Source organism: Biomphalaria glabrata, chromosome 11 (genome assembly GCF_947242115.1).
Source record: "Biomphalaria glabrata chromosome 11, xgBioGlab47.1, whole genome shotgun sequence".
NCBI classification, from domain to species: Eukaryota; Metazoa; Mollusca; class Gastropoda; family Planorbidae; genus Biomphalaria; species Biomphalaria glabrata.
This window is the reverse complement of record NC_074721.1, coordinates 7,995,321-8,054,137: the sequence shown is the minus strand read 5'-3', so window position 1 is coordinate 8,054,137 and position 58,817 is coordinate 7,995,321. Positions and strand designations below refer to the sequence as shown.

The 58,817-nt window shown below is 34.9% G+C and overlaps 5 protein-coding genes and 1 long non-coding RNA gene across 8 annotated transcripts; 3 read left to right on the top strand and 3 right to left on the bottom strand.

Annotated features, from left to right (window-relative positions):
• Positions 1-3,128: 3,128 nt before the first annotated feature.
• LOC106054776 (uncharacterized) lies at positions 3,129-12,949 on the bottom strand. Of its 2 annotated transcripts, XM_013210803.2 has the most exons (4): positions 12,614-12,949; positions 7,759-7,932; positions 6,694-7,016; positions 3,129-4,548 (listed from the first exon to the last, which is right to left on the bottom strand). In XM_013210803.2, exons 2-4 carry the CDS (start codon positions 7,929-7,931, stop codon positions 4,379-4,381), a joined length of 666 nt encoding a protein of 221 aa, XP_013066257.1. In that variant the 5' UTR covers position 7,932; positions 12,614-12,949; the 3' UTR covers positions 3,129-4,378. The 2 variants fall into 2 exon arrangements, with proteins under 2 accessions (XP_013066257.1, XP_055860567.1); XM_056004592.1 differs by lacking the exon at positions 3,129-4,548 and having other exon boundaries at positions 4,916-7,016; positions 12,614-12,943.
• Positions 12,950-16,657: 3,708 nt separating this feature from the next.
• Positions 16,658-21,715, top strand: LOC106054777 (uncharacterized). The gene is made up of 2 exons (XM_013210804.2): positions 16,658-17,061; positions 19,184-21,715. Exons 1-2 carry the CDS (start codon positions 16,910-16,912, stop codon positions 19,992-19,994), a joined length of 963 nt encoding a protein of 320 aa, XP_013066258.2. The 5' UTR covers positions 16,658-16,909; the 3' UTR covers positions 19,995-21,715.
• A 4,029-nt stretch (positions 21,716-25,744) lies between these two features.
• Positions 25,745-28,305, top strand: LOC106054780 (mucin-3A-like). Its single transcript, XM_013210808.2, has 2 exons — positions 25,745-26,067; positions 26,849-28,305. Exon 2 carries the CDS (start codon positions 27,052-27,054, stop codon positions 27,997-27,999), a length of 948 nt encoding a protein of 315 aa, XP_013066262.2. The 5' UTR covers positions 25,745-26,067; positions 26,849-27,051; the 3' UTR covers positions 28,000-28,305.
• A 2,774-nt stretch (positions 28,306-31,079) lies between these two features.
• Positions 31,080-46,235, top strand: LOC106054778 (zinc finger protein 239-like). 2 transcript variants are annotated; one of them, XM_056003533.1, is made up of 4 exons: positions 31,080-31,657; positions 35,591-35,749; positions 35,869-35,924; positions 37,365-46,235. In XM_056003533.1, exons 3-4 carry the CDS (start codon positions 35,887-35,889, stop codon positions 38,473-38,475), a joined length of 1,149 nt encoding a protein of 382 aa, XP_055859508.1. In that variant the 5' UTR covers positions 31,080-31,657; positions 35,591-35,749; positions 35,869-35,886; the 3' UTR covers positions 38,476-46,235. The 2 variants fall into 2 exon arrangements, with proteins under 2 accessions (XP_055859508.1, XP_013066259.2); XM_013210805.2 differs by having other exon boundaries at positions 31,081-31,657; positions 37,348-46,235.
• Positions 32,338-34,101, bottom strand: LOC129921617 (uncharacterized). The gene is made up of 2 exons (XR_008773549.1): positions 33,862-34,101; positions 32,338-32,990 (listed from the first exon to the last, which is right to left on the bottom strand). It is a non-coding gene; the product is annotated as an uncharacterized LOC129921617 (long non-coding RNA).
• Positions 46,236-48,246: 2,011 nt separating the features above from the next.
• LOC129921723 (uncharacterized) lies at positions 48,247-50,494 on the bottom strand. The gene has a single exon (XM_056004298.1). It carries the CDS (start codon positions 50,023-50,025, stop codon positions 48,247-48,249), a length of 1,779 nt encoding a protein of 592 aa, XP_055860273.1. The 5' UTR covers positions 50,026-50,494.
• Positions 50,495-58,817: the final 8,323 nt, after the last annotated feature.

The following is a 58,817-nucleotide window of genomic DNA, read 5'->3' as shown; positions in this document are numbered from 1 at the left end:
GATTAAAGCCGCTTCAATTCTTTTGTTCTCAGCAAGGGTTGTCCCAGCACGCACAGTCTGTCTCCATGCACTCCGGTCTTTGGCTATGTTTTCCCACATACTTTCGCTGATGCCTGAGGCTCTCATGTCTCGCTTGCAGACATCTCTATATGTTAGTCTTGGGCGGCCCTTGGGTCTGACTCCTTTCACAAGCTCAGCATATAAGATATCTTTCGGGATTCTGCCATCTGGCATGCGGGTGACATGTCCGAGCCAGCGTAATCTTCTTTGTGTCAGGAGAGCATACATGCTGTTCATATTGGCCAATCTTAAAACTTCCTGATTGGAGACATGGTCCCTCCAAGAGATGCCCATTATGCGTCTCAGGCAGCGCAAGTGGAAACTATTCAATCTGTGCTCTTGGTACATGTATGTTGACCAGCTCTCACTGCCATAAAGGAGAGTGCTCACAACACAGGCGTTGTAGACTAGGATTTTGGTCGCTGTGGTCAATTTACCATTTTCCCAGACGCGCTTGGAGAGTTTTGCCAATGCTGTGGTAGCTTTTCCTATCCTTTTTGTCAGCTCGATGTCTAAGTCTAGGTTACTGACAATTGTTGAACCCAAGTAGGTAAATTCCTGCACCACTGAAAGGGTGTGGTTCCCAATTTGTATTATAGGTATTTCTGCGACGTCTTGTGCCAGGATTTCGGTATTGGAGAGACTTATAGTAAGGCTAAACTCTTGACAAGCAGCTGCTAAGGCGTTCACTAGCTTCTGTAGACCTCCTTGTGAGTGAGATACGAGTGCCGCGTCATCGGCAAACAGCAGCTCCCTTATCAAGATACGACGCCTTTTCGTTTTGGCTTTAAGACGTGCCAGGTTAAAGAGCCTTCCATCGGATCTGCTATGGATGTATATTTCGTCTTCCAGGGATTTAAAAGCACTGGATAGTACGACTGAGAAGAAGATGCCAAATAGTGTAGGGGCCAGTACACATCCTTGTTTGACACCGCTCTTAATGGAGAATGGCCTGGAGGAAGAACTTTCAAACTGAACGGTGCCCTGCATATTTTCGTGAAAAGCTGACACTACTTTTCTTAACTTATTTGGGCAGCCGATTCTCTCTAGTACAGCAAACAGACCGCTTCTGCTAACAAGGTCAAAGGCCTTGGTCAAATCAATAAATGCTATGAAGAGGGGCTGCTTTTGTTCTCTACTCTTCTCCTGTAGCTGCCGAAGAGAGAAAATCATATCTGTTGTAGATCTACCTGCCCTAAAGCCACACTGCGACTCTGGATAAACACGATCTGCCAGGATCTGTAATCGCTTTAGTAATACTCTAGCAAAAGCCTTTCCGACTATGCTAAGCAGTGGGATGCCTCTGTAATTGTTACAATCAGAGCGGTCGCCTTTATTTTTATAAATTGTAACAATGTTGGAGTCTTTCAATTCCTGGGGGACCATTCCTTGTTCCCAGCACAAGCTTAGCAGTTCATGGAGTGGTTTGATTAGGGCATGTTTTCCAGCCTGAATTACTTCAGCAGGAATGCCATCTCCTCCGGGTGTTTTCCCATGTGCAAGCATGTCAATGGCAATGCTCAGCTCTAAGCTCATTAATTTTTTATACAAATATGAAAAGCTAAATAATAAAGCTAACAAAGTTTTTTTTACGGTTACATCCCTTTGTTTAGCTGTACGAATAAGTCCTTTGCCAGATAAAAAAAAATGGAAAAATTAAACCTTTAGCAATGGAACTTTATTCAATAAATCGTTGCAAACAGTTGTTTCTATTCTTCAGTTTAGATTGGCTAACTATCTTTGATTCTGGTGCATATACAAGATTAATAAGGCTAGAGTACATGGTTTCTCCTAGTAGATCTGTTAAAAAGAATTAAGTCCAGGTTGATTCTTGACAGACGTTACGGTCTAGAAATAGCAGCAAAGTTTGATTTATGGTTTATCAAAATGCATTTTATACATCTTCGTAGCAAATTATGTAGGTCATTGTTGGGTCTGCTTATCCAGGTGAAATACTGCATTCTTTTGTCTTCTTAGTCTAAAAAACATTCGCCCTGTCCTTTCACAAAACTTTTACTAGAGCCTACACTAAAGTATTTCATAAAACACATTTTTTTTCTTTCTGATGTGCACTAAATGGAGTCGTCCTGTGGTCTAGTCTGGGTTAATGTCAAGAGCAGGGTAAGATGTGAGATTGTGTGTGCGTTTGTTTATTTTATTAGTTGTGAGTGGTGAACTGTTTTAGCACGAGGTTTTCAAGGGGGGACAATAAGGTTTCCTGTGGTCAGTCTAGGTCAGTTTGAGAGCTGACCTGGTCTGAGTAGGGTGTTGGTGAATGTTGTCAGTTGTATTGCCTAGATTAAAGAGATATTATTTCTGCCATATGTGTGTACTGAATATTGAGAGTAATGCTATGTTGTGTCATGATACCCTTATATATTATTGAATCTAGTCTGGTCGCCCTGGAATATTTAATTTGGGCACATTTAAGTAATCTTACTATTGATGATTACGTATTCTATAAAATGTGTGTAACCAGTTGAAATGATGTAAATAAATATTAAGTTCTACTCTGTTCTTGAGTGTACTTTTATAATACTTGTACGCTTTCAGCGATTTACAGTTGGGGCATTAATCTACGCCCCTCAAAGAATCATACATCTACACTAGCTATATACATGTATTTAGGCCTAACTAAAACCCAAGAAAGCCCTTTACAGTCATAGGTCGCCAACCAGCATCCTAACGGCGTTTAAACTCTGGGCTAGTCTCTGTCCCCACGTCATGTCCATCTGTTAAGCATTGTATGGCCTTCCTCTGTTCTTGGCGTTTTAATGTGAGGGCTTGTCTAGTAATGCTGGGTGCAGACTTGCAAATAGTGTGACCTATCTATCTCCAGCATCTCTAAAGGATATCTACTACAATGCACTGCTGCTATGTGCTTTGTCTATCAATAAATATAATTTACCATAATGCACCCTGCTGTGCAATGACAGTGGGAGATCGGATTGGGGTTAGGGTTATACAAATGTTTCATAGATCATGTATGGCAGTCATGCCGTTAAACAAGCTATGGGAAACAAAAAGCTCTTCAATATTCAATTATTTAAAAAACTAATAAGTATATGTTGATTGAGATATAAGTAAATTTAATAAAACAAAAGGTGAATTATATTTACATGTGATAAAGTATGAAACCAAAACCTAGTTACTCTGTGCTAAAACAAAAGTACATTTATTTTACATTACACTCCGAAAGAGGGAAGGGGATCTCTTTCAAACAATGTATTGGATTTCATGTTCGTTATTGTAACAGCAAACATGTATATTGTATTGTTTTTATTTTTTTTTAGGTCCAAATTTAGTTGGATAAATAATTCCCTAAACTATCACAGAACATAGATCTAGGTCTAGATTTTAGAGTGACATTTACAAAGATTGATGTTAAAGCACAAATGCTTTACACAAACACACACATCCACATTGAACCATTCAAGTTCACGCATACATGTCTAATAACCAGGCGTGGTTAGCCATTTGGTAAGCACTAGGATGCTTAGCCGTAGGTCCTGAGTTTTAATTAATTTTACATTGTCATTATTGTTTGGTTCCTTTGTCATTATTGTTTGGTTCCTTTGACATTATTGTTTGGTTCCTTTGGCATTATTGTTTGGTTCTTTGATCGTTGCTGGGTGCATCTAGAAGAAGAACCAGTCATTTATAGAGGTAATTTTAGCTTCCTTAAATAGATCGACATCCGACTTAGATGGGCAGAGAGCATATAAGGAAAAGCTTGAGAATGTAAAGGTTATTGGAACTGTTGGCCACAAATTTTCTTGGTCCGAACAAATTTAGTGAAGTTCAATTTACAAGTTCTGAGGGCAATGAGTAATGTCAATATACAAGAGAGACTTGGGCACTAGAATGAGAGATACAAATCATGTACGTAAATAAATAAATACAAATTGATTTTACAATTTCTTGTTTATATTAAACATCAACTTCAAATACAACTCAACTAGATCGACCTCTTTACCTCCACGAAATTCGTAGTTACAACTATAGTTAATAAAGAGTTCAAGTTTTTTAAAAAATATTTGTGCCTATGTAAATAATGAAATCATAAAACTGTTCATCCACCATCTTGCCTTCTTGTGTGTTATCGAGTTGTTTGGCTTGACTAGGTAGATAGTTCCATGGAATAATTTGACATGTATGCACTACGCAATACAGGGATTTTGTAAGACAGGATTTGCGTCTCTCAACCCTTCACTCAAATGGAGTTTGATGATGAGGATGATGATGATATGATGGTGGAACAGTTTTAATTAAATGTCATTTCTTGGCTCAAGACGTGATTACTTTTGAGTGGCCACTGTCAGGGGAATGCACTGAACGGTTGGTAGCAGAAGCAAAACAAGCACGAGACCATGAAAAGTTTCCTGACAGCCAAAATCAGACATCGTGTGATGTTCTTCAACGCTTTGGTTAGTGCCGAGTCGACTCGCTGTTTCTTCTTGTCGTCCTTTTTGATCTGCAAGGCAGAACCTGAAAGAGACAAACATAAAACAGATCAGTGCAGAATGACGGCCCGTTATTTGGGCTCGTCTTTGTTACCAAAGTGCAGGCTAGGGGTAGTTAGTACGTTCTGAGTAGTCACGATTGAAAACAAGGTCAAAGAATAGTTACAAATCCAGACATGATGTTTTAAAACATTTCGTTACAGAGTGCGCGCTTTATTTCTTTAAGTTTATTGCAAGATAATTTTACAGAAAAAAAAAGCAACAGCAAAGCTACTTTACTAATATTAAGCAAAGTAAGCTAAGCTGTATGTTAAAGAATGACACTTATCTAAGTATATATAATTTAAATCTAGGTTTAATTAAACATTGAAAATGACAATACAGTAACTCAATTAGAGCTGAGTAAGTCGATTTTATTACATAGAAAAATTTCAAAAGAAACAAATGAGAGATTTTACAAACACATGCTGTGACAACCGCTGCTACCCCCTAGCATTTACAGTAGCAAGAGACGCACAAACAGTATTTTATTCTTCTAAAGTCAAACACATGCTGTGACAACCGCTGCTACCCCTAGCATGTACAGTAGCAAGAGACGCACAAACAATATTTTATTCTTCTAAAGTCAAACACATGCTGTGACAACCGCTGCTACCCACTAGCATGTACAGTAGCAAGAGACGCACAAACAGTATTTTATTCTTCTAAAGTCAAACACATGCTGTGACAACCGCTGCTACCCCCTAGCATGTACAGTAGCAAGAGACGCACAAACAGTATTTTATTCTTCTAAAGTCAAACACATGCTGTGACAACCGCTGCTACCCCTAGCATGTACAGTAGCAAGAGACGCGCAAACAGTATTTTATTCTTCTAAAGTCTAACACATGCTGTGACAACCGCTGCTACCCCTAGCATGTACAGTAGCAAGAGACGCACAAACAGTATTTTATTCTTCTAAAGTCTAACAAAAACTTTAATTTTCTTTTACACTTTCTGAGATATCAAAAAGTCGATCATAGAAAGGACAAAGTAATTAGACCTACATAGTTATAATTAGAAGTCTGGACGCAATTTAAAATATTATTTTGATAGTATTCAATTCTAAATACTCAAAATGTCACTTTTGTTTACACCTCATGTTGATCAGTTTAGACCACAACATTTAAAAATTTCAAATGACTTTGTGATCAATTACGCGACCTGTTCTCTTACTGAATGTATACGCATCAATGTGTTTAAATAGTGTGATTATATCTTAAACATCAGACATCGTTATGTTTAGAAAAAAAAGTTACTCTTGCTTTCTAAGATGTCGGAGATCTGGACCCATCACGTTGAAGACTAGAAATACTTCGTAGTGACCAGAACTGTATTGTATTTCTACCTGACTATTTCTTTATTTCACCAACCCACAATACTCTTATCTGGATACATTTTTAATGATCTATAGACACTGAATTCAAAAAGCAAAGTTTGCTGATGTATTGTGATTGTTACACTTACATGTCTGGGTTGTAAAATAAAATCTAAAATGTGTTACAGTGTGTAGTTGTGTGGTTTGTATGTCGGTCTCCTCTCCCTCTATCTTACTATTCTTTTGAGATTTATCTTCTTGATACTTTTTTTTTCAGAAATAGAACATATACTGTGCTTTTTCAATTTCAAATTTAAACCAACAGTTCATGCCAATTTCTTGGTTCTCAGCCAAAAGTAACTATTTGCAACAGGGGGAATAAACCAGTCATTTATTCGCCATGGCCTACTCGGTGATTTCCCTTTTTAAATTTAAATCTACATTTATTTTTCTAATTTTCTTTTCGCCCTTTAACTTCATTGTTATTAATATTATAACATTGATGTATTATGTACTATTACATTAAATTTACAACACATTCAGTGATTTAAGACTAAAAGGATCCAATTGCTACTTAATGATATCGACTAGAAAACAAAACGCTTTATTTGGTGACATAGTGGACGTGGTGGACATGATGGGGGTGGTCAGGATACTCCAGGTACTTCGTGTCCCTGATCTTCCAGATGACCACCGCCAGAACCAAGATGAACGCCCCAAAAACGACGCCCCCTACGATAAGCCCCACGGCCATGTAAGAGATTCCGTTCTCGTCGTCGTGGTCGTGCTCGTCCTGCGGCTCCCCAGACTCACATTTGGTCAAGCACCTGACCAGCACAATGGCGCCGTCCACTTGGTCGATGGTGACGTCCACCACCTGGGTCATCAGCCACCTGGACATGGTGCCGTGTCGCTGGCAGACCGCCATCACCGTGGCCGTGCACTTGTTGCCCAGGGCGCAGAAGTTCTCCTCGTCGCATTTGATGGGGTTCAAACCCGGGAAGAGGCAGTTCTTGACGTTGTCGCTGGTGTTGTGCAGCCCTATAATCTCGTCCACCACTTCTGTGGTGCCACTGCCGGGACTCACTCGGACTATGAATTTATTTCCTGGAGACTTGCACATCAACCCGTAAAGTCTGAAATGAAAGAAGGAAGAGAGTTTAAATAAACATTTAAATGTTATGAGCATTGAAACCTTATTTATTTCACAGCATACTACATAGTGATTGGGATGAAATAAATAGAAAGGGTGAAGACAAGCTCTGTAGCCGATGGAGATACTAACTAGTCAGTGGCGTAGCTAGGGTGGAGGAGGTTGGGTCCAATTGTGAAAATCCCCCTGGATCAAGTTACAACTTTGCACAATTATTTACCTGACAAGACATGAATCATAAAATTAAACAGTAAATTAATTATTGCGGTTTAATTATTTTGTTTGATTACGAAATAACGGGAATAACTCTACTTAAAGAGAGATGTGGATATATATATATATATATATATATATATATATATATATATATATATATATATATATATATATATATATATATATATATATATATGGATTTAGTCCCCTTATTTCGTTTTGACCCGTTTTTTCTTCCACTTCCCATTCTCGGATCAAGTTGAATTTTTGCATAATTATTCATTGTCGATAACAAAACACGAATCAATCCAAAAATTAACCAATTAATTAATCATTTAGTACCAATTAATTAATTTTGTTTTATATACCAAAAAAAATGCTAAGACCCTGTAATTTTCAGATAAATGGTAGTAATCAGCGGTTATTTCCCCTTAGATAAGCTTTGGTTTTAAAAAAAGTATTCTTTCGTCTATTGCTTGTTTGGTTTTCAGTTAATGGGCGTGACTTACAGTGATTCCAGGTGTGCCTGCAGGTGAATATCTCTGGAATCTGGTAGTTTTGTTTTTGACGTGGTGTTGGCCACGAAATGAAAGACGAGTTGAGGCTGTGTCTGCGACTGAACAGCTACCATACACGTGGCAGCTAGCAGAGACTTCAGTACCAAACAAGTCCACCAAGACATCCTAACAAATATAAAAAATACACATTTGAATAAATTCCACACATACTATTTACAGGAGGCGCAGTGGCTGAGCGGTAAAGCGCTTGACTTCCAAACCGGGGATCCCCAGTTCGAATCCTGGTGAAGCCTGGGATTTTTAATTTCGGGATCTTTGGGCGCCTCTGAATCTGAGTCCATCCAGCTCTTATGGGTATCTGACTTTAGCTGGGAAAAAGTAAAAGCTGTTCTGGGAGGTAATTGTGTATGTACTGTAACGGTAATAGCCTTAAATCAGCTTACCAATTACCTTCTGTTATTTCATTTTTTTAAAGACATACGATATATATCATTTACTATTTAGATTTTGTGTTAAACAGAACTTGAGATAGATTTCAACAAAGGTTTATCAACTCACTCTGTCTGTCTGACTGGTAAAAAGTTTGAACATGAGGTTTCTACTCCTTCCCTTTCTCGAATCAAGTTGAAACTTAGCACAATTATTTGTTGTACCTGACAAAACTTGAATCAATTTTTTAAAAAGTAATCAGTTAATTAATATTAGCTACGTATTATTTTGTTTGATATCAAAACAATGGGAATTAGTGCTACTTAATGAGAGATGCATATATGTTTTTCTCCCACTTTCTATTATCCAATGAAATTGAAGTTTTTGATAATTATTCATAATCGAAGAGAAAATATGAATCAATTTTTTAAAAAGTAACCCATTATATAACCAATTAGTAGTAACTAATTAATTTTGCCCTTAGCCCTTCCATTTTGAAATTAATGACAGTAATTAGCAGTTCTTTCCCCTAAATAAGCTTTGTTTTTAAAGAAGTATTCTTTTTTTTTTCTTTAGCTTGTTAAATTTCATTTTGGCATAATTTCTTAACTTCCTTTTTTAATAGCGTAAAAATCTGGCAAACAGTCAAAGTGCAAATACAAATCTCCTCCCATAGACTAGATACACATTAAGCATTGTAAAGGACGGAGTTTTATTCACAGTAGTGTGTTACAATTGAACATCCTGTTTGTGCAAATATAAAATGGGCTATAAAATTAAATAATAAAGAGCTCAGCTTTATTGATGAACGCACAAGCGGGATGAGTAATAGAAGAGGAAGATATTTAAAAAACAGAGGAGAGGGAGAGAAATAGAGGGGAGGGTAGAGAAAGAGAGGGAGATAAAGAGAGGGAGATAAGGGATAAGAAGGAAGAAGACACGAATGCAAAGAGAATGAGACAGAATGCCTTGTGATAAAACTTAAAACGTTAAATTAGGCACACCACTGACCCCAACTGCCCAACTCTTATACTTCTCTCGTTTCACTGACGTCTCTCCAATTTCAATATTTACATATCGTGTGTCTTGAGTCTCAATGGAGACTTCCTTCACTTTCTTTAGTGTATACTTTTAAGTTTCAACCATTTGTTTTTCTCTTTCAATGTCCCGCCGAGTAGGATGTTACTGTAGTATGGGATGTGACAAATGTATAGCAAATACCAGCAATACGTTACTCTATTGACATTCATTATGAAATCTTTATTTCAGGTCTATGTTCTTTATTACAAAAAATAAAAAATTATTATTATTCTACCTTTAAGAAGGGGTTATTGCAATTTTTTTTTTACAATTTCTATTTTTAACTCGAAATTAGGTGGGAAAAACCGTCTGGGTGAAACTGGAAACGGATCTCGAAAACGCCTCTATCGATTTGACAGTTGCTGCAAATCGTTAGGGAAAGAATTACTAGATCAGTAACCACACTGGGAAAACAATAGTTCGACCGTTATTATTTTTCAAAGTGAAAAAAAGAAATAAATTTAAATTTGTCTAGAGAAAGAGAAAGTGTTTCTCTTGAACGGACTAGACGTCTTCGGGTGTTTCCTCGTGTAGGCATTATTCATTCAAAGAGTTTAATAAATTAATGTACATTTTTCGCATTGTCATCTAACACTAACAAACTTCTAACATTTAAAAGCCAATTATTGAAATGTTAGAAAGTCTAGTAGATTTTTACATTCTGTCGACCATGATGGTTTTTTTTTCGGTTGGGCGGGGGCGGATAAAAATGTACATTTTTTAAAAATATCTAACATTAATTACTTATTAAAGGAAAACTTAATCGCTCTACAAGTTGTATAAGGATATTATTTTTTTAAAAGTATTTTTTATGTTTTGTTTTTTTTTAATTCTGCAAAACTTCAATATTGGGTATACAGAGTTTGAAGAGATGGAACTGTTCACATACTTCGGCAGCTTGATCACAAGTGGTGGGGATGCCTACCACGATGTTGCATGTTGGACAGGGGAAGCAGGTGCAAAAATTTGGCGCATAGAACCAAAAGGTTGGCCACCCCTGGTTTAAGTCATTGATTAACATGCATCACTATCTTGGCACGTAATTATCTATTGTTCGAAGTAACGTCTGCAATAAGATAAGATATATCTAGTTAAGATGTCCCAATTTTTTTTTTAAATCTCATCTTTCTATCTCTTTCTTTCTTTTTCTCTCTCTTTCACTGTTTCTCGCCCTCTTTCTCACTTTCTACCTCTCTTTAGTGGGAATTATTATTTTATTTGGTATTCCTTTACTGATGCCCTTGACCTTCTCTTTTTGTCTGTTCCTTTTACTATACAAGAGTTCTGTAGAGAGCAGTGTGTGATTCACAACACAGATTGGTTCCCAAAAGTCTTGTATGTATCATTTGGCGTACTTAACCTGACCTTGCCATGCCACATTCTACTAAGTCGAAGGCAGAAACTGTAACGAATCAATTATTCTAAAATTGCAGGCCCGTGGCTAATTGTAGCGAGTTTTTAAAAATATACACGATGAACCTAATTAGCTTTAGGTAATTAACCTCTGACTGTGTCTTTAGTAAATACAACCATTTCCTTCAATATATTTTCGAAGTAACCTAACTATTTAACTTTTACTAAGTAAATATTTAATTAATGTATAATAAGTTGAGAGGATGCGTAGTGTATCTACGAGATGTCTTGGGTTTGAATCCCGGTGAAGACGGGGATTTTGAATTTCGAGAATTTTAGGGCGCCTGTGAGTCCACCCAACTCTAAAGGTACCAGACAGTGGTTAAGGAAAAGTTAAGGTGGTTGGTGGTTGTGCTATCCACATGACACCCTCGTTACTGCTGGGCTACAGAAACAGATGATCTTCATATCATCTGATCGTAAAGTCTGAAAGGGTTAATTTACTTACTTTTACTTACTTTAATAAGTTTTTTCCCTTAATTCTTACAAATAACTTATTTTCTAAATTTTTCGGCTAATTGTTAGTTACAATTCATGCAGAGAAGAAACTCTAATGGAATGACGGGTCTTAGGACTTCAACTTCAAATTTTTCTTATTCTATTCCTTATATCCAACCCAGATGGCTGTCTGGTCTTGCGTTATGCGCGCTGGTCTGTCTTTTGGTCGCCTCGTTGGTCCCGCTGCCATCCCCCGCAATCCTGCGAGAGTTTGGACTAGGAAGTAGATTACTCTAAGGGAACATCCGAAACATCATAAACATGTGGTAAAGGTCATCTGTTTCAGTGGCCCAAGGTTAATGCGGGTGTCATGTGGCCAGTACCTCCCCCAAACTAACTAGAGCTGGGTTGACTCAGAGGCACCGTAATGATCCCGAAATAAAATAATCCCTGTCTTCACTGGGATTCGAACCCGAGACCAGTAGACTAATTAGTGTCTTTGTATCTAGAACTAGACTTAGCCACCAGGGCAGAAATTAAGCACTGGACTCTTATAACTCAGCTGTCAACACTACTAGCTTCACTTTGTGGATTCAGCAAAGTCATAAAATTTCCAAAATTATATATTAGAAAAGATGAGCCCAATTAATTCCTTTCCCATGTATGTCTAAAACTTTGAATGAAACACTAACTTTAATTTTTTATTTTACGAATGTGAGTAGCGCAATAAACATTCAACAAACATAAACATATGATGTTAGAATGTTTATCTTTTTTTATTGCATCCTTAAACAAATAGATAAGAGGTTACCTAGAGAATCAATTCGAATGGTCTATAGAGCAATTGTTTTCAAAGGAAAAGAACACAGTCAGTCTGTAATCTCAAGGTAAGTCTTCTTTCATTTTTAGGTTATATTATCTTATATTATAAATTATAGACGTCCCTTCAAAAGAGAAGATAATTACGTCCTACGCATATCAGAGTGTCAATCTAGTCGCGCATGATAGATAAACTAAAGACACTGCAGAGCTAAGTCCCTTGTTTTCCTGGCTGATTCAGGCAACTGTGGAGAGTCGGTGGAAACAGTGGCGCATATCTTGCAGGAGTGTCCGCGGCTCCGAGAGCTGCGGGATAGTTTGTCTGCAGAGTCACTTGACCTGTATGGGAGCTTAAAGGCACTACGCCTAACAGCAGAGTTTCTCGCCAAGGCTCTACGAGAGGACTAATCCTTCCAGCCTTGCTACCAAACAGAGTTCATCTCTCAGATCTCAGGCAACTTATTCCATGCGCTAATTGCATCAGGGAAGGAGGACCAATCGTTTGAATTTAGCCGAGTTTTTTTTAAAGATTTTTTTTCATAAAACTAACGAATTACTTACCGCTACTATGTGGTGTATTGTGTTTTATTTTGGTTTGATTTTATATTTAGGAAAGAATGTAATAATAAGGAAGTGTAAAATATATATTGTATATACCGGTACTTACCTTTTCTTGTATTGAGAATAAATATTTGTATAATCACGTAGATGAATGTCTTAGAAAACCTGAAATGTTTTACCCTGGCACTCCGATAGTCTCCCTTTCATCATGTGAAAACTAAAACCACAAAAAAAAAAATCGTTCACCAAAGAAAAAAATATGTTTCAAAACTTGACCAGACAATTGCGCGTTAATTTCTCAAAGGTTGAACACTACGTGCCTATTGTGTAGCGTTGGTAAGAAACATGAAGATTGAGGTGCGGCATCGTAACTCTGTCCCTGACTTTGACTTCATTATCCACGGTCTTTTAATCTTTAGTCAGACCTGTAGATTTTAAGTTCAATGCATAATGTGTTTTGGTAGACCAGGAGCTAATTAAACTTGTTTAGTGAATAAAACATAGAGATCTTAATTAGGCGTAGCTCTCTTTCGAAAGTTGACATTTTTTCTTGTCTTGTCCGAGACTGAGGTCAAAGGTTCTAGTGTGTTTAATTTTTTTTAAATCAACTATTAAAAACGTATTTTCATCTGATTTATACAGAGGCGTAAGTTTTTATCCTGCGGCCAAAGTCTTATAATGATTTTTTTTTTGTAAGAAGAATAAATCTTTTTTAGTTTCTCTTTATGACATGCAACATGTTATTAATTTTGAATGTATGGATAAGGTTAAAAATTATTATTTATAAAAATACAAGTGTACGCTAAATAAGTATATGGAAATGCTTTGGCTGAGTGGTAAAGCACTTGGAACCAGAAGTTCCGTGTTCGAATCCTGGTGAAGACTCTAGGCAGACCACTTCGGGGGCCGATTTTGAGCTTGTGTTTCCACACAAACTGTCTTGGTAACCTTGTTTGGAGATGAATTACTGGTGATGTTTTATTGTCTCTGAATCTGGTCAGAATCTCCCATGACAAAACTAATTCTCGTGCGGCATACTTTACCACAGTTCTAGTATCATACAAGTATGAAAATGAGTCTGTCGAAGGGCTATCAGAGAGGTTTTCCTAAACCCTTCTGGGTCATTTTACTTTCTGCGAGGACCTTACTAGCGGTCCAGCACGTATATTTTGTCTACACGCTTTCCGATCTTGGGCTACTTCCTGCTACATACTTTCATCTATAGCTGTAATCCTAAGGACCTGCTTGCAGACATCTTTTTATGTTAATCTCGGATGTCCCTTGGGCCTGGTTCCCTCGGCATCGAAGCCAGCCATCCAATACTAGATCTATCTATTTAGTTTATTTGTCAAATATTGTGCTTTGTTTTTAAACTTAGAAGTCCAACAGTACAGGGTTCGTTTCATGAGTTACCAGTTGTTAGTATCTTTACTGTCAGACGCTCGTACGTTGAAAAGGAATAACGAACGAATTGGGGGGAAAATATTTAAGTCAATGAAAATATGTACATCGCAAATATAATGATTAAATCATACGTTAATTACGTAATACATAGAAATATTCACATGAGCAGTTAATTAAGAAATTAAAGTAAATTATCCCTTCAGACCATGTGATCTATGATGCAGATGATGTAAAGCCATCTGTCTTTATGGCTAAACGTTAATGAGGGTGTCATGTGGCCAGCTTAACAACCAACTTACTTTGCGTTCCCTTATGTCAGGAACCCATGAGAGTTGACGCGTCCTTAAAGACACGAAAACCACTCCGCACTGGGATTCCTGTGCTTTACCACTAAGCCACCGAGCCCTCTTTCGAATTGAACATTTATCAGAACCTTGCGTAAAACAGCTATGCAATATACCACGGCCAATAATAAGAACAAGGCTGTCTTCAAGTCCAAAGATTAAAGAGGAATGCAGTATTTCCCGTGGCTACGCTGCCCCAGCTGCGACCTACATACTTTGCCACATGCAGCGCTTACATGACCATTGTCCACCGCTGATCGATTTAGATTTACTTATCGTCATCTGTCCTCGGCAACGGATTTTCTTTTGGACTCAAATGTGTATCCCGCGGCATTTGTAAGTGACCTCCAGCTGTCTCGTTCTGAAGCCGCCTGCAGCCGATAAGGGATCGCACTTCGCCACAGGTCGGTCATGTCCCAATCATAAACTGATTAAAGACCGACTTACAACTGGCTCCCCATAAAGACACAAAGTACAAGTGTCGTTGTGACGCCAATGTACATGAGTGACGATAACGAAACACTTAAACAACAGACAACCTCGAAAGTGTTAAGAACATCCCCCCCCTCCCATTCCAGGAGGAATAGTGTTTAACATCGAAGACGAGAAAGGGGCCTGACACTGGTCTTCAAAATCCCACAAGACCCAAGGTAACAAAGATAAGCAAATGCGATTAGGGCTCAAAGAAAATGTAAAAATTTCCTTTTTTTTTCTTTGAGTAGGTGCGGTTTGAGTTTCAACACCCCCCCCCCCAACTCTCGAAATAACAAACTATAGTGAAACTACAATGTCCAAATTTCATGAGAGTAGCAAACAGGAGTTTTGATGTTGAATTTCTCCCCAAATAAACCATTTCACACATTGAACTGTTCCCGACAACAAAAAAAGTCCTGGCTAAGTCATCTTGTCTTTCAGACCTTGCGTTTATAGGGCCGATGATGTTAAGGTCATCTTTTTCTTTAACGGTTAACGAGCAGAGTGCCATATGGCCAGCACATCGACTAACCACCTTTAATCTCACCAACTAAAGTCAAGGTACCCATTAGAGTTGATATAGCCTTATTAATATTCGTTGTATTGGGTACATGGCAGCATAATATATAGAACAATAAAAACAACACAAGACACAGATATTTTACTAAGAGAATTAGATGAATTACAGAAATGGGAATCAAATTGGAGCATGTCTTTCCACCCAGAAAAATGTCAGTTGTTAAGAGTAACAAAAAAACTAAAACAAATTAATTCCACTTATCTTATTCATGGCAAACCAGTAACACAGACTAAAAACGCAAAATACCTAGGTGTTATAATAAATGAAAAACTGTCATGGAATCCACATATTGATGAAACTACAAAAAAATCAAACAAAGCATTAGGATTTTTTAAAAGAAATTTCTATAAATCAAATAAGAACATAAAACTAAAATGTTATTTAACTTTGGTTAGGCCAATAATAGAATATGCATCTTCCGTCTGGGACCCCTCAACTCAAGAAAACATTAAGAAACTAGAACAGACACAAAATAGAGCAGTGCGATTCATAACAAACGAATATTCACATTTGACTAGAGTAACACCTTTAGTAAAATCACTAAATTTAGAAAGCCTTCAGGACAGAAGGCTCAAAAGTAAAGTAGCAATCATACATAAAACACTGAACCATAATCTTCAAATACAAAAACAAAATTTAATAAAATACTCTGAAAGACACAAAGATAAAGGCACATTCCTCGTCCCATATGCTAGGACAAATTTGTACAAATACTCCTTCTTCCCTAGTGCTATTAGAGCATGGAATGGGTTGCCTGAGCTAGCCAGGAAAACCAGTGACTTGGCAGAATTTAAGTCATTGGTTAATATGCATGACTAAATGCATGACGCGTAGGACGTAATCATCTTCTTTTTTGAAGTAACGTCTGTATTATATAAGATGGCAGCGATAACACACTCGTTTATCGCTGAGAATACATACAAAATCTTGTTAATGCTTCTTGGAAAGCTGTATTATTTTGGGAACAAATTATTTTCATACCAGATTGTAAACAATTCTCTGTTGTACGCCAACATAAATTTAAAAAAGTATTCGATCGACTAACGATCTTTCAAACCAAGATTCAGATCTACATCTAGAAAAGTCTTCGTCACTTCGCAATGAGGAAGTCGGATATTTGAATGCAGAAGGTTGTTACAATTTCAAAGACTAGGTTTTGAAGAATGATGTTTTATTTACATTCCTAACCCTCTTCTCATCCCTCCCCCCAACCATGAATCCACGCCCTCCTCCCCACCCTCCACACACAAACACACTATAAGGTGTTAGGAAATTCCCACAAGAGAGATTTTTCCCATTTAAAAAAAAAAAGTGAATCAAATAGAAATCAGCAAAGCATCGTTCGTCAAATAAGCGTATAAAATGATTTGGATTTCAAGTTGTTGAACGTTAACAATTCTATGTTTAAAAGCCTCTATAGTAGGCCACTGACTGACACATGAAGACTTGGTTTCACCATAAGAAGACTTTATTATTTCGTCACTCATTGAATATAAATAATAATATCTTATTTTAAAACCGATTTGGCTATCTTTAAAAAAAAAGCCTGATAGCAATTTCATGTTTTCTGTTTTCAAGGTAAATCATACACAGACTCATTATGCTGATGAAAACCGCCGTTACATTTATTGGAAACATCTTTTTATTGTTAGTTCAGTTTGATATAACATATTGTATATTGCGCCAACAATCTGACTTTCAAATTCCTTGTAACAGAACTCTTATCAATCTTGAGGAACACGATCTAGTCGAGTAAGTGTTGTTTTTTTTTTACAATTTATCTTACAAGCTTGGTAGTTTATCATTGGTTTAAAAACGGCTCTAACGATTTTCCTAGAAACTTGAAAGTTCATATTTAAGTTTGGAAAAATAATTACCAGCTAAATGGCCACACAAGGAAAACTCTGGTTTGACCGTTATAATTTGTCAAAATATAATCATCTTAAAATTAAATTTGGTCAAGTCAACACAAGTCAACGGAAGTTCCCGCATATATTTTATAAGGAGTTTAATTAACAAATAGACATTCAGAAACATTGTGAACGCTTTTCTAGAGTAAAAAGGTCCCAACTTCGATGGGCGGGACATGTAGTCCGCATGCGAGATAATCTCCTTCTCAAACGACTTCTGTACGGGGAGTTGTGTACAGGAAAGCGCTCACAAGGAAGCCAATACAAGCGCTACAAAGATACTCTCAAGGGCTCCTTCAGTAAATGCGATATCGACATTCATGGCTGGGAAGCACTAGCTCTCGATCGCTCCTCATGGCGTGAAGCTGTGAGTCTCGGAGCCTCAAATTGAAGCAACAAGAGTGGCCAGGGTGAAAGAGAGCCGAACCAACAAAAAGCTAAGAGAAGAAGCAGGCCTTTCTGCAGCTGACCTAACCCACGTATGCGGCCGGCTTTTTAAAGCAAGGATTGGACTTTACAGTCATCTTCGAGTCCATAGGAAATGAGAAATGGGCTCATCTTCGTCCATGAAGGAGGAGCTATATATATATATATATATATAGAGAGAGAGAGATCAGTCTAGACTACTGTATTGTTATGTTTCTAAGTCTGGATTTATATTACAAAACTAGAACTTTTAAACTTTATATACTCTTATTTTTTCTTGTAGGGGGCTATTAAGTAATAGCTCTTTTAAAAAAAGCATAAGCTTTATAAAGGAAGAATTGTCTTTTGTTAAATTATTTTTGTATGCTACTTGTTTTATGTTAATGTCATTGTAGTTCATTTTAATAGAGGACCTTGTGGTCAATTGTTAATCGCTTGGTCACCAATCTATTATTAATTTTCAAATAATTTAAGGTTACCTAATGCTTACAAGTCATTTTTAATTGGCTCATGCCAAACAATGTTAACTATTGGCCTAGAAAAGGCTTTTTATTACAAAGTTTATATCAATTCACTCTGCCTGTCTGGTACAAGATTTAGTGCTTGTTATTTCTCCCACTTCACATTCTCGGATTAAGTATAGAATAACTATCATTGTTCAATTTTTTTAAACAAAATTGATAAATAAACAAAATTCAACCAATTAAATATTGGTTATTAATAAATTTTGTTTTGAATCGAAAAAAGGAAAATAAATCTTACATTATTAAGATATAAGTCTGTAGCTTTGTAGTTCTTCCCCTTAAATTAACTTTTTTTAAAAGTTACATGATGAACAATTTGCACATTTCATTAAAAAGAACATAAAAAGTCAAATACGAACATAAAACTAAAATGTTCTTTAACCTTGGTTAGGCCAATAATAGAATATGCATCCTCTGTTTGAGACACCTCAACTCAAAAAAACATTAAGAAACTGGAACAGACACAAAATAGAGCAGTGACATTCATAGCAAACGAATATTCACATTTGACTAGAGTAACATCTTTAGTAAATCACTAAATTTAGAAAGAATTCAGGACAGAAGACTCAAAAGTAAAGTAGCAGTTATACATAAAACACTGAACCATAATCTCCAAATACAAAACAAAATTTAATAACATACTCTGTAAGACACAAAGATAATGGTACATTCCTCGTTCCATTTGCTAGGACAAATTTGTACAAATACTCCTTCTTCCCTAGTGCTATTAGAGCATGGAATGGGTTGCCTGAGCTAGCCAGGAAAACTATCTTCTTGTTTGTAGTAGCGTCTGTATAAGATAAGATAAGATAAGATTAGATAGATAGATAGATAGATAGATAGATAGATAGATAGATAGATAGATAGATAGATAGATAGATAGATAGATAGATAGATAGATAGATAGATAGATAGATAGATAGATAGATAGATAGATAGATAGATAGATAGATTTCTTTAAAAATTTATGCTCTACGTACATGTGTTCTCTATTGAAAACATCTTTTCTTTCAGATTCAGAGAATGTGTATGTAATCAGACCATACAGTTGTGTGAGACACGCAATTTCCAACTCAACTATTACTCAGAAGAAAATCATGATTGCAGTCTATCGATGAAACAGATTTGCTCCACACAATTTGTAGGGATTGTCAATTGTACTCATGTTAATACTAATGTTTCTACACCAATTCTAGTGGTTCAATTTGGAGTATCTCAGTGTGCTATTGAGAGTTTAATCTGTTTCAGCCTCACAAATGTCCTACCTAAGGACAAAGATTTTAATACTTCTTTAAACTTTGATGGCCCTTCTAGCTCATTGGTTAAAATTCCTAGTTCAATGGAAACATCAGTATTCGAACCATCTGTCTCTGGGATAAATCCAACACCATCCTCAACAACTGGAACATTTCCCAGCTTATTGACGCCTACCATACATGTATCTGATGTGAATGGAATCAGCTCAGATTCGTTTACTTCTTTGGAGATGACTTTAGTTTCATCCTTGCCAGAGCCTGGGATTAATTCTGTGTTCACTTCAGCTCCTAAGTCCTCCATGCTGACAACCTTTTCTAGGATGTCTCCAACCTCATCATTCATTTCATCATACACTCAATTATACACTCTGGCGTATGCTCCATCCAGCACCCAGATGCCTGGCACAACATTGGGACCGCCAGAGCGAAGGGACGTTGCCGAGTTGGCGTTGTTGATCTGCGCTGCCGTGATGCTGTTCATCTGTATACTCATCCTTGTAGTTGTCATTGTGTATTTCAAGAAGCGTCTTGCTCGATTACAGGAGTCTAGGCGGTCACTTACTTCATGAATGACTGCGACAGTCATACAAGTTGTGTATGCATTCCATTTTAATGCTTTCTATCCAATAGTGCAAGGAGTCCATGATCGTTGTAACATGGGATCTTAGTTATGAAAATGACAGATATACAAAGACAGCAATAGACAGTATTGGGACTTCATTGAAAAAATAAATGGGCGTGGCCTTTGGAAGTGTTTTTAAACTTTGAACTCGTTCAATGCATATTCATATTTTTTATTTAATCAGTGCCCACTCAAGCTGCGGGTCTTGAGATGTCTTTCATGCTAGCAGCACTCTAGCGACCCACGAGATATTGCTAGAGACAATCTACTTTGTATGATATTGATACATGTCTAATACTTTTAGTTCTAGATAGGCCTAAGTTAACTTTGTACGATATTGATACATTTCTAATACTTTTAGGTCTAGATAGGCCTAAGTTAACTTTGTACGATATTGATACATTTCTAATACTTTTAGTTCTAGATAGGCCTAAGTTAACTTTGTATGATATTGATACATTTCTAATACTTTTAGGTCTACCGTCTAGATAGGCCTAAGTTAACTTTGTACGATATTGATACATTTCTAATACTTTTAGGTCTAGATAGGCCTAAGTTAACTTTGTACGATATTGATACATTTCTAATACTTTTAGTTCTAGATAGGCCTAAGTTAACTTTGTATGATATTGATACATTTCTAATACTTTTAGGTCTACCGTCTAGATAGGCCTAAGTTAACTTTGTACGATATTGATACATTTCTAATACTTTTAGGTCTAGATAGGCCTAAGTTAAATTGTTTTTATCAATGTCAATATATGAGCCTCAGATTTTGTATTTACTCTATGCGTCATTTTCTATGTCAGACTTGTTAGATAAATAGTCTTTCTCAGGACTAGGTTAACAAAACCTAATGATAATGACCCAAAGAATCTTACTATATGCCTTGGGCAAACATATCCCGAAATGCCCCATTCAAACCAGCAATAAAATGTCACTTGTACACACAAACAATGAAATGAACTTTTTAAATTTTTATATAGTCCATTGTAATTTTTTTTTATTTTTTTTTTCTTCTCTTTTTTTTCTTTCTTTATTATTTCTTTTTTTTTCTGGAGAGTGTGCTGCCAAGATGTATGAATCTGTCTACTGCGTTTATATCATGTCCATTTATCTTGATGCTTGGATCCAAGTAGGTTTTCCCTGGAGCAGGCAAATGTAAGACTTCAGTATTTTTTGTGTTAATGGTAAGGCCAAAGTCTGAGCATGCTCTTGAGAAGTCAATGACGATGCTCTGCAGATCATTTTCAGAGCAGGCATTTAGGGCACAGTCGTCAGCATATAGCAAGTCCCTGATTACTGCTGATTTTATTTTTTTTAATTTGCTTTGAGCCGCCTCGGGTTGAATAAATCACCATCAAATCTGTATGTTATATTTATTCTGTTGTTTTCTCTATTTGTGAATGCATCTGTCAGCATAGCAGAGAACATGATACTGAACAGTGTAGGTGCTAGGACACAGCCTTGTTTTACCCTGTTTGATAATTCGAAGGGCTCTGATGGTTCTTCGCTTTCCTGGACACGAGCCTTTATGCCATCATGAAATAGTCTCACCATGGTTATGAATTTTTGTGCATACCACATCAGTATGACAGAACCTATTCAACTTAGCAATACAGTTCTAAAATACAAAAAAATATTAAACCGTTTGCATAAATGTGCTAAATGTATGCTACATAGTTGCTATTTCTATTAGTTAGCCTCATGTGTTTGTTGCTATTAATAGTTAAGAGTTGTAAATATGGTGTATTTTCATGAAAAAAAAACTGCTTGCACAATTGATTTAAAAAATTAGATTTTTCGCTTTCAGAAAAGAAAAAAAGTAGCCGTTGCATCATTACATTGAATGGACTAAAATACTACGATGTCCTACGATGTCGGATTTTCAATATCTTTTCTAGTTTACGAGATCTAAACGGGATGGACGGACAGACAGACCACACAAAACTAATAGCGTCTTTTCTCCTTTCGGGGGCCGATGAAAATACATAGCTTCCAAGACTTCCGGTATTCTGTTCAACGGATATACGAATCTCAAACTACAACAAAACAAACAAAAGACTAATTTGTTTAACTTTAAATAATTGTGACAAGGAGGTGGTATGGGGAGACTACAAGTCTACAGCACCTGATTGCTTGAGAAATTTGTTTTTTTGTTTTTGTTTCTTTTAATTATAAGTGTAAATACTTTGCATGATTCCGAATGAAACATTCCATGTGTTAAATAAAATAACTTGACTGTATGATACTTTATATTGTAATAGACAGAGTTCTTAATATTTAGGTTATATATATATATATATATATATATATATATATATATATATATATATATATATATGTATGTATATATATATTTATTTATTTATTTATTTATTTTAAATACTCTAAATACTTGCTATTTAGTTGTTTTTTAGATGTAATGACCAACTGTACAAATAAAAACAGTTCTACGAAATTTCTCAGTTAATCAAATAAGGGAAAAAAAAACATTTTACTAGCTCTAAGTCAAAGATTTATGAAAGACCTACTCTTGTTCGGCTATCCAACTAAATATAAAGCATAATATAAATGATGTTTTAGCTAGTAAACTAGAGCATAAAGCTCATTTAATAACATTTTCACTGCCATGAAGTAGGACCCGGCTTGAAATTTTGTAAGTACATTCATGGGCACCAGCAGGATTTTTTGCTGGGGGGTGCAAGTTGCTGGGGGGGGGGCAACTTTTTTATCACAGAAAAGAATCGGATAGACGTCTATGTTGGATACTGCCAGGACATTTAGTATCTCTGCATCTCCTGATATTTCAAAGTTATACAACTCTGAACAGTATCTTGGACTCCAATGACAAGGATATCGACACACAAGTCAATATGCTAAACACAGCAGTCACAGACACAGTCCTGGAAATACTAGGAAAGCTCCGCCCGCCCAAAAAACCCTGGGTAACAGAGGATATACTCCAACTCTGTGACAAGCGACGGGAGCTTAAAGGGAAAAAGTGGTCCGACCCAAAATGCCCACGATACAAAAGCGTCAACAAACGGATTAGAAAGGGAATGAAAGAAGCGAAGAAAAAATGGATAGAGAATGAGTGTCAAGAAATTGAACAGGGACTTAACAGGAATGACAGTAAAAAAGCGTACCAACTAGTGAAGAACCTCACTAGCTCAAAGCATGGAAGAACTAACACAATACAAGACAAAAACAATAGATGCTAAACTGAAGAAAAGATGTGTTAAAAAGATGGACGGTAAGAGAAGTAATGTGTACGATATATCTATGGTACATTTTTTGTCATATATGTGAATACTGAAGGATTAAGTATATTTACTCATTTTAGTTCGTATGACTTCAAAGTTGGCTGCATAGCTCTGTCAATATAACTAAAGACTTTTAGTAAACAAAACCTGACGAAAGAAGACAGTAAACTTTACTTGCGGTATTAAAGGCGTGGCTAGTCTTTTCCCAGCCAACTTCCTGTATTAAGCGAGTGTTTACTTCGTAAGAGTTCTCTCCCTTAAAACCGCATTGCCTTTTTTCTTTCTTTCACTACTTTTCATCATATTTCATGTGTACAAGAATTAAGGATCGGGGTGAAGTTTTCTGCTAAGTAATGTTGTAGTATTTTAGAATGTTTGACTAGACTGTGTAATAGTATGTTTCAACTAAGGATCGCGAGTCATAGCAGCCTCATGACGAAAAGATCTTATCCTGTGGAGCACTTTTCCCTGTGACTGTCGAGTTTTATTCTGCAGAGACCTTCCTGTCCTCTTACAAAGCAAGTGATGGTGACATTTGGTTTGGTGGTAGAAGAGCTGAGGTCTTTTTTTTTTCCCTTTACGAGACAACATTTGTACGAGGTCTCCTGTTATCTGTTTCAGAATCCGCTATCTGCCAGTTAAGGCAAACTGGTGTATGAGCTGGTTGGTTTGGTGGTAGAAGACCAACCATTTTTCATTTGGCTTTTTCTTCCAGAGCTGAGGTCTTTTTTTCCCCCTCTCTCTTTACGAAACAACATTTGTCTGAGATCTCCTGTTATCTGTTTCAGAATCCGCTAGCTGCCAGTTAAGGCAAACTGGTGTATGAACTCATTGAGCTGGTGTTTTAAATTTATTCCCAGGGCAACGCTGATACATCCTTAGTCGTCCCAAATAGATGCCCTCCACAATGGCAGTGACCAGAACAGCGCTATTTATATTGTGGTCTTGCCAGCATATGCTCATGATGGATCGCAGACAACTTTGGTCAATGAGTTCTAGAAACCGTGGTTTCTTTCTGTACTGCATTGTTGTTGGTCGTTCGTTGGTTTATAGCTCAAAGCAGAAAGTTTAACTAAAACGATGTAGGCGTATTTAATTCTTAAGATAATAAACTTTAAATAAATTTGAACTGGCTTCTTTTTAATGAAATTTAAAAATAACGTTTATTAGTAAATATAAGTAGATATAACTTATCTTATCTTCTTATCTTATATAAAACAGACGTTACTTCAAAATTTGACATAAGATATAAATCTAGTGACAAACTGAAATGATATTTAACCCTTAAAGTGCTGCGCTGTTTTACACTGAGTAGGCCTACATATATAAAGAAAATTGCAATTCTGATGTTTAGAAGCTAAACTACCACACGCGTTTAAAGGGTTAAACAAACTCTAGCTCACTATAAAAACACGTCCATTCCCTGTCACTCTCTCGCTTCGTCTCACGTTCAACTCACACACACGTGTGACTTCAATTATGACAGACCATGTCGTGGTTTCATCAGAAATCCGTTAGCCTAAAACAACCGCTAACCTTTCCTCATTGTTACCTTGAAAACAAAAACAAGAGCCAAGGTTTTTAGAGCAAAACATAACGAGAACCGCTGCTTGGTAGATACTTGGAATGATGCTCGGACAAAAGCGACCTCCTTCGTCACTCTCATTTTAACTCAACCCTAGTGTGATCAAATAAAACTAGATTGCTAACACAAAGGATAAAATAACACTAAAACCATGGGTTGGTGGCGCGATGGCTGAGCGGTAAAGCGCTTGGCTACCGAACCGGGTCCGGGGTTCGAATCCTGGTGTAGTTTGGGCTTTTTAATTTCAGGATCTTCGGGCGCCTCTGAGTCCACCCAGCTCTAATGGGTACCTGACGTTAGTTGGGGAAAAGTAAAGGCGGTTGGTCGTTGTGCTGGCCACATGACACCCTCGTTAACCGTAGGTCAAATAACCATAAGGTCTGATAGGGGAACTTTACTTAAAACCATGGGTTACGGTTTATGCAACATCTAGACCTGTCTACTGGCTTTCTGTATAAAAAAAAATAAAAATAAATAAAGTTCCCCTCCAGACCTCGCGATCTACAAGCAGATGATATTAAGGTCATCTGTTAGATTGGCCAACGGTTAACGAGCAGGTTGTCATGTGGCCAGCACAACAACTCATGGGCGCCATTAAAATCCTAAAATTCAAAATCCAGGACCACAGGTTTAAGCGCTTAACCAATCAGCCACCGCGCCCCCAGCTTTCCGTATGTCAATATAGAACAATTTTAGACATCTGATAACAAAACTTGAGAGAGAAAATGCTTTGTGGAAGAAAAAAAAAAGGCGTTAAGAAAATCACGTTTTGGCGTTTACCTAAAGGGGCGAAATAGTTTTTCGGTTTACATGTATATCATCTTTCACAGTCACGACTATGGTATTGTCAAACTTATATTTATGTTCGCTCACTTGGACTTTTTATTTTTATTTTTAAAGTCAGAAAAAAAGTACTAGAAAGAACTTGTAACAGTTAAATGATTGCTAAATAGACAATTATTTATAGGTAGGCTTACTTGGCAGCAATTAATATACTATTTTTTAAAAAGTATTGAAATCATGCCAGCTGCCCAGAAGGCTGTAGTTACGGCTATACTTGTATCACTGTCTCTAGTAGGACAAATACTGGAGGCTCAAATATTCACTTTCAAAGAGGATACGTGGGGAAGTGATGTGAACATCGCACTAAATGACATGTTCTACAATGCGTAAGTTGGAATCATCTTTAATATGTTGCCATAAAGGAATAAAAAGTTTTTTTTTATCCTTACCTGCTTAGTTATATTTGGCTTGTGTACTAGATCTAGATATACAATAAATAACGAGTTATTTTTTTTTTTCGTGTATCAAGTGTTTAAAAGTGTAGATAGTTCCTCTTTTAGCAGATGATGTAAAGATCATCTGTTTCTGTGGTCTACGGTCAACAAAGGTGTCATGTGGTCATCACAACGACCAACCAATAAGCAAATCGTTTTATATTAGATTACAAATATTAGCCTAATGTGTCTATTTAAAAACAAATGCGTTTTTAAAAAATGTATATGCCCACTGTTCTTCTAAGCCAGTGTTTCCCAAACTGTGAATAGGTGACCCATGAGCAACTGGAATATATAATTAACTAGTAAGCCACCACGTGAAGCAAAGTGTTCCGCTAAAGACTCAGAATGTGCGAAGTGTTCTGTTAAGGAAAAGATCCAGGAAACACTGTTCTAAGCAATACATGTACTTGCGATTCATATTATAGTACATGTCGTCTATCCAGACTACATTGTTATAAAACAAATATAAGAATACTTGTAGTAGTAAGAGCTTTGAATTATATACGTCTTATGATCTCATAGCGCTTTGAATGTACATTTTGTTTCTTAACAGTAGGTCTACTATATAAATTATTTTATTATTATTCTTGATAATTATTTATTCCAATGAATGTAAGATATTATTTTCACAAGACTTGCTTTTTAATTTTGTTTCTATTTTCGTTCATAGGTTGATAGAATGTGTATCAAATAAATCCATATCTTCATGTGAGTTTCAGACCGCCCCATTTTTTAATTTCAAATCCCCTTTGTGTCAGGCAAACACAGAGGTTATCTTTGCACAAAAGCAAGTCAATGTCAGCGATGAAGATGTGGCCAAAACATGCCAGATCAGTCTGAGGCTCACTTTTTTTGAGTCACTTTAAGTATTTTATGATCACCTGCAACTCAGCAAGTAGTCAAACTTCAAAAACTGTGTCCAAGTGTAGCCTGTCTCAGTTCCCAGTCGAGACATTTGTCTACGTGTGTTGGGAGCACGGAATTTTGTGTGATCAGCCAAGCATGACTTCAGACAGTCTCTCCATCCAGATTTCACAACCCGTCAATTCAACCAACAGGCTGGAAGACACACCATTTACTATATTGTCACCAATGATGTTTAGTAATAGCACCTGGCAAACATCATTCGACTATAGTGTAACATTCAGCAGCGTATTTCTTGCGACCACTAATAGTATTGAGACATCCAACACTCAACACATTATAGATGCTTACACTGCATTAGCAGCATTTAGTAATAGTATAATTGATTTGACAAGTACTGGGGTCATATCCTCGATACCGTCACCTGTAGTGATTAATAAGCCTACATCTTTAATGTATTCTGCCGAAAAGAGTTACAGCAGTCGGATATATTGGAACAGTGCCAGTTCTTTGTCAGATTTCCTAGCATCGACCAGCATCATACCATCATTCACAACGTTCGCAACCAATACAGAAACACCCATTTCAGCAACATCACTGGCATCAGCATTATACAACCCTGTCGGAACAGACTCTTTTCCAAATGAGAATCTACCTACAATGTTCACGAGCACCATTACAGCAACAAGATCTATCGACGAAGCATCGTCCACCTTGAGGTCTACGCTGGTCACTTCCTCTGCGACGATGATACTCAACACAAATCGAAGCGACAGCGTCAAAAACACGATCAGTTCAAACACGACTCAGAGCTCCAGCCACTCGTCCAGCTGTGACGTGGTGTGCATCATCATTGTCTCCCTGGTGGCAGCAGTTGTTTTAACTCTAGTTCTTATCCTACTCTGTTATTTATTCAGGAGAAGAGAATCCAAAGAGCATTCATTGCTTGGAACATAATCCACAATGTACTGTTCAGCTCTCAAAGACTGTTCTTTTCTAATTATTTATATAAAATTATTTCCATGAATTGATGGAATAAAGATCATTTGTGTAATACGCTATAAGCCTTTTGAAGTAGCAGAGTTAGTGTTCGTTGATAAGTTGGCATTAAATATGGAAAGTCGAGATTTATATTCACTTACCTCCTGCTCAAGAGAAACATCGTCTCTTACTGATACTTTTAAATTATACTATTTTAATTACTGGATAATTTTCGTTGTACTTCCTATGCATATAGCTGATATAAGTACTATTCTATTTTAATTTTCGAAACATAGGTACTAATTCCATAGTACGTATAACTGAACATTTAAACAAAAATTTAAAAGTATTTTTTTTTTTTGTATCTTGAAAAATGAATTGACCGGTTTCACCCCCTCACCCATTTCCCAGTTAGGCCATCGCGCCCCTATTTCAGGATATCGACCCTCTTTAGGAGGCGCGGTGGCTGAGTGTTACTGTTAAAGCACTTGGCGTCCTGTGTTTAAACCTCGGTGATTTTGAATTTCGGTATCTTTAGGTCGCCTCTGAGTCCATCCAGCTCTAATGGGTACCTGACATTAGTTGGGGAAAAGTAAAGGCGGTTGGTCGTTGTGCTGGCCAAATGACACTTTTGTTAACCGTGGGTCACAGAAACAAATGAACTTTACATCATCTGCCCATAGATCGCAACGTCTGAAAGGGGAACATGGCCCTTTTTAGGAAAGGTGTAGCTCCACAGTTTAGGAACTATTGTTGCACAACTTACACGTATTCCATATTTGCATGAGAACAAACACTAGTAAGCAAAAAAAAAAAAAAAAAAAATACATATAATATAGACCAGCGGTTCTCAACTTTGTTTGCTCAGCGACCCCATTTTACAATTCCTCATAACGCCGCGACCCCAACCTACCCCAATTGTAAATTATTTTCATTCATGAGTATAAGTAACTGTGCTTTCGTTAATGCAGGTGTAGATAGCTCGACATTGATGTTTAAGCGAAAACTGAGATACCCTAAAAAAAAAAAAGAAAGAAAGAAAAAAAGACCCTTGACCCTACAGACGCCAGTCCAGAGCTTTCAAAAAAAAAAAAAACACGAGCAGGTGTAACCATAGTTATGCATTGATGCGCATATTTACTTAAAATGTTAAAAATATTTCTGCTGCGACAATTAAAATGTTTGAAATCAATTCTGATTCTGTTGTCTGCAACATCTAACAATAAAAACATTAAATTTCAATAAAAAAAAAACTTTGTATGTGACAAGTTTTACATGCTAGAATTAACAAATAAATCCATATTTTCGATGGTCTTAAGCGACCCCTGACAAAATGTCAATCGACCCCCCCAAAGGGGTCGCGACCCACAGGTTAAGAACCCCTGATGTAGACGAAGTTGCTCGTACAGAAGTAGTTCTTATTTTCCTCCTGATTTTGCACTCGCAAAGTTGCCAAAGTTGAATGTATGACCAACTCCTTTTCGAGACTAAGAGATATCAAATCAGACAATGTCTCATTGAAAGAAACTCTGAAATCGGTTAACTCTTTCTCTCTTAATTAACGTTGATTTGACCCCATTAAATTCAATTATTTTTTTTTTAGGAAGTATAATTTGTGTTATATAAGAAGAGCATGTATTCTCCTAAAATTCTATACCAAAAGTAACGCTTTCTGATAACAATCAAAAATGTTATTGAAATATAATCATAACAGTGTAGAATGTACAAACCAATGTGAAAAATGAACAATTCTGTCAGAACGTGGAAAAAATAATTATGGAGATTAAATAAATTTTAACTAATGTAGTGGGGTGTAGACTTGTTTAGGCCACACCGGCCACCCCCGATATCCACATGACCTTTTTCCCCTAGATGGCGTCTTGAGTCCGCGCATAAAAAAGGCAAAACAGCGTGGACACTGCACATGCCCATTCTGTCGACACCTCCTGTTACTGCAGATGGACCTATTTCAACTCCACTGCTAATTGTAACCTTTTGTGTGCCTTGATCTAAAATGTGTGTTTTCGTATGGATGCAAGTAAATACTTTTGGTATTAGCTACTTTTTACCGTTTCTTATAATAGATTATAATTTTATTTAGATCTAGATGTAGTGTTTATGTATAATATCGCTACCCCGGTTTCCGACCATGATGTTGTCATTGTTGTTGAGCTATCCTTATTTTTAGAAAACCAGCATGTAAATTAATTCATTTTTTTGAATTGCGTCCCTGTAGTATACTAGAGTCTAGCGCTAGACGAAATATATCCCATATATAATATTAACAGTCCATCTTGTAAATGTATTTTTACAACCAGTGTGTGTATAGCCTACTAGATTGTAGGAATTAGTGTATAGATTTGGGTTATATATAACACGAGTTTGTTTTATGTAGAACAACTTTACTTAGAATTGATTTGTTACTTGTAGAGGACTACTTTGTCATTAATTTTTATGTTTCTAGTTTTTCGTATCTCTCTTATTAATCTTATGTTCTTATAATAAGAGATTATTGATTTACATCCCTAAGAAGATATATATTCTCGTTACCTATACTATATAGTCTATAGTATAACTCTTTACACCGTTCAACGCTTGTTCTACATAATCTCTCTATATATACTTCTAGATAGACTATAATATAGTCACTAGTACTGTATTAGATCTAGATTCTATTAGAGCATGGAATGGGTTTCGTGAGTCAGCCAGGAAAACCATTGACTTGGCAGAGTTTTAGTCATGTTATGGTATATATTACAGACGTTAATTCAAAAAATAGATAATTAGCATACCTGTCACTGTCACGCATTTCATGTGTCAGTTTAGTCAATGACTTAAATTAAACTCTGCCAAGTCATTGTTTTTCCTGGCTGATAAACATGCATGACTAGATTGGCCTAGGAACACGCATAGGACGTAATCTTTTTTTTTTTTTTTAAAGAAACGTCTGTTTTTTTTTTTATAAGATTTAAGAAGATTTCGAGAATATTTCTCAAGCCATTTTTAGTTGGCAAATTATTCGATTGTGCCAACTTCCGCCCATTTTTACTTTTAAAAAATCGTGTACATCTAGTCTAGTGATCTATCTAGATCTAGATCTAGAAATAATCTAGATGCATGGTCAGATTTGAGTTTGAGATTACAATCTAGACTACCTCCAGAAAGCTAGAATAGATCTACTAGACTAGATATCTAAATCTATCTCTAGGCTTAAAAAAAATTATATCGTCTAGATCTACATCTAGACTCTAGTCTAGGTCTCTAGTAGACTCTAGCGGCAGTCTAGCCTCACTTTCAAATCAAAATTCAAAATATGTGGTAGATCTAGTCAGTGCTGCCTCAGAGTCAGTTGGCATCAGATGATCAGGCATCATTCATGAACTTAAAGACTTAAAGGCATTCCAGTATGAGATTAAGCCGCATTGAATCGATTGAGGATCATTGGCATCATCATGATCATGGCTATCCACTAGTCACTGCGACTAGCACTGTTCACTGGACTGATGTCACTCAGCTCAGTAGTCTGGCGTCCTCAGATTAAGTTTAAGTTCTAGATCTAAATCTAGATCTAGATCTAAGTATTCTAAGTCATTAACTTTAAGTGACTAGTCACTAAGTTGACTAAGACGACTAAGTGAGTAATTTCAGTCTCTTACTTTAAATTCAGTAAAATAAATTCTAGATCTATCTCCTAGATTTAGATCTAGAATCTAGATATCTATTAGATCTAGATCTATATTTTATACTAGATTAGGTACTTTGATAAAAATTTCAAACTCAATATATTGTAATGAAACTGATATAGTTAGATAGAGCTCTTTAAACTGAATTTATTGATACCTAATTTATGTTTATAAGATAATTAGAACAGAAGTTATAGCAATTTTAGTGGCGAAAATTTTGCATATATTTTTAAAAATATTTCGTGACCGAAAAAGGGAAATTTTGCAATAAAAATGCTGTAACTTATAAACTATTTGAGTTATTTGCATGAAAATTTCACAAGAAATGCATGATTATGTCCTGATATTTATTTTACTTTCAAACAACGGATAGACTTTGACGAAATTTTCTTATTAATTTTTAAAGTGAGGTTACTTGTAAAAAAGAAACGATCGACGAAGAAGTACTTTTTCACATTTCAAAGACCATACCTTTTGAACCGTAAGAGATAATTGAATACAAGTTTAAACAGAGATTCTTGATTACCTGTTACTACTTATTTTACCTTTAAATTATACATAGAAGTCCAAGAAAATATTTTACACTTCATGACGAGGCACCACGTGTCAAAAAAAAAAGACAGAAAAGTGCTTTTTTTCTGTTAAAAAGGCTGTAATTTTTTAATTTTCAGAGATATATGAATAAAATTTTCAGCACAAATGCATGAATTTAATTGTGTTGTTCTTTTCATTATTTTGAAACCTGAGATTGAAGTTAGCACAAAACTTTTTTTGGTTATAGCACTGTGGCGACAGTACGTAGATGTAATAAGTCACCAGGTCGAAAATAATTTTCCAATATGAACTTTTTTGCTTGCCCTCAATGATAGTGGCAGAATCTGTTAAAGTATTAAATTACATCCCTGTCTGTTGCTGCCACATTAGTGTGTATGACAATCATGTCAAACCGCAGCCATATCTCCTTCTTGAGCTCTGCGATGCTGCCAGGTGTCAAAGTTAGTGTATCATCCAATACAACTTAACTACACCACTACTGCTCCCTGCCTCTGCATCATCAGTGTATGTTTTGTTTGTTTTACATGTTCCGGATGTTCCTTCAGAGTTAAAGATAGTTACTTCCTAGTCCAAACCTCCGGCTGTTAGGGTTTGAACCCCGGACCATCGATAAATCCAAACGACAATCCAGTGCGCAGACTGCACGACCAGGCAGCCATCCGACTTTCATGTCACCACACTCACCACCTAGTGGCACACCACTGCCAGTTATGTCCATGATGAAGTTTTCTGTGAAAATAAAAAAAAATATTTATAATTGAATAATTGTCTTTAATTTGATTTTCAATTAATTATCATATATTCATAATTTAACACAATTTATTAGAATTTGATTTATTTTAGAAAAGTTATTTTAAAATATTTTCTTAGCTACTGATCTAGCATAGTATGTAATAATAATATTCTTTTAAATAGACCTAGTATTCTAAAATTAAAAAAAAAAAAAAATTATGTCTTTAGTCACTTTAGAAGATGGGTCCTTGCTAATCCAATCTAATCTTAATTATATTTAATGATTTTTAGGAATCCAGTCTTTTTGGACCTAGATCTATTTAAAATCTAATTCCACTGCTAAATTTATAAATATATGTATAGATCTACTATTTAAATTAAATAGCAAAGATTTTTAAATAGGCTTAATTATAACGGAGTTATGATCTCGCAACTAGATCTAGCTTTAAAATTATTTCTTAATTAACGGCCTTGATCGCGATTGAATATCAGGCTTGTTGCGAGATAAATAAAGAAAATAACATCATAAAAGTTAAATATTATCATCAAAATAATATTTCTAAAGTTTTAAATTAATAGATGATCAAAGAATTGATCGCTGTTGATGGATTTAGAAATAAAAGGAATGTAAGAAAAATACGATACGGCCATTGTTATCATTGTTTCCATCATTTCCGGTAAAATGGTCGTGATCGCTTCGTTCTCGAAAACGATACCCCGTCCTTAGAGCTTACGACTGGCCATCAAGGCAACAACTTATTGAGATAAAACTAATGAAAATAGTTAGGTCTAATGTTAATCTACACGCAGTAATTAGTTTCAATGACGACACGCGATAAAAAATATAAAAATTTTGAAGTCAACTTACCCGCTATCTGCCGTACGAGAAATGTCCATGAAAACAATAGAACCACGCTGATGTCGATCTAAATAATTAACTGATATACTATCCATGTGAAAGGAATGGGCACAATTAATCCGATTAAGGATGATTTTGAGAACAGAACCACATTATACTAGACCACACATTGTCTCAGCCTTATATACTGCCGCAGGGAAACACTAGTTTCCGGTAACCAAAAAAAATCGACCTATTCCGGAAAATCAAAGTACCTAACTAGATCTAGATCTAGACTTTCTAGATTTTAAATAGCGTCACTAAAGTCACTTTTTAAAAAATCATTTTTATAATTCAGATTAATTCTACTAGACTCTAGAGTCTAGATCTACTCAATACTTAATATAACTAGACAGTAGACTCTATAAAGTATAATAATAAAGTCAAAGTTATAGACTAGCATGCTTAGTTAGAGCACTATGAGTATGATTAGTTAGTATATGATGATGATTATGGACCTATGGTCCAGAATCTCATTTGTGATTTGTGCCATGGACCAGTTGTGAGGGGGTCTGGGAGGTTTTCCGTGCTGCCTTTTCATTTTCTTTTTATTAACTTAATTTTTTAAGTGCCTTGCTTGTAAACAACTAAGATCTAGATCTAGATTTTAAAAGTCTTTTAAACTTAAGGCTAGCTTTGAATGGCTTAATTTGGCTTAAGTTTACATGTCAGTTGGCTGACCATTGTGGCTACGTTGGCTTAGAATATAATCTATAAAAATCTATATAATAATATATCTAGATCTATATATTATATATTAGATATAGATCTCTATTCTCTACTAGTCTATTTATATAATTCAATTCTAGATCTATATATAGATCTATATGGACATTATGGATCTAGATCTATATAGAATATATAGATCTAGACTATTTAACCTAGACATGTCACAATCTATTATAGTATTAGATTAGATGTCTTTAAATCTAGACTATCAAGCTATAGTTACAGTTTACAGTGTCAGTATCTAGATTTAGTCTAGGTCTAGAGTCTAGATTGTCAAGACATAGAGTTTATTCTAGACTCAAATCCATACTACACTAACATCTAATAGACTTATTATTATATAGATATTGTTTAATAAAATATAGGTTACAATTGTTAATTTCAACCTTCCGCAGGACAGCTCATTTATGATGTTATAATTAGTGCTACTCACTAGACTTATTTGTAAGTCACAAGATTATCTGCATTTTTGTGATTGTACCTGTAAGTGCTTCTGCCCTAGTAACATCAGACTAATTAGATTAGAGCATGGAATGGGTTGCCTCAAGCAGGAAAACCAATGACTAAGATTAAGTCTCTAATTAACTTATAAGACTAGATTAACTATGGTTGTGGGTAGGATGTAATTATCTATTCTCTTGAAGAAATATCCTTGTGAATTGAAAAGGCGCTTTTAATGCATTTTTATGCACAATTTGAAGAACTAAATGAGATTAGAATTAAAACATGAATTGCTCACAACCTCACGGCCATATTAAAACGATTGTTTCTGTAGACTGAAAGAAATGCATGGCTACCAGAAAATCAAAGTACCTATAATTATAATATAGGCTCTGTTGCTTACAACCTTTTAACCCACACAAAATATTTCCATTCTATGCAGTAGTTGACTGTCTTTCAAGGCTTAAATAGTTTGATGATATAACAAAACTGGGCAATGTTTTTAAGGTTAAAACTCTCTTTATTTCAGATCCATCTTGGGTTACTACAGTTCTTTTCTCAAAAGATTGTTATTGACAACTATTTTACAGTGAAACAACTAACTTTGAATACTACATAAAGACTATTGATTTCTTTAGTTAAAGTTAACATTTTCAAGCAAGAAACCTAACTTGAGTTTAAGATATATGTAAGTATATATTAAATAGTTTTAAAGAAGTTTTAACAAAGTTTTTCAATATTTTACTAAAATTTCTTTTAAAGTTAACATTTTCAAGCAAGAAACCAAATTTGTCTTTTTCAAAATAGGGGTTTGTGGTCACAAGCATGATTGAATTTGGGATCCTGCTGGAATACTACGAACTGTAAGTCAGAGATGAGAGCACTTCATAGCATTCATAGCAATAATTAACTAATTTTCTTATTATTGTAATACCCCAACTGAATATCTCCATAAAAAAAAAGTTAAATAAATCACATACAGATGTAGATCCAAGCTATTAGATTAAAGTAGATCTACATCAGTGATGCCTAAAATACGGCCCGCAGGCCAGATCCGGTCTGTGGCGTGCTTCCATTCGGCCCGCCAAATCGAGGGCACAAAAGATAGAAACAGCCCCCCCCCCCCCCCCCACGTTAAAATATTTTTTTAAGTGTATCTTTACCTACGTTAGGGCCTTCACTTTTGTCTAATGGAGTACTACGAAGGCATTTAACATTTGTGCGTTCATGAAATAGGAATATAGAATCTACTAGTAAAAATGAATGGATCTTTACTTTTTTAGTAGAACATGATACCATTCCTAGCCAACAAATATAAACAGAACTTATGTCATTTTTTAAGTTTAAAGAGAAAATGCAAATATCCGAATAGCTCAATGTAATTACTAGATCCTCAGGTTTGAAATAAAATAGTTTCAGGTCAATTTCATTAAGTTTTTGTATCTTTTTCATCATGTGTCCTGCGCCCGCGAAACTAGTGTTGGAAATTAAAATGGCCTGTAGATTGAATCAGGTTGGGCATCACTGATCTAGATGATTCTAGATCTATAGTGAGAAATATGTATTAAGTTTTTTCTATATTATCTAAGTAATTACTAATTATTACTAATGCTTTAAAAGCCCAGTGTGGTAGAGATCCACTTCTTATAAACAACTTGTATCTGCATGAAAAAGAGTCACATAAGGAAGCCTTACTATGCAGTTTTATTGCTAAACATTCTTCCTCATCTGGTTGTTTTTGCTCGTCTTGCTTAAGAACTCAGCAGAGATTTAGCAGCTTTCTCTCAATTGCTTTTCAAAGCATTTTTGGTGGACTTCATGTACAAACTTTAATAAACAGTTTCTCCTCCTGTACAAAATTTAATAATCAGTGAAACAAACATAATTTAAAAAAATTCAGCAACATCTTTTTTAAAGTCACAGTGACAGGCCATTTCAAAAACGGGGTTGTGCAAAATTTTCAAGTCTGTTTCCATCACTGCATATTTTTTATATTGGGGGAAAGAGTTATAAATTTGTTTGTGAATATTCAAGATTTAAATGTTTTCACATTAAAGCACTGCTGCCTAAAACTATGTCCCATGGGTCATGTCTCTACTTGAAACTTCCCATAGTAAAATCATACAATCAAATAAGATTGATGCTATTGGACTGGAGATTATTTGCATTGATGTCACCCATGACATATGCTGAGCTGAAATAGGTTGGGCATAACTGTATAAAGCTAGTTCATAGATTTTATAAATTATTTTCTAGTTTCTTGTATTAGTATTTCTCACTCCACAGATTTTGTCAAATGCTAGAAAGACTGCAAGCATGGGCACTGAACCATTGATTCAGGATATAAAAAAAGAGTGGGATGACAGTGTAGAGGAATATGATAACTACAGTGTCGGGACTGAAGCACTAAATGAAACCATCAAAGAAGAATTTGATCACTTTAAGGAGATTAAGCTGGAATCACCTTTGCCCAGAAATCGGAGAGCTTCAGATGGCTATTCAACATCAACAACTATTAGGACAGACAGTGAAGATGATTGTAAACCCCACTTAAACAGCTACGGAACAAGCATCGCATTGCTTTCATCGTATGTCTCTGATGGTGGGAATTCTGGTCAGGCAAAAAAGAAACAGAAGCTTCACAATTGTGAGTTCTGTGATAAAATATTTGTCACTAAGTGTGGTCTAAAAAAGCACCTGTTTCAGCACACCCTTGGAAAATGCTTCAAATGTGATAGTTGTAATAGGTCATACTCTGGAATGACAACTCTGAAAAACCACCTTGTTACACACAGGATGCCAGAGTTGAAACCTTTCAGGTGTGTCTTGTGCAACAAGGCTTTCAGGGATAATAAAATCTTAAAAAGCCACATGTTTCTCCACATTCTAGATTCCCCTTTTAAATGCCAGATCTGCAAAAAGACATTCTGCTCCACTATATCACTGAGGAGCCATCACCTGCAGGTGCACAACGAGGCCAAACCTTTTAAGTGTGACAGATGTGATTTTTCCTTTATTCAGAAGAGCAAGCTGGCAAGGCATGTTTTAGTGCACTCTGAGGCAAAGCCATACAAGTGTGACCTTTGCAAGAAGGAATTTAGAGAGAAGAGGTCATTACAAAACCATACCATCAACCATCAGGAAGACAAGCCTTTCAAATGCCACATATGTAGGAAAGGCTTCTCTGACAAAGTAACAGTGGCACGCCATCTGGTTGTGCACTCCAAAGAGAGGCCCTACAAGTGTGATCAGTGTGATAAGACGTTTAGTGTGAAAAGTCGGTTGACTCATCATAAACTTCTTCATTCCGATGAACTTCCCTATGAGTGTGACATTTGCTGTAAGATGTTCAAAGTGAAAAAATACTTAAGGAGACACCAGGCCAAGCACAAAGCAAACAAGAACAAGTCCTAGATGGTAATTTATTTTTATTTCTTGTATAAACATACACATTTGGCTAAAATTATTTTCAGATTACATGTATCTTGGTTAACCCAATAGCTCCTTTTTCCTGTTCAGGATTAAATCTTTTCCATACCCTACCCTATGCCATGAGGGGTAACTAAAAAAAATCATAAAAATTAAATTTTTTGAAAATATATAAAAATTATAGATCTTATTCTAATAATAAAAAAAAACAACTTTAAAAAAAATAGTACAATATTAAAATACTTTTAGAATATAAAAAGCTTCATAAATACTGTTTTCCAGGTGGGGGCTTATACACTTGAGGGCTATGGGCCTGTTCGTTCGTAAAATTCTAGCAAGAAGGCTTCCCAATTTTACTAAAAATAGAATTGGTAGTCTCTGAAATCATTTGTAATCACTCTTGCAAAGAGACTAAAATTCTTCTATTTAAAAGTTTAAAGCAAGCATATAATATTGATAAATGGGTTTTAGAAATTTTCTACAATAGTTTAGAACTAAAACGAGAGTTGTTCCCGACTGCAGAAGGAGCAAATGGGTTAACACAATTTTTTAACCTGCATATTGTTGAAAAATACTACTGGCTGTTACTTAAGAGAATTTTTTTTGTAGCCACTGCAAAATTTAGCATTTTGTTTAAGAGGATTTTGTTCATTGTGCAACCATGCACTGATGGTATCAGTATTATATATTTACATTCTTTTATTATGAGAATTTTAATTTGTTCATTGAAATTGCTATATAATTTAATTTGATGATCTCAGTTTGGGCCCTCAAAGAGATATGATTGTTTCTGTGAACAATCTTTCTTTTCTTTGTTTCTCTGCGCTTTTTATTTTTACTTTTAAAAGCAGCCTAAGACTAGAACATTTTCAGTTTATTGGGTGTGTGTTTTTTTTTGGTACTTTGATTCTTTCTTTTGGAAAACAGATTGAGCTTTCAACAATTTTATTTTAGGACTGACTAATATTAATACATCAAATTAACTCATTCCATACGTTAGATTTTGTCAATGCAATGGAGCCAAAAAACAACTGGTTTAAAGAATTTCTAGTGATAGTATTGTATGTTCTCATATAGAATCAATTTTTTAGTTTCTATGGCAAGTAGCATATCTAAGTTTTTGTCATTGAATGAGGAATGTTATACTGTAAACATTAATAAGATAATTACAAAAATAAAAAAAATTATTAAACTTCAAGTACAACACTGGAAAAACATATTTAAAAAAAAAAAATTAAAGCTCAACTTACTATTATGGAAATCCATAAATATTAATCCAAATAAGCTGATTTGTACACAATTTATACCAAAATGTTTTTAAGAAAGTAGGAAAGTTTCATTGAAATAGCACAATAAATTTTAAAAAGTTAAGAATTTCTTTGTCCACACACTTGAAATATTTTTTTTTATACATTTTCTATGGAAAACTGAACTTTTTACACCATAAACACAAAATGAAAGAAAAACATTGTTCAGCAAAGTTATTGAGCTTCATGAAAGGATTTAAAGCATCTTTTATATATATATATATTCCAATTTTTATCAGCACTGCCATAAACTTGTACAACTCACTTCTAGTAACATCAGTCCATCGTCCGAACACCTTGACAGTATTGTGATTTTATAGAGGTGCTAAAGCTGTTACACTTTTAGACTTTTTACACTCAGTACTTGAATGCATTTAGTGAAAATTCTAGTAACAGTTGACTCAGTCATATTTAATAGGAAAAAAAGTACACTGTTTGTTAAGCCCATGCCTAAGTTTGATCAGCAGTAAAAAAAAGTTTATTCTTAGCATCTAACAATATAATATTCTGTCCTCCAAACAGCTGCTTGGACCAGTTTAATATGGTGTCAAACTATATACATGTTAAGCTTGTATTTCTATTGAAGGCTTTATCTCCTTTTAGTAGTAAAGACTTAAAGCACAATTTTAATTGAACAACTTCTTTCAGAAGGCTAGTATTACTTGCTTCCAAATTATTTACTCTCTTAAAATGATCTGTAATGAAGTCTACCAGGACACAGTCTCCAGGCTCCAACTTCTCTATCAGTCCACTTCTTAAAGTAATTTCTTTAGCTGATATAGAGCCATTATACAGATCAGAGATAAATGAAATCCCCCCACTAGGTGTAATGCCAATTAGTGCCTTTACAGTATTGTGATTCTTATATGTACTAAAGCTGTTACACTTTTATTAGACTATTCACACTCCGTACTTGAATGCATTTAGTGAAAATTCTAGTAACAGTTGACTCAGTCATATTTAATAGGAAAAAAAGTACACTGTTTGTTAAGCCCATGCCTAAGTTTGATCAGCAGTAAAAAAAAGTTTATTCTTAGCATCTAACAATATAATATTCTGTCCTCCAAACAGCTGCTTGGACCAGTTTAATATGGTGTCAAACTATATGATACATGTTAAGCTTGTATATCTATTGAAGGCTTTATCTCCTTTTAGTAGTAAAGACTTAAAGCACAATTTTAATTGAACAACTTCTTTCAGAAGGCTAGTATTACTTGCTTCCAAATTATTTACTCTCTTAAAATGATCTGTAATGAAGTCTACCAGGACACAGTCTCCAGGCTCCAACTTCTCTATCAGTCCACTTCTTAAAGTAATTTCTTTAGCTGATATAGAGCCATTATACAGATCAGAGATAAATGAAATCCCCCCACTAGGTGTAATGCCAATTAGTGCCTTTACAGTATTGTGATTCTTATATGTACTAAAGCTGTTACACTTTTATTAGACTATTCACACTCCGTACTTGAATGCATTTAGTGAAAATTCTAGTAACAGTTGACTCAGTTATATTTAATAGAAAAGAGTACATTGTTAGTTAAGCCATGCCTAAGTTTGAACAGTAGTTATTTATTAGCGTCTTACAATATTCTGTCCTCCAAACAGCTGCTTGGACGAAAAAGGTTTCATATAGTGTCAAACTATACATGTGAAGCCTGTATTACTTTTGAAGGCTTTAGAAAAAATAGATCATGCACAGACCAAATAGTTATCCTATGTTTCAAAGTAAAACAATCACTGGAATACTTAGCCTAAAATTACTCAGCTTAGATTTTTGTCATATATTACACTAGCTTTTGCATCTCTAATCTTCTTTGTCTTACGAAATGTTCGTTCTGCATGTCGTAGAATTGAAAAAAAAAAGTTTTTTTTTAGCCTTTCAAGTTCAGCATAGCTTGTACATTACAAAAAAGTTTTTTTTTTTCAAATATGCTAATTAGGTTTCCAAGATGGCCGCCTTGAAGATAAAATATAGTAACTTTTTGCCGTATTATAACTTATTGAAATATTAATACATAGTCATAAAAAGTGGCACAATTATAGTGTAAAGACAGACAAGGAGAATGAACTTTAAAGTAACTAATTATCTTTAAAAATAAAAAAGCTACAATTTTTAAAATTTTGACCCAAAAAAATGCATTTTTTCCACGCTAGTCATTAAAGTTTTTTTTAAAAAAGTAATTATCATTAATTTATAAAATATAAAGAGTTCATTCCCAAGAAACATATATACACAACAAACAAAGTTTGAACTAAATTGAACAAAAAATAACAAAGATATCATCCGGCGAAGTTGTTAAAGTAGTAAAAAAAAAGAAAATTGAAAAAAACCAAAATAAATTTAAAAAACTTCAGAAAGTGTTGATAATCCTTCTAGTGGCCTCCTGGTGTATATAAATCACCCTCTTACTCCTTGGCTTAATCTACAAATCCTTTTTTTATTGCTCTAAATTTAGAAGCGTTTTTCTTCGTTTCCTGGCCTTTTCTGTTGATTGACTACTCAATTTTTTTATGCATGTCATCCTTTTTTTGCACAACTTCTCCGAATAGTATCCTCCAGCAATACCTAGCTTTTCATGGAGTTTTAAAATAGAACTAGCTCCATCATTAAAATGACTGATAGCACTATATACAGATTTCTCAATTGTAGTTTTCTCCACAAAATACTCCTTACTGCATCTGTCCCATATAAGCTTATTTAGGGACTCGTTGGCATTTTGTGTCTTTCCATGCAGACACCTAGACAGAAGCTTTTCATCTGCAAGGTCATTAAAAATTGGCCTAATGAACTCTACTACACTCCTTGGCAATGAGTTTTTATGTTTATAACTTAAAGGATCCTTCAAATAGCCACACCAATGTGGGTCACAGTGTTGGTGCTTTGGATCAGTATCAGATGAAGTGACATGGTCGAGTACTGATTTTACTGCCAAAACCATAGCCTGAAGATTCCCTGTATTCTACCTTATTGCCATGCCATAATAGTTTTGAAGAGTGTCAATTTTTTTATTTGTGAGGCGAACTTATCCGCTTAGACCTTTCCCATCTTCCAGCTTCAGACCCTTGTTTTGGGCTTGTTCCGCACCTTTTTTGCACATGCCCTACACATTCTAGTTTTTCAATGTCTATGCCACCATAAGGGTTAGATTCTAACACTTTTTTAAAAGAGGCAGAATCTCCATAGAATCTCCTAAATATTTTACATACTGGAGATTTCTAGGTGGAAGAATGGACCTAGAAAATATCCTAACACATCCTACAGCTTCCATAGCGCCAGAGCTGCCAGTGTGATTTATTTGTGGCGAGCTTTCCAAATGTCATATAACTTGGAGTGCCTTTTTGGATCTCCCAGCTTGTGCACTGCCTACATGCATTGGTATCCAGGCATTTTCTGGTCTCTGGTCTTTTTCTGACAACTCCATGGTGACTGGAATGGCCACGTCTTTGCCAAGTTCCATCCACACTTACTCCACATTTAGTGATATCACCTGTAACCCCAATCTTAGGGTTAAGTTAGGGATAACCTTTGATACTGCACTTAGAACACTTATTCCATACTTTTAACTCTTTACAATTCTTCTAGAAATCCTGAAATTTTATTTCTGCCAATATGACTTTTGAAATATTGTATTTATTTATTTATTTTTTAGTGAAATAGTGATTATTATATGTCAATAGAAAGATAATTAAATGCAGTTTTATTTTATGTCATTGAAAGTTTGATATAACTGTTTACTTTGGTTTGGTATTAAATTAATTATGTAATGACATTTTTTTTTTGTATAAAAAAATCATAAATATAAAAAACATCATAAAGAAAAAAAAACTCAGTATGAAAGTAAATTTAAATCATTTTTATTTTGAAGAGAATTCATTTCTCTACAAAAGAAAATAAATTAAATGTAATTTGTAAAAAAAAAAAAAGTAGAAAAGTTATGCAACAAAACGTTAAACAACATTTTAAGGGAACTTAATTAGAAAAAAATGACAATTTAAACAAAAAATAATTTCCAAAGGTAAAATTCATAGAAAATATTACAAAACCAGTTTCATAGAGCATACATTTTAAAGTTAGACACATGCATACAAACTAAAGAGTAAAAAACTATGATTGGTGATACTTAAGTAAGCAGTTACTTTTCCCATGGAAACAGACATATGTATCACATTCCCCACATTTAGTGCTGACTTTTCTTTCCACCCCCAAAGTTTGGTAGCACAATTTACAGTTACGTCTGGTTTATGAAAATTCTGGGATTATAGAATGGGTAGTTTTTTTTTGACTGTTTAACATTTGATGCAGTGGGAGCACTTTGGTACTTTTCTATTTCTCCTAATTCACGTGTTAGTTTTTCTGTAAAATCAAGCTGTAAATAACGGTTAGGTCTTTTAAGCTCTGGTATGTCAGAATGGGTTTTTCTCCATTCTTGAAAAAGAATGTAACTGTTTACCCTAGCAATATCTATAAAATGAAAGAAAAGAGTTTTCCAATGCTTCTTAGTTTTTCTTAAAACATTGTATTTATTAATGAGTTGGTCACTTTTATCAACCCCACCCATATACACATTATACTCTTTGATAATTGAAGGCTGTTTAACTAATAATTCCCTATATTCTCCATTGATTTTAGTTCTCCTTTTGTCAAATGAATAACCATTAGCTGTCATAAAAATTGACATAACAGATCTACAGTTTTATTATCCCGCCATTGAGTTGTCAAAATCTCATCATCCCTAACCCATCGCATATCTCCTCTATTAGAATTCTTCTCAAATGTTTTTTACATCTTTTAGAGCATTAGGGAATCTTTTTCTGTTTTAATATTGTGCCACAAGCACATTTAATATACCTTTTAACAATAGATCTTTTAAAAGTTGATAACTAGTGTAAAAATTATCAAAAAATATAACATATCCCTGGTTTATAATACTTTTAGATAAACGCATAACAACATCATAAGCCATACCAAAACGAGAAGATGGACTGTTGTCTTTGCCAACATAGTTCTCAAAGTCATAAGTATAACCTGTAAGAGAATCAGCTAGGGCCCATATTTTCATCCCCCATTTGGTTGGTTTGTCTTGTATGTATTGCCGAAAACCATATCTCCCTTTATTTTGTACATTCTCTCATCAATGGAAAGATTTTGATGAGGCTGGTATAGTTTTTGACATTTTTTATGAATGTATTCATACAAAAAACGAACTTTACTTAGTTTACCTTGATGATTCTGTTTCAAAATTAGATACTTTTAAAAAGGACATGATCTGAAGAAATTTTTTTTAGTCATAAAGCTTCGTGCCCATAAATCATTGTAAAGTGATAACCTACACCAATACTTGGAAACAGAAGGTGCTTGAACAATAGACATATACATGAGCAAACCCATAAAAGTATTGAACTCATCTACAGTTACATCATACCATCCTTTATAGACTGTTGGTTTGGTTGGACTGAAGTGGGCTACATATTTGTATGTGTACAACACAAGCATATTGACAAGGTCCACGGTGAAGTATATTTAAAAACTTTCTAACTCCAGCCTTTGTCAGAATCTCATCATTCAAATGAACTCCTGGTTCTCTGGCTGGTCTAAATTTTGGTGTTGGGGCTGGTGGTCCTTCATCCACATCATGGTCATTGTATCCCTTAGGACTGGGCCTTCCAGGCTCGTTCGATGGTCTGTAGGAACTCCTCCACCTCCATGGCTGGCCCATCACCGTCGAAGCGTCTGATGTTCCACTCAGTTCTTGGCACAACTATTACAGTCTGGGATGGCTGCGTCCTTCCTGCTGCCTCGCCGTCCATAGTACCCTATCTACCTTTACTAACAACCAAACTAGAAATTCCTACTTCCAACTATAAACTTAAAACAACTGACCAGTCCCTAACAACCTACAACAAAATAAATCACTGCCCTAAAAACTCATAAGAAACCTCACAAAACCTAAAGAAACCCTACCATAAAGCCTAAAAAACCTAAACAAAACCTACTAGGATCTACCAAAAAAAAACTAAAGAAATCCTAACAAAACCTAACCCTAAGCAAAATTAATGTGCGTCTGATCTCTCAAGCACAGATCCCACTTCTGACACCAGTTTTCTGTTAGCAGGTCAGGAGGCACTAGACCTTTTTCTGCTAAACAGATTTTATTTAACTGGTAGGTTGGTGGTAACTCTACTGAGTGGGTCCGATCTGTGCACTACGGTCTGCGACCAAAGGGCGGTGTCGGCCACCTTGCCTGTCACATGCATTTCTCAGGTATACTTTAATGGAAGAAAATACTTCTTCGTCAGTGGTTGTTTTTAAGTTTTTGGTGTGTTGAACAGAATCTAAAACAAAAAACATGCCTGAGAAATATGTTAAAAATGCACTGGTACATCAAAGTAAAAATTTTAAAAATAAATTTAATTATACAATAACCTGTCTCCAGTCTTCTTTGTTGACCACCTTGCCTGTCACATGCATTTCTCAGGTATACTTTAATGGAAGAAAATACTTCTTCGTCAGTGGTTGTTTCTAAGTTTTTGGTGTGTTGAACAGAATCTAAAACAAAAAACCGATGCCTGATAAATATGTTAAAAATGCACTGGTACATCAAAGTAAAAATTTTAAAAATAAATTTAATTATACAATAACCTGTCTCCAGTCTTCTTTGTTGACCACCTTGCCTGTCACATGCGTTTCTCAGGTATACTTTAATGGAAGAAAATACTTCTTCGTCAGTGGTTGTTTCTAAGTTTTTGGTGTGTTGAACAGAATCTAAAACAAAAAACCGATGCCTGAGAAATATGTTAAAAATGCACTGGTACATCAAAGTAAAAATTTTAAAAATAAATTTAATTATACAATAACCTGTCTCCAGTCTTCTTTGTTGACCACCTTGCATGTCACATGCGTTTCTCAGGTATACTTTAATGGAAGAAAATACTTCTTCGTCAGTGGTTGTTTCTAAGTTTTTGATGTGTCGAACTTCTTCGTCAGTGGTTGTTTCTAAGTTTTTGGTGTGTTGAACAGAATCTAAAACAAAAAACCGATGCCTGAGAAATATCTTAAAAATGCACTGGTACATCAAAGTAGAAAACATATCTATGGGAGAAAAATATAAAGGTGCAGATCCTAGAGCTATTAAAATCATGTCTAATATTTGTTTGGGATATTTCAGATCACATTTTGCAAGTTCCAACCATTTTAGCATGTTGGCCTTCATATCAAATATTATTTGGTTGAAATCACCATCTTTATTTAATTTTATGCTCTGAAATAATTTTCTGTAATGGTCTTCAGATTTCCCAAAATGCTCTAACAACCTATTCTTTACTGCTATATACTCTTTCTTTTGCTCTAGTGTAAAGGTACTTATAATATTGAGAGGTGTCCCTGACAAGTTTGCCAGTAAATGTTTAGCCATGTCTTCATTGCTTAAACAATATGTGGAAGCTATGTGCTCAAACTGCACAAGATAATTCTCATTAGTAGAGCGAGCATGGAATATACATAAAATAATAAAAAAAAATCATTATTCAAAATACATCATTAATACAACAAAATAATATACATACAAACACCAAAAAAAAAAAAAAAAGGTCTAAAAACTAAAGATCCAGCCGGGTAGGTTGTCTTCTCCTTCTGCAGGACCTCCTTGGCAATTCCGGTGGGTCTGTCAATGCTGGAGCAGGAACAAATTTGGGTTGAAGGGTGTCTCAAGAGGTTCAATTAATAGTTCAGTGTTTAATTTAGGATTGCTGCCTGTGGCAGTAATGAGTTGCATGGATCTAGCAGGGACCACAACAGGCGCCTGGTAGTGCGTGCTTGGCCACTCCTGTCTTTTTGTTCAGGCTTGATTAAAGTGCCTAACCCTTGGAGGTCCTTTAAGGTAGCAAACCCCTCAGAGACCCTAATTTTCTTAATTTTGCATTAGGAATGTTTTTTTTCTAGATAATTACATTGAAGGGACCATAAAATTAGGTTGAGTAAAAAAAAAAAAAAAATTATGCAAAAATGGGTCCAAGATGGCCGCCACAATAGTAAAAATATATAGTATATTTCAACACTTCTTACTCAGCTCCTAATGAAGTCTTAACTTTCAGATTTGGCAAATAAGCTTAGAATATAATGCTTGAGGTCCCCTACCAGTTTTAATAAGATATAATGAAAACTTTTTTTTTTATTAATTTTCAAAACATAGAATACTAAAAAGATGGAAAGTTATTTCATTATGGTCCACTAAAAAATTAATTTTATAAAATCCCTTTAATGTATTGCAATGAAACTGCTAGGGGCCCTCCACAAAGATATAAGGAATGTATGTGGCAAATTTCAAAGCCATAGAGCAATATTTGATCAAGTTATCAATTTCAAATGTTGGACACCTATAGAGAAAAAATCTTTTTTCGGAAAACTGGAAAAGAAACATATAATATTCTTTATTTTACTTACAGATGACTTTTAATGCCCTCCTGATGTGTACATATCCCCTTCTGAAGCTGCTGTGGTATCCAGGAAGCCTTTTTTTATGGCTCTTAATGTTTTTCTTCTTTTCTTTGCTGCTTCTGACGACTTGATGTCAGAAAAACGAATGCGTTTTTTGTCGCGGTCAAAACACTTTTTATATGTGTAGTATCCAGGTTCTATACCGAGGTATTCTAAACATTTAATGATTGATACTGCTCCATCATTAAAATAAGAGATAGCACTATACACTGCCTCTTCTATAGTTTCTTTCTCTACATACAATTCTTTAGGACATCTTTCCCAAATCAATTTGTTCAAATTTTCATTTCTGTTCTGTGTCTTTCCGTGAGTGCATTTTCGCAACAACTCCTCATTTGCCAGATCTACAAAAATGGGTTCCAAAAATTTTATCACAGCTTCAGGGAGACCATTTTTATGCTTGTAAGACTTTGGGTCAAGCTTGTATTTGCACCAAGAGTTGTCAGGGCAGTAATCATGTCTTGGTATTTTTTCAGACGATCCAACATGAAAAAGGACAGCTTTGACGTCTGCTTTCATCTGATCCAAATTACCACTATTTTGACGGATGGCAAATCCAAAGTAATTTTGGAGTGTGTCTATTTTTTTGCTGGTTAATCTGCCGATACCACTAATGCCCTTGCCATCGTCAAGCTTTCGTCCTTTATTGTCATTTACTAGCCGCCTCAGTCTTGTCCCGCATCTTTTCTGGACGTGGCCTACGCATTCCAGTTTTTCGATAGGCTTCTCTCCATATGGCTTAGAATCGACCACTTTTTTGTATGAAGAAGAATCTCCATCACCTAAATATTGAGTGTATCTGATATTTCTGGTTTCAACAGAGCGCATAAAAATGTTGACTGCACCTGCAGCTTCCATTGCTCCAGCACTACCTGCATGATTAATTTTGCAATTGTGTTGTAACCTCCAGGACTCATATTCAACTGTTCCCTTTCTTTTTTCCCAATGCTGACATGCCTTACAAATATTGGAAAGAATTTCTGTATCCATACACTTTCCATTTTCAACGGAAATAGCCGTTACCACTCCGTGATGGCTAGAATGACCTCTGCGTTGCCATGTCCCATCAACAGAAACAGAACAATCAACTACATCATCTTCAGAATTTTCTGATATCTCCCTTAACTCTGTTACTGCTTTCTCCATACTTTCCATGGCTACCTTTTTACTAGCTTCAGCAACTGTTGTAAACATTTTTTTGTAGTTATTTCTGGTCATTGGCGGAGGGCTGTTGAGATATAATGTAAACATATCAAGTGCATTATATCCTCTTCCAATGGCTCTTGCAAATGAAACCATTCTTAAATTCACTTCTTTGTGGCCACAATCCTCTCTACTTGTTTTGAATCTTGTCTCCCATTCATTGCAATTACTGCATCTTAATATAATTTCATGGGCGAAACCACTCCGTCTTTCGTCATCGAGCTCTACAGATAAGGTGAACTGGGAGCACACATCACATGCAACAGTAGCAGATAGAAAAGCAAACAGAATACTAGTATCCATTAAAATAAATGAGTTGGTATTGTTTAAGTTCCTTTCTTCTGGTAGAATATTACTTTGCATTTTAATTTTCTTGGCAGAAGGACCAGGAGTGACATTTGTCTCACTATCGGTATTAGGGAGCTCTGTAATTTTGCTTGCTACAGACTCAATAGTTGTTGTAGGACAAGTGTGTTGATTGCCACGAAATTGTCTTTTTAATGTTTTTCTGGCCTTTTTTTTATTTCCCATTTTGAAAGAAACAGTTCAGGCTTTCAATAATAAGCAAAATAGTAATACTCACAACAAAAATAAAAGCACAGTAAGTCCAGCACTGACAAAGCAACAAAAATTTTAGAAAAAATATCCAACATGTGAAGTTTATATTTTGGAACTATTTTTAAAAAATTTTAGAGTTACCTTCCTTATTGTAACTTCTTCCTGTTCAGATTTACTTAGCCTTTCATTATTTCGCATTTTTAACTTTTACATTATTAATTACAATTATGTTATAGCCTTACAAACGATGAATAAACAATGGTTGCTAAGGAAAATTGTGTAAGGGGTGGGTGTCTAAAAATGCTCACATACAAATATTTACAGCAAATAAGTAGTAAATAGCTAGTGAAACATATAGAATAAATGTTCTGGTTTTAAAATATACTATTTTCAAAAAATGTGAAATTACTTAGTTTTTCTTGAAAGTTAGAGGGGTTTGCTACCTTAAAATGTTCATCCCCAGAATGCACTGGGTAGTTGAGCCAGAGTCCTTGAGTACCTGAAAAACCTTCTCTGATAACACCTTCTCCTTAACTGCTATTGTGGCCACAAAGTATCCAATAAAAGTGATAAGCAGCCCGTTGGCTGCGGTTAGACGTATGTCCGCTGATTGCAATGTCTTTATGCTCCCTCGAAAATGCCTGGAAGAAAACTCTGTCACCGTACTGACTTGCCATCCTGTGCCCACCATAGCAAGTAAGGGTTACCCCTCAATCAGCACTTCCAGGGGAAATATACAAACCATCAATATTTATTTGGAGATAAACTGTATTTGAAGCCGTTAGTTCAGGATTTTCTTTTAAAAGCTGATTTAGGCCATTGCTAACACCAAAGTGATAATAAAACCCGCCTGTTTTTTCTTTTATGCCTTCTACTACTTTTGTACCGTGCAAGGTACAAGGATCTATAGGTAAGTCAAAATGGGTGAACCTTCTCAAAACCAACAGCAAGTCTTTTGAAGCATTGGGGGTTTTTAGTTATTTAATGTCCACATTTTGAGGACTAATTTAAAATCATCACTATTTGGATCATCTTCTGACTCTGATGAATTAGAAATAGAATCAAAATCATAGACTCATTTTCATTGCTTTCGCAAAAAGAAATATTCTCAGGGTCATTTGCAGAAACATTTCTTGCATTGTCATTTGATTCAAATGAAAAATTTAAATCTATCAAAGGTGTTACAGACTCTGTAACTAAAAATGATGAATTAGACCAATAATTTGATTAAACAACATTCTGGACAGTTCGATTTTGTTAAAGTTGTAACAGAGAGAGTCAACTTCTGCCTGGATTTTTCAATGTTTGGTCCAATAGGAGCAGTTTGTTTTACTTTTATTAGTGAGCATTTTAGAAGTCTAATTATGGTGCTATGCTAAGTCTAGACAATTTTAAATAATGTTATAATGTTAAATAATGTCATAATGTTACAAAAATAGAGATAAATAAATTATAATGTTACAAAGATACAAAGCAAAATTTATTTCTCATTTTAGGACCAAACAAAAAAAATTCTGTTGGTTAAAAGTAACTTTCACTTCTTCAAGCCTTAGATTGTCATAAAAAAAACAATCATAGTTACTAAAATATAAACATCTTTTCTTTATCAAACAAAAAAAAATTGTTACAATTATAGTTCTCTTAACAGTTTTTCCTTGTCTTGATAGTAGCAACAAAATCTCTAATAGTAGTATTTATGCATTTGTTTTCAACCTACATTTGTTTTCTGTTGGCAAAATTTCCAAGCATCTTTATGATTTTGGAATTACTGTCAAAGTTCTAGATGCTTTGGGTTAAAAGTAACTTTCACTTCTTCAAGCCTTAGATTGTCATAAAAAAATAAAAATCCATCAGATGAAGGTGCAAGGAATGTATACAGCTGATAATCAGTTAGGCCTGTATTTCTAAATACCGATACATGATTGGGGAATTTCCCTCTTGATAAGTTTTTTATCTTAGGTTCCAGTCTCCTCCCAAGTTGAATGAGCTTTACATGATTTAGGTTTATCCATCCTTCATTTAGAATAGCCTCAGCACAATGTGCATTATTAGTTGAATGGATGATATTATATATTTGTGATGCATTTATTCTCTTTTTCTGCTTGTTCCCCCATTAAAATCTAGACTTTGGTCTATTGACATCTTTCTCTAAATCACATAAATGCTTAGTACTTTGGCAAACCTCTGAGTGGTAGGTTAGAATGTAATCTCTAAGGACAAACATTCTGCCAAAAGGAACAATTTTTTTTTTTAAATAAAAAAAGGTGGTCATTCAGTAATCATTTTTCTTTCCAATTTTATCTGCTGCAATTTGCTTTCTTCACACTACTGCTCTCTCTAGTCTTTCTCTTCTCTGCTTTTTGATAATACTCTCTCTACCTCCATTTGTCTTCATTTACAATACTAAATATGTATACTTACCTTTGTACAACATCATTCAATTATGCTCGTTATGACTGAAGACTCAATAGGTCTTTAAAAACTAAAGCTAAACAGTCCTAAACTGTTAATATTAAACAAGAACATAAAATTGTGTTGTCATCAACTGTACATAAAATTGTACTTTATGTAAACAAAACTTTGAGAAATTGTTAGAATGCAGTCTAATGCCAAAGACATACATTCTGAGGGACATATGTTTTACCTTATGACAAAACAAATACTGGCAAAAGGTACCATCCTTTTTATAAGAAAGCATGGTCTGTCAATAATCATATTTTAGGCTAAGTAACTGTAAGCTACATTTCATTGTAATAATTTATAATCAACATAACAAAGTGGAATGTCAATATAATTTTGTTTCCATCATTATTTCTGCAAATTCACCAACAAGGAGTGTCACTAGTAAGTTCGAGATTAATCAATTATTCATCATCATAAATGGTTACATTAGTTCATCATCAGAATTGTGTGGTGTGGTTTGCTTTATTATGTGCTTATTTCTAGAAATATATTTTGTTAAAATCTCTGCTGTTAATTGAAAAATGGTTTTACTATTGCTCATGATTGAGCAGAATTCTTTCCTTAAGGGTAGGGGAAACACTTAGAAGTAATTTTTTTTTATTTATGCATAGAATTTGATAATAATATAGAGGTATGTTATGTATTTGTAAACAAGGTTGTACATAAATTCTATCTTCTCTTTCATTTTTTTTTTGAAAATTTGCAGAAATATTAAGAAATATAATTACTATTTGAGAAATCGAACAAAAACATTTTTTTTGATATCCCAAAAACTAATCATAGTTTACATAAAAAGTATTCATATTATATATTATCATTCACATAAATAAAGATTATAACTTTAAAATTTTATTTAGATATGATGAAAGCTAAAAATATTATAAAGAAAAAAGCTTTGGCCAAAGATGTTCATAAAATTGACATAGTACCTGTGTAACTAATGAAGTGAGATGTACATATATAATGCATAAAGACATTGTGATACATATAAATAGCTCAATTATATATCATGGTAAAAAAAGTGGTAAAAAAGTAAGTAAGATTTAAAAAATTATAATTGCCCTTCCCCATAGCCCAGGTCCCCATGGACTTTTATGTATTCATTTTTGGCCTTTTCAATTGCAACTTTTCGTAGACGTTGTCTCACTTTTTCCTTAGTAGATGATACAGCTCTGCTTAGTGCAAGCCTTTTTCTTTTTCGGGATTCGCAAAGCCTTGAAGCATTTAGTCCATAATTGCCTAGAATAATTGCAGATTATATTGGACCAAAGTTGAACTCCGAAATTGCTAGGAGAGCTGAAAGGTCTACCTTTTTTTTTTGCGGGAAATTGGGTTTTTGAGCACTTTGACCACACAGCATTGTGAAGGCTCTCATTACTGTTTTGTTTTGCATGCTGCTTACACCTTCTAAGGAGATTTAAATTTGTAAGGCGTTCATAAATGGGCCATACATGCTTATGGATTGGATCATAATCCAAGAAATCGTGTATTCTGTCATCATGGCCGCCAGGATAATTATTCTCTGACACATCTCTTTTATAAAAGCTTCAAGAATCCTTACACGGTGGACAGTATTGGTTTTGTAAATTGACGCCAGTCGAATAGTTGTGGTAGAGAGATGCCCAAGCTGCCTTTTGCATTTCTTCTTCAGTTTTATGTCCTCGAATTGCCCTTCCAAAATAAATTCCAAGCTGAGAAATTTTTTTATCAGTAAGACTATCATTTTTTCTACCTCCAATGGGATCACCTAAAAATTAAAAAGAGATAGAAAAAAAAAAAAGATTTAAATTGTTTGAAAATAACAGCGTAATTAATATTTTCTAAGATTTTATTTAGTGTTGTAATATAATATCAATAAACCTACCTAATTTAAAGCAGTCTTTTACATTTCTCAGAGCTGTACACAATCGTTTGGACACATGGTTCACACATTCCTCCTTGACGATGAGCATATCTTGTCCATATGGTTTCAAAGAATTCAGCAGTTGAAATGTCCCCGTCACCTACCATTTTAGTGTATCTGAAGTTATGGAGGCTTAATGATCTGCTCCATATTACTTTAGCTGCTCAAGGTTCCATTACACCACTAGGGCCTAGGAAAAGTAGAACAAAAAATATTTTTAAAAAATTAAACAAAGAAATAACAACCTTTAAAACCTAAAAAAAAGTAAAAATAAAAACATTTTCTAACTTACAGGCGGTCCCAGCTGAAATTACACTACACTTAAAAACACTCACTACATGGTCACACAGACCAGCTTACTACAGACCAGTGGCCTAAACCGGAAAAGGGGACCAGACACGGAACCATCCGTTCTATTGATAGAGCCAGGTCATTACTCATCTACACTAACTCTAACGTTAAAGAGCTGGGGGGAAACATGCATGCACTAGCCTAGACAGTTTACACAAATTAACAACAGATAAAAATTGATAAAAAATTAGATCTAGGAGCGCCAGCTCACACTAATATTAGTAATATATTTGATAAAAATGATACGTACCTGTAAAATTAATGCTGCAACCTTCTTGTTTGTGATTTTCCAGCTAAGTCTTATAGAATGTTGGTCCTTTTCGTTTCATGATTTTTCCTATTGTAGCACATTTATGGCAGTATAGACAAACTATATGATAATCTAGTAGTAATCCACTCAATATCTCTATGACACTGCCTATGCCGACAAGAGGCGAATGTCCCCGGGTCATCCATGTTCCAACGTAGCTTACAGCTGTGTCAAGTGGTGATTCTGAGTCATGATTATATAACTGTCTGACAACAAGAAGCTGCCTTGTTGAAAAGCTCAGTCTTTGATTTAATCAAAGATTTATAGGTGATTTTAGCTTTTTGAAAAGTTGTGTTGCTTATGCTAGGCATGTTTAGAGCCTTACAAAACTTATTGATCTTTTGAGGGCCGATATCAACAGTCATAGCAGCTTTTACAATATCTTGATTTATTATAAACGCATTTACCTTTGATTTTGCAGTCTCCCTCCTAGATGTGTTTAGAGATTTTACTATTTTCTTACAAACAGCATCAATGGTTTTAGCAAATCCTTTGCATTTAGCTGCATTTATTGTTGCAGTAATGTTAGAACAGCATTCGTTGCATTTGAAAAAAGAAATAAACTCACACAATTAATCTAAGTCAACTATTGTTCTTTCTGATTTAGACCCATGCTTTTATTCAAGATTTTGAGTGTCTAGATCTAGATACTTTACTTTTTTTTTCAAATTGTGTTTCATTGTGACTATGAGTGTTGCTTGATGTTTCTAGACATACTCCTGTGGACACTGAATCAATCGACGACACTGTTGAACTGTAGAACTGCTACTAGTAGTGCTAGTACAACTAGATCTAGATGTACTAGTATTAGTATTACTAGATTGACTAGATCTAGCATCTGTAACATTTGGCATTGTTTGCCAAGGAGATAACCTAGCCTGTGCTAAAAGTGCTAATTTTTTACCATTTTCCCATGGCTACAATAAAGCTACAAATAAATAGAAAAACAATGTTCAAACATGCGCTGATAAAAAATGTCGTAGCTTTGTTGTAGACGATCAGCCGAAACGGCGTGGGTCTCGATTTGGTCCACCCATAGCGACAACCAATGGAATTACGGAAGTTGTCCATTCGAACCAATAGTATCAATTCTAATTTGTAAACATCATGTCAATATTTTTAGGTAAAATAACCCATTTACATAGGAGGGAAGATAATTCAAAATGAAAGAATTTATTTTCATTGGATGTCTTTTTATAGCATGACCTTACATGTCTAAATAGAATACTTACAGGAAAAAGAATTATCTTTTCAATGATGCCCCACATAGCTGGCTCCCTTTGATTTTTGTAGTTGCAAATAACGTTATAAAATTGTCATTTTTGTCATTTTCATCTTTTTTTGTGTGACTAACTGACCATTTTCAAATGCATTTTTTTCGTTATAAATACATGTTTTCAATAGTATCATTCAGTGGAATATGTTCAGAACATGTTAAGCTATTTGAAATATGTAAAAACTAAAAATCGATTTTTTTCTCCAGAAAATGCCATTTTTTAGTGTTTCTCCTACCCTTAAGGTTATAGCTTTACATTACACATACCTTAGAATTTTAAAAGTGTTGATGTACCACATATCATATAATCAAATATAGTAAAAATTGCCGAGAAAATTAGTTAATTAGCTTTATTTAATTAGATGTGCTAAAAAAGCATTATTGAAAATGCAAAGTACAGGTAGACAACAACTGGTGTTATTTCAGATCTACTTTGAGGATTAGAAAAACACTTAGTATGTTAGTAAGTCATGATCATTATTAATTTTTAACATTGCAGTATCCCATGTAATGCTATGGGAAAACAATCTTAACATTTTCAAACAATATGTAGGTTTAATAATTTTAAAGTTATACTTGCATAAAGAAAGTAAATAATAATCCAATTATCAAAAACAATCCCCACATAAATGTTTATTGTAAAATTACAGAAAGAGGAATTTTAATTTTTTTTTTCTTCAATATAATTACATATTATTTAAAATAATGTAAAGAAAAAATACTTGAATAAACAATATTCTTTAAAACAGGACATTAAAATTTACATCTAAAAAAAGTTTTTAGTAATGTTTTAGCTTATTTTAATATGTTTATATTTATTTATATTGACTAGTTATAAATTTAATAAATTTAAAGCTTAAAATGAATAGAAGAAAATGGTTTGGACTATGGTTACTTAGTTAATTTTATAATACTATAGAAAATGTAAATCATAATAAATTTATAACTTTATAATTAATTATATTAACTATTATTTTACTATTTTTACAATTAGAAAATTTATAGACGTATTATTTAATTAAATGTTTTGGTTAATTATGATTAGCAAACAGATTTATTATTGTATTATTTTAATTATGTGCGTAGCTTTACCACCCAATTATAAAAAAAATCCCTGTTTGTCAGACAGCAGTAAAACTGAAACAATGTTTGTCAATAGTTAGGGAAACATCCTTGATGTTAATGGACACTAGTCTACAGTAATGTCAAGTCTTTAAATATCATGTCCCAGGCAAGCTGATACTTACTCATGTCATAGTCAACCCCTCTACTCTCATCCTCATCATCCAGCCAATATTTTACCAAATATACATCTTTCACTCCTTTTTTCTGTCCCTTTACCCTGCCACTATATAATACAGGGCCTGCACTGTACCAATAGTGACAGATCAACCTGTCAATAACATTTCCTGATAACAATTCCTGCACATCCATCCAAGTCTGTTCAGTCACATTAGTAACCAGTTTCTTAATCTTGTCAATGTAATTGTCTTGTCTTAAAAGTTTTTCAATTTTCTTTCTTTCTGTTCTGTCTCCTGTTTTTTTTTTTTCTCTGCCATCAGAGCAATCTCCTTAATCACCTTTGACGTCCTCACTCGATTAGCCTGCCTCCTACTGCGAGAGACACCAATGGCCCAAGTCACCCTTGCAGTCATATCTGAGACACTCAGAGAATCTAGATAGGCTACAGTTCTGTTCTTTAGGGAACGGATTCTAGAGGACATGTGTGAGCAGGTCAGGCAGGCGCGAGTGGGAGGGCCTATTCCTACTGCTGCTCAACATTAAATTTATAACAGTAGGCAGGTGGTAGCTCTACTGGGTGGGCCCAATCTGTGCACCTCGGTCTGCGACCAAGGGGCTAGAGTCGCCTAAGCAACCAGACAGCACAATTAAACTAAACTAAACTAATCTAGCTAACTAAAAGAACTAAACTAAATTTATAAAACAAAATATAAATACACTTTATTCACAACAAACTTACAAAGCAATAAAAATATAGATGAATACAAAAAAAGATAAACTTTACAGAAACAACTAAATAAACTTAGAAATAAGCAACTAATCAACCTGACTATACCACTACCAACACTAATAAGAAACACAAATGTCTAACTATCTTTACTAGATTACACCTAAAAATACCAACACTAAACACAACAGTACAGCAGACAGCTTAACTGTGGCAATAATATACTAATAAAGGCAGCTAGGCAGTGGAAATAATGACAGTACTACCGCACAGTTAGGCAGTAGACATAACGACAGGAATTATAGCAGGCGGTCCCAGCTGAAATTACACTACACACAATTAACTTTACACAGGCACTACTGTCAGCACTGACCACTGGTCAAGACAAAAAAGTGCTCAACGTGGTTCCAGAGCTAGCTATAACTGGTCAGCGCGAACATATCAGAGAGCATGACGTCACGCTAATTACCTAAAACTAAACTGGACTACTGAT

Excerpts from the sequence above, each read along its gene's own strand:
- LOC106054778 (XM_056003533.1), top strand. The coding sequence starts at position 35,887 with ATGATTGAATTTGGGATCCTGCTGGAATACTACGAACT. Across the intron at positions 35,925-37,364 it reads CTGCTGGAATACTACGAACT|AAAGACTGCAAGCATGGGCA; the intron begins GTAAGTCAGAGA and ends GTCAAATGCTAG.
- LOC106054777 (XM_013210804.2), top strand. The coding sequence starts at position 16,910 with ATGCTGATGAAAACCGCCGTTACATTTATTGGAAACATCTTTTTATTG. Across the intron at positions 17,062-19,183 it reads GAGGAACACGATCTAGTCGA|ATTCAGAGAATGTGTATGTA; the intron begins GTAAGTGTTGTT and ends CTTTTCTTTCAG.
- LOC129921723 (XM_056004298.1), bottom strand. The coding sequence starts at position 50,025 with ATGGGAAATAAAAAAAAGGCCAGAAAAACATTAAAAAGACAATTTCGT.
- LOC106054776 (XM_056004592.1), bottom strand. The coding sequence starts at position 7,931 with ATGTCTTGGTGGACTTGTTTGGTACTGAAGTCTCTGCTAGCTGCCACG. Across the intron at positions 7,017-7,758 it reads CAGGCACACCTGGAATCACT|ACTTTACGGGTTGATGTGCA; the intron begins GTAAGTCACGCC and ends CTTTCATTTCAG.
- LOC106054780 (XM_013210808.2), top strand. The coding sequence starts at position 27,052 with ATGATCACCTGCAACTCAGCAAGTAGTCAAACTTCAAAAACTGTGTCC.